The 72,089-nt window shown below is 35.7% G+C and overlaps 2 protein-coding genes and 2 long non-coding RNA genes across 5 annotated transcripts; 2 read left to right on the top strand and 2 right to left on the bottom strand.

Moving 5' to 3' along the window:
- Positions 1-8,359: 8,359 nt before the first annotated feature.
- Positions 8,360-20,230, bottom strand: LOC123539910 (G2/M phase-specific E3 ubiquitin-protein ligase-like). The gene is made up of 7 exons (XM_053516941.1): positions 19,963-20,230; positions 19,585-19,665; positions 16,545-16,753; positions 15,916-16,134; positions 13,979-14,248; positions 10,695-10,933; positions 8,360-8,601 (listed from the first exon to the last, which is right to left on the bottom strand). The coding sequence occupies exons 3-7, from the start codon at positions 16,703-16,705 to the stop codon at positions 8,360-8,362; spliced, it is 1,131 nt and encodes a 376-aa protein (XP_053372916.1). The 5' UTR covers positions 16,706-16,753; positions 19,585-19,665; positions 19,963-20,230.
- A 10,274-nt stretch (positions 20,231-30,504) lies between these two features.
- LOC128559953 (uncharacterized) lies at positions 30,505-42,092 on the bottom strand. Of its 2 annotated transcripts, none has more exons than XR_008372814.1 (3): positions 42,023-42,092; positions 35,891-35,976; positions 30,505-32,038 (listed from the first exon to the last, which is right to left on the bottom strand). It is a non-coding gene; the product is annotated as an uncharacterized LOC128559953 (long non-coding RNA). The 2 variants fall into 2 exon arrangements; XR_008372813.1 differs by having other exon boundaries at positions 41,924-42,057.
- LOC123558838 (uncharacterized) lies at positions 42,081-44,405 on the top strand. The gene is made up of 5 exons (XR_008372815.1): positions 42,081-42,161; positions 43,059-43,163; positions 43,445-43,520; positions 43,893-43,994; positions 44,243-44,405. It is a non-coding gene; the product is annotated as an uncharacterized LOC123558838 (long non-coding RNA).
- Positions 44,406-67,672: 23,267 nt separating this feature from the next.
- LOC128546427 (uncharacterized) lies at positions 67,673-68,779 on the top strand. Its single transcript, XM_053516940.1, has one exon. It carries the CDS (start codon positions 67,673-67,675, stop codon positions 68,777-68,779), a length of 1,107 nt encoding a protein of 368 aa, XP_053372915.1.
- Positions 68,780-72,089: the final 3,310 nt, after the last annotated feature.

Below are 72,089 nucleotides of genomic sequence, written 5' to 3'. Positions count from 1 at the left end.
ATAGATATGTTGCATAAAATATTGTACAAAACCGCTGATGACGTCAGAGGGGTGAATATGATGGCATCCATTTATGTTAAATATTGAAATTAAAAATCATCATAACTTTCTTATTTGATATCCAATTTTCACACTTTTTCCACCTTAATGTATGGTTCAATAAGCCTGTTCTAAAGATGGCACATAGGATTATCAGCAATCCCCTTTAAGTCCAAGGCCCGGGCAATGACTCTGAGCTGCACCAAAAGTCTCATGTACATTTGCACATTGTGTTGATCATGTATAACAAGTTTCAAGTTTGCAACTTGATAAGTCTATTTATGTTAACACTTTTATTTAAAAGTTTTAAAAATGCTTTTATCTAATCCTTTTTTAACCTTCATTTCTTTTCAATGGTAATCAATGATAAACAAAAACGATACTACAAATGATTTTTATTTTGAGATCAATAAATCAATGAATCACAGACTGTAAACATGAAACATATATAACTATACTAAATGCCAATTAAGTCTAAGATAGTGTATCATTTTTGTTCCATACAACACACTATTTCTATTATATGAAAACAAACAGGGACTGGTAAACATATAATCTCATAAAATGTCTCAGTCTAGACAACTGTCAGCTATATGAAAACAATAACTACATAACTGATATTCAAACCACTGGAAGTAATACAGTAAAAATTAAACATGTTTTTTACAACATTCAGTTGCAACTAACAAATAGGGCCACAATGGTCCACGACCGACCACCTGAGAATAATATGGCAACAATTTAAAACTGATCATAATATTTCATGACTAGTAGATTGTTCTATTGTTAGCTCTGGTGCTCTAATGCTGTAACAAATAGAAACGACATACATGCTGCAGCTCTCCCACAGATCACTGTTGTAAACTTTCATGTAGACCAACTCAGTTAACTTAGTAAACGCGTGGACCCACTGACTGACTGATTGGCAAGCAACAGACAGTGTAAAATCAAAATTACAGATATTATAAAACACTCTGTAGACAATCATTTATGAAAAAAGACATTGTTAAAAAATGTAATAACATCAACATACTTTAATCAAGGAACAACATTAACTGAAACTTGACAATCATTTTATCATATGATAAGTACATGTACATTTAAAAACACCCATCTGCATACACGATATGATAAGTACATGTACATTTAAAAACACCCATCTGCATACACGATAATATGTTTCACTCTTAATCATATGAAAGTAGAAGTTGTTGTCACGGAAACGTATGTCTCCTCCATCCCGCACCACCCCTCTAAATTTTTTATGTTTTGAAGAAATACTGCAGAAAATCATTCCAGTAAAACAGCGGGTCCACATGTTGTTGATAAATAGCATGGGCAAGCATTCAATACTCAACTAAATAAAAGGGCATCAACTCCTAAAAAAATAACCCTAGAAGAACATGCCAACAATGTGCACAACTAGGCTTGGTATTAATGACTCCTGGGGACTGACAGATGGAAAAAAAAAACAAATATATCTAAGAAACCAACAATATTTCTCCACCATGAGAGGAAAGACATAATAAAACCTGTGCAAATTCTATTCTCACAACATCCCATAAAGTTACTAGTAGTTCAATTGGTCAAACAGAATTAGAAAATTAACCGAGACTTACCTTCGTAGAGGGGAAGGCGATGGTTGATTATATGACGCAGCTATCGGCAGCCAGGAAATCAGGTTTTTCAGAGCACACTAATTTGGAGAAATCATTTGTTATGACAAAAAAGGGTGGGTTTGGGTGGGCGTGTTGAGCTCTTAAGGAGTTTGCAGTCGATGAAATTATAATCAACCATCGCCTTCCCCTCTACGAAGGTAAGTCTCGGTTAATTTTCTAATTTCATCTCCTGCATAACTCCTTAATGAGCCCCCCACGAGAGTTTAGAGTTTTCTACAAATTTGTGAGTGGAGGAGGTAATTCAGTTACTTTTGTTAATGCAATACAATACCATACAATACAATACGTTTATTTAACGTCAGTTTATGTATGTACAACATAATAACATCTGATATAGACAGTTTTTTATCAGTACACCTATTACAACATTTCATTCTGTTAAAACAGCTGTTTGAAAATTTACAGCATTTGTTATTTCCACATCTCTACAAAAGAACTTGGAGAAAGTGCTAGCATTTGACCAGCCTGCATTGTCCATTATGGATTGTAAGGGAACTCCTCCTTTTTGAGCCTTTGATGTAGAGGCTGCTCTTGTACTATGCATTGTAAATGATACATCAACTCCTGCCTCTCTGAGTACTGTTTTTACCCAGCGACTGATCGTTGCTGCTGTTGCAGCCTTGTGTGGTTTTGTGGTAGATATCAGAAGTTTTGAATCTTGTCTTAAATGTTCTGTTCTGTCTAAATAGTCCAGCAGTGTCCTTACAACACACATATTCCCTTTTCCTGTGTATTTATCTAATTTCATTGGCTTAAGGTGTTTCCCTGGTTTTGTTTGTTTCAGTATTTTACTAGGAATTATGGTGATGGACGTTTTTTCTTTATCTATTATTATATCTTGAATATCTATAGCATGGATTGTCTGTCCTCTTTGTCCTGTTACTAATAATAATAGCATGCATAATTTTTGTGATAATTTTAAAAGAGTTACTGTTTTCAACTTATGAATGTAGTTCAGTACTATGTTCACATCCCATGTAGTGTGGTAACGTGGTAGCGTTGGACGTTTGTTAAAACATCCTTTCATAAATCGACAAATCAATGTATTATCACTTATGTTCATGTTACTGCAAATTTTCACAAATGAGCTTATTGCGCTGCGTGCAGAATTTAATGCACTATATCCTAGACCACTGCTAAAGAGCATACTCAAAAAATCTAAAATGTCTTTTATATTTGGTGAAGAGGGATTTTTCGATTGTCCACAAAAATGAATCCATTTTGTAATATACGTGTTATACTGTTTCTTTGTGGATAGTCTCCATGATTCAATGATGATATCTCTAGCTTGTTGTGATATTCCCTGATTTTTAAGGGATTTCCTGATAATCTGAAAAGCCCTAAATTCATTTTTGAAAGTGGGTGTTTGTTGTTGTTGTGTGGTAGAGATAGAATCATTTGCGGGTCTGGGAGAAGATGGCAAGGTCCGCTGATCAACTGAATGAGGTTTGGCCACCATGGTTGTGTTGGCCAAATCGGGCATACCATTACCGCCTCTGTTCTGTTTTCTTCTACCTTTTGCAATACTTTTTGAATGACACTGAAAGGAGGGAAGATATAATATACATGTGATTTCCACGACATTGTAAATGCATCAATAGCGAAGGCCATATGGTCTGGGAATCTTGCCACATACAATTTTAACTTTTTGTTAATTCGCGAAGCAAATAGGTCTACTGTTAAATCGGGGTGGATTTTGAGAATTTCCTGAAATATTTCGTTTGATAAAGACCATTCTGTGTCATCATTTGTCTTCCTTGAAATATTGTCTGCTTCTTTATTTTCCCGTCCTGGTACATGTGCCACACTTAAATGAATTTGTTTTTTAATGCACCACAACCAGATATTTCTAGCAATGTCGTGTAATACCTCAGTTCGTCCTCCGTAGTTTCTTAAATAGGCTACACTATTTGTGTTGTCCATGAAGACTTTAACATGTCTGTTGTTCATGTTTGCACAAAATGCCATAATTGTTAGTTGACAAGCTTTTAACTCTAAGATGTTTATATGTAATTTTTGTTCTTCTGGTGTCCAATACCCTCCAGTCTTTGTGTCATTGGTAGAATTATATCCTCCCCAACCTTGTAATGAAGAGTCACTATAAAGGATGATGTCTGGTTCATCATGTGAGATCTTTTTCACTGAACATGAAATGTTATGAATCCACCATTCAAGCACTGGCATAACTGAGTGGGGTAAGGACATGAAACTGTTAAAGTTCCCCTTATGTTTAATTAGCTCTTTTTCTTTTATCTTTTCTAATGGTTTAATGTATAGCGGAGCATGTTCTACGCCAGGTATAGCCGCCACCAACTTCCCTATTAGTTTTGCGAAATGTCTGATTGTTATTCTTTTTTCCCGCATTAACGCTTGACAGAGTATTTTAATTTCTTCTTTTCTTTCGACTGTAAGTTTAACTGTCATCGTTCTGGAACACAAAATGAACCCTAGGTGTGTGATTTGTTGACAAGGTTGTAAGACCGATTTTTCAATATTTATTGTAAGTCCTAGCGAATCAAATAATGTAACAGTATCTATAACATTTTTAGCACATTTTCCTTGAGTAGCTCCTTGTAAACAACTATCATCAATGTATGCTGAGCTTACATGTCCTTTAGTTCGTAATGTTGCATAAACTGGCTTCAATATTTTCGTGAAAATTCTCGAACTAGTTGATAAACCCATGACCAGTGCACAAAACTGGTATTTCTGTCCTTTGAACCAAAATCTTAATAGTTTCTTATCCTCTTCCCTAACTGCTACTGAGTAATAAGCATCTGCTAAATCTACTGATGCAAACCAACAATTTTCCCTCATATTTGTTATAGTAGTGTTTAGCGTTTCCATTTTAAAGTGAATGTTATTTGTGTACTTTTGATTGAATGATTTAAGGTTTAAAATAATTCTTATTTTATTATTTGGTTTTGGCCGGTAAAATATGTTCGAAACGTACTCTCCATCTTCCGGAATATTGTTGACCTTTTCAATTATTCCTGTTTTCACAAATTTCTCGATTTCTTCTTGAATCATTATTTCTTCTGATTCAGTAAATTTATATGGTGTGGGTATTGTTTTTTGTATTGTTGGTCTTTCAATTTCGAGTTTGTAGCCCTTAATTGTATTCAAAATCCACCCGTCATTAGTTAGTTTCTTGTGGGGGGCTCATTAAGGAGTTATGCAGGAGATGAAATGAATATCCTCCCTTACGTAAGCCTCAGACATGACCCTATGTATCTGATATTTTGCTTCTGGTGCTATATTGAATGTTTCACAGCCAAACCAAATGTAAAGGGCATTATTGTCTGTGACTGGAACAATAATCCAGAAAAAGAGATTTTATTTAAGACGTTTTGCTCAAATATTCAAATATCAGTGAATGCTATTAATGCCACTGCAACACCACATTATACTAACAAGAGCTGTCGGATGACAGCACGCTCGACTATTCGAAGAATTGATTAAAGAATGGGGTCAAAATATTTCCATAGATTTTCAGACAAAAGAAAAAAATTGATTAAACAAAAAATGTTCCTGTATTTGTGGATTTCGATTAGTCTTGCACTAAGTTGCAATGTGTGACCATGATGGCAAATATGTTATTAAGTTATATGTTAGGCAAAATATTGACTTGTATGAAAAGTTTAACTAATTTCCGAGTCCAAAAAGGGTCATAATTCAGTCAAAATAGTTGACAGAGTTATGTACACTTGCCTACAAATGGAAATCATGTTGATATACTAGTGTTAAAAGTTTCAAAGCCACAGTTCAAATACTTTTGACAAAAATTTCAAAGTCCAAAAAGGGCCATAATTCAGCCAAAATAGTTGTCAGAGTTATGTACTCTTGCCTACAGATGGAAATCATAATGATAAACAAGTGTTTAAAGTTTAAAAGCCATATGTCAAATAGTCTTGACAAAACATGGACATATACGAAAACAGAACCAATTTCCAAGTTCAAAAAGGGCCATAATTCAGCCAAAAAAGATGACAGAGTTATGTACTCTTGCCTATTGATAGAGACTATAATACTGAACAAGATATAAAAGTTTCAAAGCCATATGTCAAACACTTTACACAAAATATAAACTGGTACGAAAACTTAACCAAGATTTCTAAGTCAGAAGGGCCATAATTCAGCCAAAATGCTTGATGGAGTTATGTACTCTTGCCTACAACTGGACATGGTGATGGTAAACAAGTGTTGAAAGTTTCAAAGCTTTATCTCAAAAGACTTTGTCAAAATGTAGACTGGTACGAAAAACTTAACCAAGATTTCTAAGTCAAAAAGGGGCAATAATTCAACCAAAATGCTTGATGGAGTTATGTACTCTTGCCTACAACTGGACATGGTGATGGTAAACAAGCGCTGAAAGTTTCAAAGCTTTATCTCAAAAGACTTTGTTAAAATGTAGACTGGTACGAAAAACTTAACCAAGATTTCTAAGTCAAAAGGGGCAATAATTCAACCAAAATGCTTGATGAGTTATGTACTCTTGCCTACAACTGGACATGGTGATGGTAAACAAGTGTTGAAAGTTTCAAAGCTTTATCTCAAAAGACTTTGCCAAATATGAACTGGTACGAAAAACTTAACCAAGATTTCTAAGTCAAAAGGGGCCATAATTCAGTCAAAATGCTTGACAGAGTTCTGTACTCTTGCCTATAACTGGACATGGTGATGGTAAACAAGTGTTGAAAGTTTCAAAGCTTTGTCTCAAAAGACTTTGTCAAAATGTGGACTGGTACGAAAAACTTAACCAGGGTGTGATGCCGACGCCGTGGTGAGTAGGATAGCTCTACTTATTCTTCGAATAGTCGAGCTAAAAACAAAGCCGCACCAAACATGTGCAGGAACATATACACTTGATGGTGAACAAATATACAGAGTTTAAAGTCAAAATTCTGAAAAAAAGTAAAAGTGGTTTGTCCCACAACATGGCTTATGCTAATATACTGATTTCCGCTAAGTTCACAAGACTAATATAATTGCTCTATAGTTATTTTAATTAAGTTCAAGGGTAACTATACCAGGTACAAGCTGAACCACACCAAATTCTATCATGCACATCTCCACTCAATTATGATCCTGTTTACGAAGTTTTAAGTAAATATCTTAAGAAATGTCCAGTATAGTTCACTCAACATAATTCTTGCTAACTGACCAACAGACTGACTGATCAACAATTGAGGCAACTCCTATATACATGTACCCTATCTCAAACTTTGTTTGTTGGGGTATAATGACATATGCTATCCTGCCTCAAAAGCTTTAACCTTGACTTTGAAAAAGGTTCCCAAGTGTTAGTGATATGTAACAACAAACTCAATTTTCATGCTACACAATAACTAAACTTCCATGAAGTATGCAATTCTACCTACAGTATGGGATAGTGTAAAGTTTTCAACTGCATGCACTGGAGAACATAAAAGGTATTTAATTTAGTGTGTGTGTGAGCCTATCTAAAACAAGCAAATTCGATGAATTGGAATCCCCCGCCGAAAGGGTCAGAGTTGAGGAACGGCAAAAAAATATATCCAGCAAAAAGTTAAGAATGTTACCAAGAAGCAAATAATTTCATTAGTCAAAATCAAATTAAAAGAAAATGAATGGTTTTTTTGGGGTGGGGCGGGGGGGGGGGGTGAGGACACAACAGTTTACATGTTGATTATAAATATTGATAGAAAATGAAAATGAAAAAAAAAAAAAAAAAAAAAAAAAAATGGTGGGGGGGGGACCAAGGTAAGGTGGTGACCAGGTGTAGGTACAAACATCACATGTTTATAATAAATGTTCATGGAAAAGAATGAAAGAAGTTTAATGAAATTCTTCCAATTGGTTGGTTTGTTATGTACAGATCTGTGGATTTTTAACAATTAAAGGGCAATAACTATATGGAAAATTGACCAATCGAAAAAAACCTTGAAGGGCATCGTCGCAGTATCTTGGTTCATGTCTGTTTCAAGTTTGATGAAATTCTACCTGCTAGTTACTGAGAAATGGCTGCAGACGGACATTTTTCATTAAATCAAGGGCAATAACTCTGACGGAAATTGACCTATCAAAAAAAAAATTTGACGGGCATCAGCACAGTATCTTGGTTCATGTCTACTTCAAATTTGATGAAATTCTACCTGTTAGTTACTGAGAAATAGCTGCAGACGGACATTTTTTATTAAATCAAGGGCAATAACTCTGAGGGAAATTGACCAATCAAAAAAAAAACTTGACGGGCATCATCGCAGTATGTTGGTTCATGTTTATTTCAAGTTTCATGAAATTCTACCAAGTAGTTACTGAGAAATGGCTGCGGACGGACGGACAACGCCATTTCAATACCCCCCTCCCGATTTCATCGGCGGGGGATAACAAAAGCAAACAAAATAGTAAGATTTACAGCATACGGCATGAAAAGACAAAAGAATGTTCATTCATAACTATAACAAGAATTATAACATGCTTTATGATGTGCTATGTGCCATTCCTTTACTTAAGTATTGTGGTGATCCAATAACCTAAACCTTTAAATGTTGCATACTGGCCTGAAACAAGAGCAGTTTTTAGAATCTTGAGTTCAAGTATTGCAACCGTTTGATTGTAAACAAATAGATGGCTTCAGAACTGATTGTACACTGATGCATTTAACATAAGTGGAATCCTCCACTCCACTTAATAGCTTTCCCCATATCCTCCTTGAATAAATCAGGATCAGCTAACGCACGCACAAGTTCTAAAACCATGCCACAGGTATGGGCTACAGGCAGTTTTCTATCAGCCGTAACAAAGTCCACTTCAAGTTTTTTGTCAAACCCCATGGGGGGCACAGAACTTGTTCCTGTCCAAAACATCAGTACATCTGCCAAGGCTATGTCATTTTCTTTGCCTAAAAATGAAATATCATAGAGTTTTTGTCAGTGAGAATATACAGCACTTTTAAATCATACCAATGCTACTGATATGCACGGTATCGAAGACCTTCTATCCAAAGAAATTATTCTAGAATTTATTCCACTGTAAAATTACTTTATTTAAAATATCCCCATTTAAAGTGGTATATACTCCAAGCACAAGAATGAACATGAATCTGTTTATGAAAATCTATACTAATACTGACTAGCAATATTGCTCAACCTGAATTTCAACAATACTCAACAATAACTTGTCAGTCTCCATAAAATACTACAGTTATCAAGTTTAGCAAGTATATCAACTATAGCAAGTTGGATGAATTATTTTCAAGGAGATGAAGAAAACAAGGGCTGTCCATAAGACAGGGCATCGAACTTTTTCCAGTGCTTAACTTTGAGTCAGAGATTTGCCAGAAAAAGGCGCTTAACTGTATCAAATAAAGAAACAGAATTATACGGATTGTTTCACCTGATGTTTCACAGTACTGGACCATTCTAAGTGCTTGAGTCTTAAAAAGCTAACTAACAGAAAGTACAGAACTTGTCACCGGTATAGTTTTTTTATTGAATAATTGTGTATGTTAGTAAATTAGTATTTTAAGTTTCAAGTCAATTACTATGAAAGTAACAGAGATTACTGGACTTTATATAAAACAGTAACCTGAACATTCCTAGTAATATAAAGGGGGGCATAAATATGTCAAAGTTGAAACAGAGTAAAAGAATTGTTTCTCCTGGTGTAGACTTTAATAATAAACAATTATTCAAAGTTTCAAGTCAACAGCTTTGAAAGTTACAGAGATATTGCACTTTAACAAAACATTTTCTAAGTTAAAAGGGGCATAACTGTCAAAATTAAAATCAGAGTTATGGGGATTGTTTCTCCTTGTGTAGACTTTGATAGTGAATAACTATTTTAAGTTTCAAGTCAAAAGCTTTGATAGTAGCAGAAATTGGACTTTATCCAAAACAAAAACTTAAAAATTATACGTTAAATAGGGACATAACTCTGACAAAATTTAATCAGAGTTATGGGGATTTTTTTCCCCGCGTGTAGACTTTGATAGTGAATAACTATATTTTAAGTTTGAAGTCAATAGATTGGAAAGTAACAGAGATATTTGACTTTATCAAAACTTTAACCAACGGCAACGGTGACGCTGGGGCGCGTACAATAGCTAGTCTTTTCTTCGAAATATTGAGCTAATAGTGCATTGTTTGTTGCATAACGGCAAAGTGCACAAATTGTGGTGAAAATTCAAAGACTGAGATATAAAGTCAAAATACAACACTCCTATTTAGGGACAGCCCTGAACTATAGGCATAAGTTTACCTACTAGACCAGATAGTTCATGATAATATTCCCAGTACCAAGACAAGTTTCTGTTTCTGTTACAAGTGAAACAAAGTTAAAAAAATAAGTTTGTTCCAGTAGTTTCTTAAATCCGTAGCATAATAATACAGTTAGTGTGAATAAAAAATCAAAACTGATTCCAATATATTACAAGTTCATATGACTATTCAAGTTATTTCAAATTTGCCTTGTTAATTTAAATAGATATGTCTACATACTAGATATATATGAAAACAATAGTTAGCAATGCAAGAATATTGAGGCAATGTAAGATTTAACATGTCTAAAACTAGTAAAGACCAAACAAGACAGTTTATTTTTCCTATCCATTACTTTAATGCAATTATCTAGAAAATATTTGAACATACGAATCTATTGATTTAACTTTCTAAAAAGGACACTATTTAAGTCACACTTTTTAGCACTGTAGATATAGTGGTTTGAAAAATAATCCTGTGTTGAAAACTGGAACAAACTTACTACACACCCTTTAGTCTGGTAATATTACTGTTTGCTACATCAGGACCAGACAATAATACGCATTTCCTCTTCATATAAACAGCCAAGCAAATGATTCAAGAATTGTCCTGTCAATACTCAGACAAACGAACGTGCAGGTTTGGGCAAAACTAAGTTTCAACCGAAGTGTGCCCATAAAATGTTTCACAGCCATCTATAATAGGTAGTATTATATTCATATGCAGTTTATATTACCATCACATTCAATCAAGAATGCCTCCAAGCAGTATACTGTATCCTTCTCCAACCTTCGGTTATTGGAACCCTCTGGACTGAAGTTCACTTCATACAATAATCTGAATGTGTCAAACTTTAGATGAACAGCTTGGTGAACAAACAGACTAGAAAATGCTTCAGGTGCATGGAGGATCTCTTTGTGCAACGAACCCACTTTATCCAGTCCATTAACAAATTGGGTAATTTCAGCATGGAATCTGAAATGTTTGGTCAATCCATGAAAAATTATGTCAAATACAAGGAAACCAGAAATGACATGATAGCAACATCAACAATTAAAACCAAATGGAAAAATACAGTTGACAGTACAAAAGTGATTACAATTCAGGCACTGTCAGTGTTGAACCTTAACACTAGGGGGGTTTAACCAATTTACTGGTGCTAAACCACACTGTTGTCCCAAAATCAATATATGGACTAGGCATTGTAAACAAGGATTGTTTGTAAAACATGTATGCTCCCCCTCCTCTCAAATATGCAACCATGATTTATTGAGGGGCTATTGCCCTTTCAAGCACTTTTCAAGAAATAAGGGGTCATGATCCTGGCGCAGTGTGGCTGGTTATAGAACAGGACTCGTTTATTATGCCTATATATACTACTGTTTGCAGATCAAATTGCCTTTTCAACTTTTTCAAATCGATAGAGTTGCACGTTTACGTCACAAAAACTGTGAAGCTGAAGCTATTTTTGGAGTAACCCTGACAGGTTAACTCCACCTCATCCGCAAGAAATTATTCATTCACCTTGTCGTGAAACCTTTTTCTTTATCTTGACGTCACACAAAGCACGCGCTCTGACTCTATCTTTGAAGTAACACCGTACTTGCATACATTGTAAAGTGCAATAAGGTGATAATGGATATGTTTTAAAATTAGAAGATAGAATATTTCAACTATGTTCAAATGAAAACAGCATTTTTTGTTTGTTATGACCAATATTATCGACGAAATTTCCAACCACGCAAGGTATACAAGGTTTTATAGAAAAAGGTATCATTGAACCTTGAAGCTACGTAACATTTGTAGATATAATTGTCATATTCATAAAAACTGATTTATTTGATATTCAAACTTTTGCAGAGTCTTCCGTAGCTTAACTATCGCGAATCTAACTCCATTATAGATCTAGTTTTTAATTTTTTTTTTGGTGGGGTTTACGTGTATACTATAGGCTTACATGTGAATTTATCTACTAGATCTAGATCTATTTATTTGAAGTCGTTAAAACACTATTTCAGTTATTAAAATACTGGCAGTTGATAAGCCTTGTCTTCATTCATGGAAAGAACCAGTTATAGACTCATATATGAATAAGTCAAAATAATTTGATGTTTAGTTTGTTTTTTATTTGTAACAGCCACTCCAAAAGGACCAAAATAATTGAGGATAAATAACAGCACACCGGCATGTAAAGTTATTGGCTTTATTGCTTGCCCTTTTGTGTAATGTTAATTTATCGCATACTCACAACAAAATCAGCACAAATGTAGCAATGACAATTTCTTTCGAGTGGAGAAAATAACTCGTAACTGTTTCCTAGGATCGCATCAAATTAGTTAGACTAAGACGCGACTTTTTTAAACTAAAGAAGCATGGTCGGTTCCGATATTCGAACTCATGCCCTTCAATCAATGATGAGCGAATCCAACAACTGGAGTCTGGCACGTTTTGTAATTATAGTGAAAACTTCTCACGAGATATATTATTTAAAAGAAAGTCTGCAGCAAAAGGTACTGAAATTTAGGTTGAAAAAGACCTGTAATGTGTAAGAGGAGGGTGTTCTTTTTTCACATTCACGCTACCTAAATGTAGTGTGCATTGTGGCAGGGTTAATTTAAATTCTAAATGATGATTAGATCTGGTGAATTTGTTACAATCCTGTTAAACATCCGTTCCAACAGTATTTATGAGGATTTAAATCACCTATATACCTAATGGTAAACATTTATTTTTGACAGTCTAGGCCCCTAAATAACAAGAGCTGTCCGTAAGACAGCCAAGCTCGACTATTCGAAATTTCCAGAAGCAGGAAAATATTACCCAAAATGTTAAATATATAAAGAGTTTTAAGTTCAAAAGGGGACATAATTTGACCAAATTGCATACCAGAGTTATGGGACTTGATGCTATCAACTAGTTTTATAACCCCGAAGACACATGTAAAGTTTCAATTCAATATCTGCATTAGTTTTGGAGATAGTAACTTGCATGTAAAACTTTAACCAGGATTTTCTAAGTCCAAAAGGGGGCATAATTTGCCAAAAATACATGTCAGAGTTATGGAACTTGACCCAGTGAGGTTGGTTATTTATCTAGAAAAAGAAAAAATAAGTTTCAAGTCTATATGCATTTTAGTAATAGCTGTATGTACTTGCACACAAAATTTTAACCAGAATTTTCTAAGTACAAAAGGGGCATAATTTGGCCAAAATGAAGGTCAGAGTTATGGGACTTGGTGCTATCAACTAGTTTTATAACCCCGAAGATACATGTGAAGTTTCAATTCAATATCTGCATTAGTTTTGGAGATACTAACTTGTATGTAAAACTTTAACCAGAATTTTCTAAGTCCAAAAGGGGAAATAATTTGCTTAAAATACATGTCAGAGTTATGGAACTTGGCCCAGAGAGGTTGGTAATTGACCTAGAAAAAGAAAAAATAAGTTTCAAAGCTATATGCCTTAAAATGATAGCTGTATGTACTTGCATGCAAAAACTTAACCAATGTGTGACGGCGACGGCGACGCCAGTGTGAGTAGAATATCTAGACTATTCTTTGAATAGTCGAGCTAAAAATAGCTAGTTTATATTCCTGTTGTATTGAACAGTCATAATATTATGGTACAGGGTCTGGCCAATCAATGTTGAACATAGATTTTGTCTCAAAAGAATTGACAGTACAGGGTTTCAGCAAGCAATGTTGAACATGTTAGATATGTCTTGAAGAATTGGCCACAAAATGTCATGGTGACGTTGCATTACTCATATAATAAAGGAATACATTTCCTTTTTACATACAATGTCACTTGAAAAGTTAGTTCAGACTTGTACATGTATGTAAGCTCGACTTATCTGTTCCTAGCAGCCAAAATGCCTGTATATGTTAATAACAATTTCAGCCCCTATCATGGGGTTGTCACGCTAAAATCACTGTGATTTTGGGTGAACATAATTGGTCTTCTCACAACTTTTTGACAAATCCTCTGAGCTATACATAGGCACTAAACTTTAAAGTCTGACAAATTACAAACCTCCTTAATGCAAGAAATTTCCTCGGTCTGGGAAGGCATAAGAATGTCTACATGGGGTTTTATGTCCTGGTCAGTCATGAAGGAGTACAGCATGGTGCTGATCATCGGTAGGCCTGGTCCACCATTAAGGACATTGTATGCTGTCAATTTACCATACATTTCAAATGTCATGTGCTCAAGCTTTTCACCATCATGGGCGAAGATCATGTTTCCCTCAGGGCCACACAAGGAAGCCTCAGCAACAGCTTTGCTCAGCAACCTAAAGCAACACAAGTACAAAGAAACTCATTTATCTCACTGTCCTTTGTACAATTATTTCCATGATGACACCATATGGAAATGCATGAAGCACTTTGCACATGACAAAATATTCTAATCTATAAGGAAGTTAGAGTCCGGACAAAGTCCATTGTACCAATCTCAGACCTTAAATCTCTAAGCGTGACCTTGACATTTTAGCTATTGATCTGTGTCTTGAGTGCAACATGTTTCATCCTGGTGAACAATTGTGTTAGGTTATTTTGAAATCTTTCTATGCACAAAGGAGTTACAGTCTGGACCACATTGGACGTACACACGGACAATCTTATTAACTGGTACTAATGTGGCTACTCTTTTGTTCTCCCTATTCTTCGTTTTAGCCACCTAAATCCAAAAAGCCACATAAACCCAAAACTTGTTGAATGACATCAATGATAATTTACTGTTACTTATTGTTCTCAAAGCCACCTAAGTACATATTTTTTCGGGGCAGACAGACAGACAGGAGCACATACATGTACAAGGAACTGCTGTTGTGACAACTATTTAGAGCTCATCACAAGCGGGTTCATCAACAAGCAAAGGTGCTTAGGCAGAAATGAGCGAAACAGAATTCTAAGACTTCTATGTACTGTCATTTCTTTTTTCAAAAGAGAGCAAAAAAAAAAATTAATGCATGTGAGAAATGGGCATTCAATCAATACTGGAAGTTACAAGTTTTGACATTGATTAAATGCAAAGGACCTAAGGATCTTGCATGAGGTCAAAGTCAAGGCCACAAACCAAATCATTGTAAAGGACAGCCTACACTGAGTGTATGTCTGAAGTTTCAAGATATTCTGTCAATGTTTTAAAGTGTTAGTACTGTAATATGAAAATAATAAACAAGTGCAAAGGGAGATAATTTGCTAAAAAAAGCCAGGAAAAGTTATGGTTACCTCATTTCCAAACATTTTTGATGAAACTGATGAAGTTTGAAGGAGCAGAAGGTGCAGCAACATGCAATAAAGTGTTGCACCTGTATTATGTAACACAATGTTTTTTACCATGTCAATACTTGTTCTTCTATGAAAATTCATGTCTTCACTACAGGTTTATTGAATTTTTGTATTATACGAGGCTATAAATGTATTATGACATTTAATGCTAACAAAATTATGTAATGTTATGTTATCTATTACGTAACATAACTGCTGTACAAAATGCTGAATCTATATTCCAATCCCAGGTGCACAGGTTCAGACCTTGTTTAGTGTGCACACAATGTTAGAAAGGAATCCTTTGAAAACTGTAAGTGGAGTTGCGGCAACACAAAGTAAGATATACATAGTTAATGGACAGATAACACATGAACAATATACGTCTATCAACGGCCGTATAAAAGCCATGAAAAGAATTACATTGAAAGAGTTCAATTTTAAAATAATATCAAGCATACTTTTTTAAGTACATTGTAAAACTGCACTGAGAGTTACCTGAGCTATGTCTGACATTCAAATACGGTAAATATGAATGTTTCAAAGGAATATACTGAGTAAAACGAATAAACTCAAAAAAGTTTCTGTTATCAATTTGTTATTATTTGAAGTAAGAAAGCTCTGAAGGGTTATGAAGCAGCTGTGCAGTCACCAAATAAGCAATTTGAAAAAATAAATTGAAATGTACCAGAGATATTCTCTCTTTGGACCTCCTTGGTCATCTCCATCTTCACCAGAGAATACTATTCGCAGCGGCTGTGACCAGTTGAAAGTAGATTTACCAACAACTCTTAACGTCGTTTGTAACAGCCTCTCCCGTTGAACAACTATTATTTGTGGCTCTGAGGGCTGTAGTGCTTTGTCAACCCATTTCTTCAACAGTAAGCTGTCTTTCTCTTCCTTATTGCTGTAAATGAATGACATCATTCAGAAAATAATGTCACAACTGATTTCAAATAACAAGAGATCTAACAGGCAGAGCGCAACACTAGTTCCCATGACCTAAATATGAATGTACCAGAGCAATTGGTACAATCTTTGGAGGTGACCACCAAAGGATCAGACTGATATGGTTTGAAGAAATTGTTCATGCGTTGACAGGCACACAACAGACACATGGCAATCAACATATTGCTCATCTTTAGCACAATGTGATCAGATGAGCTAAGAATATGGCAACCTAAGGATAAGACAGTCATGCTTTCTGACCTGAGCAGAGTAGTTATTCCCTTATCAGCTGGTAAAAAGTTAGGTATTACAATAAAATGTGACTAATTACTTCTAACTTCATTTAGTTTGCATCAAATTGTTTCTTACCTATTACAAATACTTAAAAAACTTTCTTCAATGGCCAACTGGATGTCATCTTGTTCAAAATACTCTTCCGCTGACATAACATCATTTGTCTGGTTGGAAGACTGATCTTCTACTGTGTCGGCATCAGGTTCTATAGAGTGGTTGTTGATACTACCTGACATATCAGCTGTTTCACTGTATATTACTGTGGCTGAAGGAGACACTCTACGCTGGAAGGTAAATATATTTCATTTTAACTGTACTCAAGTGAGATGTCAATTAAAATAAATCATGACTATTGGCAAGCCGCATCAGACCCCCAATATCAGAACCAAGCGGTTTGACTTCTACTGAATTATTTGTCAAGGTAGACCCAGGTTTAAAGATGTAAGATGCAGCTGTGTATTCAGGTGATAGTTCAAACAACAATTAGAAATTTAAAATTTATTTACTGATTTGATTCTTACTTTAGTGCTGTATTAAGAGTAACATCCCCTGATACCCAACAAGACTAGACAAAACGACACTGACACCCTTATACCTCAATAATAAGCTAATGTAAACAGTACATGGTATACAGTTTCAGTGTTTTGCTGGTATAAAAATAATTGCAGTATTTGATACTTGAAATCCGTGGAAATTAAGTATGCAAAATTATACAAGAGCTGTCTGATGACAGCGCGCTCGACTATTCGAAGAATTGATTGAAGAATGGGGTCAAAATATTTCCACGGAAATTCAGACAAAAGAAATAAATAGATTAGACAAATAATGTTCCTGTATTACTTTGATTTCGATAAGTCTTGCACTAAATGGCAATATATGAGCCAATTTCAAAGTCCAAAAAGGGCCATAATTCAGTCAAAATAGTTATGTACTCTTGCCTACAGATGGAAATCATAATGATAAACAAGTGTTCAAAGTTTAAAAGCCATATGTCAAATAATTTTGACAAAACATGGATTTGTATGAAAACAGAACCATTTCAAAGTCCAAAAAGGGCCATAATTCAGCCAAAATAGATGACAGAGTTGTGTTCTCTTTCCTACAGATAGAGACTATTATCCTAAACATGTGATAAAAGTTTCAAAGCCATATGTCAAACACTTTACAAAAAATATGAACTGGTACGAAAAACTTAACCAAGATTTCTAAGTCAAAAGGGGTCATAATTCAGCCAAAATCCTTGATGGAGTTATGTACTCTTGCCTATAACTGGACATGGTGATGGTAAACAGGTGCTGAAAGTTTCAAAGCTTTATCTCAAAAGACTTTGTCAAAATATGAACTGGTACGAAATATTAACCATGATTTCTAAGTCAAAAAAGGCCATAATTCAGCCAAAATCCTTGATGGAGTTATGTGCTCTTGCCTATAACTGGAAATGGTGATGGTTAACAAGTGCTGAAAGTTTCAAAGCTTTATCTCAAAAGACTTTGTCAAAATATGAACTGGTACGAAATATTAACCATGATTTCTAAGTCAAAAAGGGCCATAATTCAGCCAAAATCCTTGATGGAGTTATGTACTCTTGCCTATAACTGGCCATGGTGATGGTAAACCAGTGTTGAAAGTTTCAAAGCTTTATCTTAAAAGACTTTGTCAAAATATGAACTGGTACGAAAAACTTAACCATGATTTCTAAGTCAAAAGGGGCCATAATTCAGCCAAAATCCTTGATGGAGTTATGTGCTCTTGCCTATAACTGGCCATGATAATGGTTAACAAGTGTTGAAAGTTTCAAAGCTTTATCTCAAAAGACTTTGTCAAAATGTGGACTGGTATGAAAAACTTAACCAAGGTGTGACGCCGACGCCGACGCCGACACCGACGCCGTGGTGAGTAGGATAGCTCTACTTATTCTTCGAATAGTCGAGCTAAAAATTTAGACAAATCTATGAAACTTACACCACATTATACGGTAGTCAAGCTAAGGAAGATTGAAACCAAAGTCAATAGAATGGCACCCTTCAATGATTGTTTGTTTTAAAGTTTCATGAAGTTCTGCCCATCTACTTAAGAGATATTAACTTGTAGATTACTAAAAAACAAAAAAAAACGGAGATAATTTTGTAAAAACTACAAAACATGGGATCTTTACATATTTAATGTCTTTTCAAAAGTGAACAAAATTTTGCTGCACATGTGAAATGGGCCTTCAATTATTTTTGAAATTTGATTAAATGCAAATGACCTTGAATGTTGTCAAGGTCCATGACAATGGAAAGGTCATCCTACAGTGGTCATAACTCTGGGGTGACTTGCATGATCATATTCAAACTTGCTGGCCCTCTTCACACCATGATGATATATTTGTAGCAAGAATAATTGAAACCATTTGACAGTTACTTAGATATGGCACCTGACAAACGGAAAGATGGACCACCAGATGGACATTCTTAGGAAAGGATACTTATGTGGACACTTTCTTGTTCTCACGTTTGTTCTGTAAACCACGTGAGAGAAACGGAATGAATTGCATCTATTGTTCTTCTAGCCATATGTATTCCTAACTGTTAGCTTGGACAGACGGGGGAAGAACGGATAACAGAATACTATATCCTTTCCCCTTCTAGCAGGGGAAATAAGCCCTGCCCACTATAGCTATGCATATGAACAAATATAGAGGCATTCAGCTATTGATTCACGACAAGAACAGATCTGTCTATTTTTAGCTACTGAGACAATTTGCGGCAGATCTGAATGATCATTGCTGTAAATTTTCAAAAAAATTGGCCTTGCTGTTTGAGTGGAATATTTTGACATTTTGTTGAAGAAGAAGTTGATAGACACACATGTGACAGACGACAGATGAAATGCGATCACAATAGCTCACAATGATCTTGTTTTGCTCCGGTGAGCCACCATATGAATAGCCAAAATAAAAATTATATTATAGCGATAAGCAGACAAGCAAACATTGTCATATATTTTGCAAACCATTGAACCATATTTTTCTTAAATATGGACATTGCCAACTGCTCCAAACTTCTTCAAATGAATTATAGGGTCACAGTGGGCTTGATTCTTAGTTGTATGATTATATCTGTTTATAGCTTACCAAACTAAACTGTCTTCTCTGATGAGGAGCTGGTATGTCTATAAACTCTATGTCTGCCGTATCAGCTGCGCCACAAGCCTACTAATAAAAATAAATAAACACTGGTTGAAATTTTAAAATAAAATCTATTTCCATATATTAATCTTTGTCCTACTTCCACTGGCGTGCTTGCAGAAAGCTTTGATAATGATTTCGGTGAAACTTCAAAATATAGGTCCTAATGCCATATTTTTGTATGGAATACACCTTATTCTTCAGTTGCTATGCTCGAGCACTCAGCATCTACCAGTATCTTTCGAATTCTTAGCAGGATCTAAAAGTCCCCTTAAGCATCCGTTATGGTTATAGAAAATGTTACTACTGGAAACAAACTCTTACCATGTACGTCTGCCTATTTGTCACCACAGTAGGTGTTCCTAATTCAATGTCATCTGAGCAGTTCTCCTGAAAGACATTTAAATACTGAAATGACTTTTTTTATTTTAAGTGACTATTCTCATACGAATTGTTTGTAAATACAACATGTCGACTAGTTGAATGCTTATCAAAGTATTAAGTATACTGCTTATGTATATATGCCAAGTGATCAAGATTATCTCATCATAAAATATACATGACTGAGTTAATTTTCTTTTATTATATACCTATATAAATTCTGTAAAAAAATCGGCTAGTATTTCACAATTAAATATGAACAGACACACAGAAATTCCGTATTGTACCTTCCATATTGTATGCTGCCGGACTATTTTCATAAATATGCATGACCCGACACATTTCTATAAATAGTGCACATAAAAACTTCACTAAGTTCCATTTAATATCGATAAACATTGAAGATTTCATTAAAGAACAAAACAAGAATCAAAATGGTAAAGGTATATAATAAAAGGGTCATTATAACAGTAGCTACATCTGGGACTTTGTATTCGGCTCTCGTGGATTTTGCAAGGTCGGATCACACTCGGCACGCCTCGTGAGATCCGATATGGCAAAATCCACTCGAGCCAAATACTGCATCCCAGATCGATGTACTGTTATAATAACCCTATTATACGTAGAAATTCCCCTCTAAAATTACTCTTGTCCTCATGGATAATCCATCAACGTCTCAATTACACAGCATTGTTAATGGGTGAACATATTGTGCTAATCCAGGAAGAGTTATCAAACATTGCATTGGTGGTGGCCTAGAAGGCCAAGATGACACAGAAAGTTATTGTTTAGTTTTAATGCTACACAAGCATAGAAAAGGAAGATAAACATCAACCCAGAGCAAGAATTTGCAGAAAAGATAAGCGCCTTAATGTTAATATTCCACCTGAAGTTACCAAACAAAGTTCTATGACCCTAAAAACAGACATTACTTGAAGCATGATTTTGTAAATGCAACTGTACAAAATCTACAACTGGACCATTTCTAAACCGAATTTTGGGACAAATGTGATACAATTAAACAAAAGTTAACACTATTACCTGTCAAAACGCTTGGAGTGTCTCTGATCTGTGCGACTCGCACTGTAAACCAGACGAGGGAGGTGTCTGGCAATGACACTACAGTGTGCTGGTCAAGCTCATCTGACGAAGACTGAAATTAGAATGATCACTGAAGTATATTCATATGCCATAATGATGCTTTATCAGTAACTGTATGGTCAAAGTCCAAGAGTAGGTAAATCTGCAATCAAAAATGAGATATATATCACAAACATCTACAATTCAGCTACACTTCAGGATGATCATGTGTACAAAGGAACCAGTGCTGCATGCAAATCAACAGACCAAGAAGCAAACTGACAAATGGACGAACCATTGAACACAGAAGAATATTTTGTAAACATTCTGAGGATAAAAGTATGTATGTTTGGCGAGAAATGGTGTGGTGTCTTTTTGTTAGCATGTGTGCATGGGATGCGACTTGATATATGTCATGACTCAGTACAGTTGCCACATCACATTGTAATGTGTGGGTATAACAAGTGGATACAAGTGCCTTCTTTACACCTCTGGAACTTAAAAGAGAATACCACATCAGTATGACATCAACTATGGTAACTGCACCATTCAGTTGGAAAGCTTTAAAGGTTTATGACTCTTTGGTTTCATCCAGCTAAACTTTAAGCAAGGGTAAGGTTGAAATGTTGAATGTTAAAACTATTCTATCAATATAATGTTTCATGGCATCACAGTGTAACAGCCCAGTTTTCCCTCCATTAAGTTTTTTACCCCAGGGAAAACCTAGACTGGCTCAGCTTTTCCTAACATAGTCAACTTCTTTCCTTAGGAAAAACCTAGCCTGCCCAGTCCTGTAAAAGCAGAAATTTTCGCGAGGGTTAAATTTCGCTATATTCGCGAAGCCCAACATACTAGTATTGCTAAAATAGTTCCTCGTGTTAATATTCACCATAAATATAATTCAAATTAAAGAATGATACCATTTTCACAATTTCGCGAATATTAAACCTCGCAAACATACTCAAAATGTCAAATTCTCGAAATTTTGACCAAGCGAAAATATGTGCTTTTACAGTAAATCATTAGTAACTCATCGCACACATTATTTCACTATACCTTTTCAGTCTTCTTTTTGGTATATAAGTATACCCGAAGTATCTTTAATTTTGACTCAATATAGAGTTCGTTGATTGTCTTTTCCATATTGACACACATGCCTTGGAAGTCTTTCAGTTCTGTTTCAAACTCCTGTAGAATACCTCGTTGGGAAACGCCGGATGGAAAGAATGCATCTAAAGCATGGTGAAGGACTGCCTTTAAAGAAAGTGTTTTCTCAACCGTGAGATGGAGGACACCACCTCCTCATCGTTGCCTCATTTGCTTATAACACATGGATTGGTTGCTTTAATCCATCCATCCTAGCTCCAATCTTGTTATGGTCCTTTCCGCATAAGCATTTCGAGCCTTGAAATTACAGCTGCGGAGAGTAGATCGCTTTTTTTTCCATTTCCCACATAATTCATTCAATGCATTTGAGCACTGATTACTTTCAGTGCTTGACTGATCACCTTCAGTTTGAGACCTGCAGAAAGCAATTGCCGGCACTATATCACCATACGCAGGTATGATTTCAACGTATTATCATCCATAATAACAGCATGACACTGCAGTCAATCTACAAAAGCATAATGAACAATTAGAAATTTAGAACTATTATGTGCTATCTATAAATATATGTAATATGTATATCACATGTACATTGAACAATTGAACAATGGAACAAATACTTACTGAAATGTAAATTTACTTTCTTTACTGCATCAAATAAGAGATATCACAGATGGTGATCGAGGAATACCCTTGCTAAAGCTTTGACACAACACAAAGTGCTTGTTTTGAATACAATACAGAAGTAAATGAGAGCTGTAACTATTGAAAACTGGTCCTGTCCAAATCATATAATTATGTACTTGTTTTGAAAACACTGTGCTACATCTGGTCATAGTTTATATGTTTTCAAACATAAAATGTGCAATTGAATTCCTTATAAACTGTAGAAGAAGCTGAGCTGACAAACTTGCACACAGTAATCATGTGGTTATTTTCAATAAACCAAGTGTTATAATTCCTGTTGAAATCACTCTAAAAGGCCACTTTAAAAGTATCTGATACATCACCTTATAGTTATCATTTTCAAAAATTATCATCCAATTTATTTGTAAACTGTAGGAGTTGTACTAAAAACATGCATGCAAGTGTTCTTAATGAACAAAGGGCTATAAATCTTTCTATAACATTCTGACCAAACAAAACAACAACAAACACTTCATGATAAACATGACCTGAAAGTTTCATCAAAATCCCTTGCAAACTGTAGGAGGAATTGCATTTAATGTGATATGGGACGGATGGGACATTACACGATGTTATGTGACGTGACAAACAACTTCATTCCGGTATAGCCCCCCCTTCACTTTGTGATGCAGGGTATAATTACACCACGAGCCGTCTGTAAAGACAGACTGCTCCACTATCTGAATGCGTGCCAGTGTAATCAACCCTGAACATGGCAAAACATTTTTATAATGCTTAAAGTTTTCCAATGGCTGCAGTTTTTGTAACACATGTATTCCACATTTGTTGAATAACTTGTGTGTAGTTTTAATGAAATACATACATTATTAAGCAAGATGTTCACTGATACAAATGCACACAAACCTAACCTGCCACAATTTTTTCACTGAAAACTTTCATTGGATTGCCATTCTTGTAACCCATCTAAATTTACCAAACATGACTTGGATTGTAGTCAAGATGGTTAGAAACACTCATGTGTAGTGTGAATATGTATGCAATGGTAGCAGAAATATGCACTTAATGCCGTTGCACATACACATACACTTTAGAGTGAGGTGTGATGGGACGCTAAATGGTGATACAGGGATGAGTTGAAAAAATTATGCTCAAAAATTAATATAACTGTAATGTAACTGTGCAGCTAGTTTAGAAGAAATCATGTTTGCAGAATGATAACATCTGGTACTATTTCTGACACCAGTTGATAACTTCTGTGATAAGCTATAAAGTTTGAGATATTCTGGCAGCCATGCATTTTGGACTTTGGCGACCATATAAAATTTTTACAATGTGTGTCAGGCCTATGTGAAGTGAAATATACCATACATAAATATCACGCTTGCAGATCTAAATTTAATGCAGATGTGCAAATTATCTCTACAAAGTAATCACTGTAAATGCAGTGCAGATTAAGTGAAATGCTCATTAGCATTGTCATTTCGACGCCGCCTCCTATGGGATACACTTTTATTTTGGACCCTGTAAAGATGGTAATGAATAGTTTTGGAATGATAAACTGAATACAGTGAATAGTTTGTAAAAGTACCAATGATATTGCACAATAGATTTTAGTGAATAAACAAAAAACATAAAAATGTATGTAATGCAATTTATTATGTGATATAAAACAATGTTACCTGTCTTTCCTCTCCTTATTTGTAGAGCAGAAAATATTTTTTTTTCTTTACAATTTCGTCAAAATGTTGATCCGATTTATTGATAAGGGAGGTTACTCTGTATGTCAAGATTTCTATTTCTGACCTTAGCATGACCTACTTGCCTATCTCATTTTCTATAAATAGAACACACCGCAGATATGCCATACTGCAACGCGTGAATTGTGGACAAGGGAGCGTTCATGTATTTTACAATAACATTTCAGTAAACTTCGAAGAGACGACATGTATTAAGAAACAAGAGGGCCATGATGGCCCTATATCGCTGACCTGTTATCATTGCACTTGAGGAGATGAAGGTCCTCAGAAAAAATATCTAAGTCCAAAGGACAGGAACAACAAAGGGAAGAAATTTAACCAAAAAGAAAAATAAAGTCTTACAAGGTATAGATATGTCAAAATACACCTAAAAATTGGAGGTACCATCCATGTTGTACCACACAAAAGTGGTCTCGGTTTTTCCCTACGGCCAATAATAAAAAAAGTTACTAAAAATAAGCTATTTAAAAGCTATGTAAACGGGAAGTTATTAAAAAAAAAAATATTGTAAGTGAACAAAAGAAGGATCTGCCAAATAAATCTGATGGCATAAATGAAATTTCAGATCAGTATCTTCATTAGTTATGGAGATATAGCAATTTTAAATTGAAATAAAGGGAGATAATTTGACATAAAATCAGTCCATAGTTATCTACCATGATTGTCTCAGTCCAACTAATAACAATAATGAAATTTCAAATAAGTCCTATAATAGGACTTACTGTTATAAATCCATTTTGATTACAATCAGGGGAGGTAATCTGATATAAAATAACTATGGAACCTACAATTGGATCTGATTTGTCATGGAATCCAAGATTTATTGTTGTTGAAGATATTTTGGAAGTTTGTATAAAAAAAATCTATAAATGAAGTCTCTATATGGCTGCAAAAGCCAAAATAGCAAATTTTGGACATTTAAGGGGCCATAACTCTGGAACCCAAGACGGAATCTGGCCAGTTGAAGAAAGGAACCAAGACCTTGTGGTGATACAAGTTGTGTGCAAGTTTAGTTAAAATCAAATCATAAATGAAGCTGCTATTGTGCAGACAAGGTCAAAATAGCTAATTTTGGCCCTTTCAGGGGCCATAACTCTGGAACCCATTATGGTCTCTAGCCGGTTCAAGAAAAGAACTGAGATCTTATAGTGACACAAGTTTTGTGCAAGTTTTATTAAATTCAAATCATAAATGAAGCTGCCAATTTGCAGACAAGGTCAAAATAGCTAATTTTGGCCCTTTCAGGGTCCATAACTCTAGAACCCATAAAGGAATCTCACAAGTTCAAGAAAGGAACCAAGATCTTATGGTGATACAAGTTGTGTGCAAGTTTAGTTAAAATAAAATCATAAATGAAGCTGCTATTGTGCAGACAAGGTCAAAATATCTAATTCTGGCCCTTTCAGGGGCCATAACTCTAGAACCCATAATGGAATCTGGCCAGTTCAAGAAAGGAACCAAGATCTTATGGTGATACAAGTTGTGTGCCAGTTTGGTAAAAATCAAATCATAAATAAAGCTGCTATTGTGCAGACAAGGTCAAAATAGCTAATTTTGGCCCTTTCAGGGGCCATAACTCTGAAACCCATATTGGGATTTGGCCAGTTCAAGAAAGGAACCGAGATCTTATGGTGATACAAGTTGTGTGCAAGTTTGGTTAAAATAAAATCATAAATGAAACCACTATTGTGCAGACAAGAAATTATTGACGCACGCACGGACGCACAGACGATGGACGAAGGGTGATCACAAAAGCTCACCTTGTCATTATGTGACAGGTGAGCTAAAAAAAACCTGTCTACTAGGGTGTTAACAGGCAAATTGTTGAGAAGCACAATGACAGACTTAGGATGATCACATCAGCTCACATTGTGCTCAGGTGAGCTAAAAATCATACAAACTGAAAAGTTACTAGATTGCAACTCAGTGTTAACAAGACTGTAACAGGCAGACACTCATGTAACAATCTATTTGCACCACGGCAGGTTAAGAGCTCAGACTAGGGAGACATATTAGCCTTCTTGTGCAGGCTTGATTTTTTTTTCTATTTGTGTTAATTGTAATTCTGAAATTACTTGCTCTTAGTACCATGCTTGGTAAAACAAATCTCAATTTCGCTTTTATATACAAATTACAAAGACTTGCATCACACTTTATTTATTGAATAAACTGTCCACATGTTTAAGCTTTATCTATTACATACACATTTATAATCATCACAGATCACATAATTTGTTTTATCCATACATGAAATAAAGCTGAACTGTGAATAACAACTTTTAATAACAGTACTGGATGCTTTTCTCAGGCTTTGAAATAAGTATTGTCAAAATAAAGAAAATGTGACTTGCTGTAATCTGTATACTACAATGTACTATTTCTCTTACAACAAGAACAAATAAACAAGAGGGCCATGAAGGCCCTATATCGCTCACCTGACCTATTGACCTAAAGATCATCAACATCAACATTCTGACCAAGTTTCATTAAGATATGATCATAAATGTAGCCTCTATAGTGTTAACTAGCTTTTCCTTTGATTTGACCCGGTGACCTAGTTTTTGACTATACATGACCCAGATTCAAACTTGACTTAAAGATCATCAAGATTACCATTCTGATTAAGTTTCATGAAGATACAGTCACAAATGTGGCCTCTAGAGTGTTAACAAGCTTTTCCTTTGATTCGACCTAGTGACCTAGTTTTTGACCCCACCTGACCCAGATTTAAACCTGACCTATAGATCATCAAGATTAACATTCTGACCAAGTTTCATTAAGATATGGTCATAAATGTGGCCACTACAGTGTTAACAAGCTTTTCCTTTGATTTGACCTGGTGACCTAGTTTTTAATCCTAGATGACCCCAATATCAAATTCGTCTAAGATTTTATTGAGGGAAACATTCTGACCAAGTTTCATTAAAATTGGGCCAAAATTGTGACCTTTTGAGTGTTAACAAGCTTTTCCTTTGATTTAACCTGGTGACCTAGTTTTTGACCCCACCTGACCCAGATTTGAACCTGACCTATGGATCATCAAAATTAACATTTTGACCAAGTTTCATTAAGATATGGTCATAAATGTTGCCTCTAGAGTGTTAATTAGCTTTTCCTTTGATTTAACATAGTAACCTGGTTTTTAACCCTACATGACCCAGATTCAAACTGAACATCATTAAGATATGGTCATAAATGTGGCCACTACAGTGTTAACAAGCTTTTCCTTTGATTTGACCTGGTGACCTAGTTTTTAATCCTAGATGACCCCAATATCAAATTCGTCTAAGATTTTATTGAGGGTAACATTCTGACCAAGTTTCATTAAGATTGGGCCAAAATTGTGACCTCCAGAGTGTTAACAAGCTTTTACTTTGTCCTGAACTGGTGACCTAGTTTTTAATCCCAGATGACCCAATATCGAACTCGTCCAAGATTTTATTGAGGGTAACATTCTGACCAAGTTTCATTAAGATTGGGCCAAAATTGTGATGTCTAGAATGTTAACAAGCTTTTCCTTTGGTTTGACCTGGTGACCTAGTTTTTGACCCCAGATGACCCAATATTAAACTCGTCCAAGATTTTATCAAGGGTAACATTCTGACCAAGTTTCATTAAGATTGGGCCAAAATTGTGATGTCTAGAGTGTTAACAAGATTTTCCTTTGATTTGACCTGGTGACCTACTTTTTGACCCCAGATGACCCAATATCGAACTCGTCCAAGATTTTATTGAGGGTAACATTCTGACCAAGTTTCATTAAGATTGGGCCAAAATTGTGACGTCTAGAGTGTTAACAAGCTTTTCCTTTGATTTGACCTGGTAACCTAGTTTTTGACCCCAGATGACTCAATATCTGACTGTCCAAGATTTTATTGAGGGTAACATTCTGACCAAGTTTCATTAAGATTAGGTCAAAATTGTCACTCTAGAGTGTTAACAGTCAATTTGTTGACAACGGACGGATGAACGGACGATGACGGATACAGGGTGATCACAAAAGCTCACCTTGAGCACTTTGTGCTCAGGTGAGCTAAACACTAGAGTTGTCACAGAAGTGAAGAATTATACCCCCACGATATGGCCTTATCACAGAACTAAGCCAATGCCAAAGCAGCACTTTCTTGAGCTTTGACCGAATGACCTCAAATTCAATACAGATCATCTGCTGGTCCAGATCAACCTCCATATGAAGTTTCAAGCTGTTGTATGGAAAAGGTTTAAATGTTCGGGGTCATCCTGACCTTTGGAACTCAAAATCAATACGGGTCATCTGCTGGCCAAGACCTTGTACTATATTTTGTGATCCTCATCCCAAGCATTATGAAGCTATTGTCCAAAAACTGTTTCAAAGAACCGTTATTTATTTTGTTGGATTTAACATGACACCGACACATTATAGGTCATATGGCGACTTTCCAGCTTTGATGGTGGAGAAAGACCCCAGGTGCCCCTCCGAGCATTATTTTAAAGAACCGGGTCAGTGTGACCTTGATCTGTGACCTACTGACCTCAACATCATTAGGGGTCACCTGCTGGTCATAATCAACCTCCCTAACAATTTTCATGATCCTAGGCTCAAGCATTCTCAAGTTATAATCTGAAAAACATTTCACTGTTTTGCCTTATTGTGACCTTGACCTACTGACCTCAAAGTAAAACTTGACCTGCATTTCATGATGTGACACCTGTGTGCCAAACTTTATCATCCTAGGCTCAAGGTCGCAAGTAATCATTTGGAAATGGTTCAACTGTTCAGGGTCACTGTGACCTTGACCTTTGATCTACTGACCTCAAATTCAAACAACCTGTATTTTATCATGTTACACCTGTGTTACAAAAGCTATGATCCTAGGCCAAAGCGTTCGCAAGTTATCATCCATAAACCATTTACCTGTTCAGGGTCACTGTGACCTTGACCTTTGACCTACTGACCCCAAAGTCGAACTTGGCCTGTATTTTCTGATGTTACACCTGTGTACCAAAAAATATTTAAATCAGTCAAACTTTTCATGAGTTATCATCCGGAAACCATGAAAACCAACTGACTGAAAGACAGACAAGCTTACTACACTGGGGTATAACAAAACATTCTCTTTAAAATTTCACTGGAAATATTACTTAACAGGGGTGGCTCTGGGTATTTTTTAGCTGTCGCCAACACTTTCGCCATTTGGCAAAAGTTGGAACCAAAGAGGAGCCACTGGAGCCAACACTGGTGCCGGTGCCAAAAGAAGATTAGAAACTTTGAAAGATAATTTTACCTGCATTATAAACTACAAGAACAAAAACAATTAAATACTAAAATTCAACTTCATTTATTTTAGTTTGATTTTCAAAACTACAAAAGTAACAAAACAAATAGAATAAAAGCACAGTTTAAAAAAATTTTTTTTGTAAAACGAGTGTTTACAAGTTATTTTTAATCATTCTAAGTAAAGTAAAAACCGCGCTTTGGAAAAAAGCCCCTTTAAATTTTCATCCGAAATTTCCGCGTCCGAAACTCGTAAATTTATCAAGTGCACGATCGGACGCAGTGGAAGTTTTCGTGCATGTTTGGATTCTTTTGCTTTTAAAATGCCCGATTCTTGCATCAACTTGTTCAGATTTATAAATTTATTCGATTTATTTATTAATGTTTTCAAAAACAATACCAAACTTCTCGATATTTCTACAAATATTTTACAGCAGTTCAGACGTACGCGGAATCGGTTCCCGGGTAATTCATTTATAGAAATTGGCCGTGTTTGAAATAAATTTGGATGCAATTTATAATAAATCAATAGATAACATAAGACTGATACATTAAGATCATGCAGAAGAAGTTCAAGTCTGCACTCGATAAAATTATCGGCTTTTTCACGCAATTGAAAATTTTCAAAATGGCGCGGCTTACGATATTTATAAACGACGCTACGATTGGTTTAAGTTTGACAGGCGAGTAGGCGGAGTTAACCAAGGATATATCGATAACTGACATCTGTTTTACAACTTTAATTGATTAAACAAACAGATTACATCTCGGCGATTCGGATTAAGCCCGCAGGCGATAATTGACTACACAGTGACTATGTAGGATGATCCTTGGTGTCAGTAAAAAAAAAATTGTCTCGGCCCGATCTTTGCTTTGTTGTCGCCAGAAACTTTCGCCAACTGATCTAAACTAGCGCCAGAATTTGTAAATCGGCGCATTTGGCGCCATTGGCGACCGACAGCGCGACCCCTGCTTAAATACCGTATAAGTACTTTTTTCAACGGGAACTTTATTTCTGCGTTTTCTGCCGAAGACAACAAGACCGCAGATTTAAAATCCGCAGAAAGTTTTGTCCTGACATGCCGTGATAAGATGATACAAGCCGCCATTATAATCGGTTAAGTATAAGACAATGTCCGTTAGCGTTATTGGCTTTTGTCCCACATGTAGCGGAAGGCCGACGAAGCAAGTTTAAAAAATTTAGTAGCAACGGTAATATAATAGAACTGTTTTGCTATTGTTTTGCTGTTGAATAAACATAATAAAAACATCAAATTTGTTGTGATTTTCATTTACTATTGAGCAGTCAGCTGCCAGTTTCAATTTTCTTAAATTATGTGACAAACACAATCCGTTGTATCCTTTGTGTTTATTGTAAAACAATCCGTATTTGTAAAGGACTTGAAAAAGGCGTGATTAACAAAAAATATCATACCGGCCGTTACAATGCACGGATGAGAATGTTTGCAAGTTTGCAAAATATAGATTCAAGCATTTTTCTTGTCTGTTTGGCATGACTGTATTTATAATGACTGTTTTTCTTTCGTTTTTTTTAAACACTTAACATTATGTGATGGTGACGATGTCACATTAGTATTCGTCAACTTTTATTTTCAATCCCGAAGCCAGCATAACTGTCAAAATAACAACAAAATACGTACCTGTCCATTTGAAATTAATGCTACAACCGGTGAATACAGAACCGCAGAAATAAATCCAGTCAACGTGAGAAGGAAGACACCGCAGAAATAAAGTACGCAGAAATTTAATACCACCTCATTTTTGAAAAAATCGCAGAATATTAAGCCCGCAGAAATAAGTACTTATACGGTATAACTATGTTAATCAGTAGACAACCTTTACAAAATAAACCAGAAAACAATTATCTAAAATAAGATTAATGAAACTTTAGTATGTTTTATGAGCATAACAAAACCAATGTGATAATAGTTCTTTATCTCTTAAAGTAACAGACCTTAGTCAATCACTGCTGTTCTCAAAATAAATTTAGTTTCCAAGTAAATCCTGAATTCCTATCTTTAAAAGTTTTTTTTTATTCAAGTTCCCTTGTTCTTCTGTCTTTTCATATTTTCTGGTGTTTCCTTCTTGCTTTTCAAGTATACTGGTTTTGTTGACCTTCCATTTTATAGCTGCCTGCTCTCAAGAAGTAAACCTGTAAAACACAAATCAAACATTGTAAATTGATAAAAAGAGACCCCAACAAAAAAGACATGTTTTCATACTCGAAGCTTTCAGAAAGCAGGCAAACTAAAACAAATAAATATAAAATTTCTATTACAATTTGGACATTATTCTGAACAATTTGAAATATTTTCAGCTGTTTCAATACAGAGTTGGCCAAAGTCTTTCCTAAACAAGTCTATGTAAACCATATGACCAAATGGCAGGGCCATATTTGACCCAAGGGTGATAATCTGAACTAACTTGGTAGAGAAACTTGCTTTTAACTGAAACAGAATGGCTAAGGCAATTTTGGTAGAGGGTCACCTAGAGATCATTTCCATAAAATATTTTTGAAATCCAGCCAGGGCTTTTCACCAGCAAACTGGATAGAGACCCAGGCCTTTAAAATTTGGAAATTTATGTGCGATAACTGTCCAGTTTGGGAAGAAATGCTATTCATGGAAAGATGGTGTTAGTGTATAAATTTGGACAGAAATAAATATTTTCAACTCAAATTTAATTTTTACTGTAATAGACTAGACTACAGCATTTTTCAGACTTCAAGTTTTACAAATCTAATCACAGGCTGTTTCTTCATTGGTATTACCCGTACCCTCAAAGTTACGCCCTTTTACCCCACAGTCGAAAGATTACCTCCAATTTCTTTTGATACTGCCACGTGTTTAAAAGATTTGCAGTAATATTTCCCGTTATATGACATTTTGTCAGGAAAATAATCAACCGGAAGTAAACACCGAAAGACAAATTAAATTTATCTCCCCTGAAGCACGGACTAAAATATAAATTCCGGGACATGGAACATAACGGATTAGACTGGTATTTAAATGCATAACATGCAGTATTGTGCGCTACAGTAAGACAAACAAAAGGACCATGATGGTCCTGAATCGCTCACCTCTTCCCACATGACCCAGTTTTGAGTATGACATCGTTTTTTCTATTATTTGACATAGTGACCTAGTTTTTGAGCTCATTTGAACATGTTTTGAACTTGACCTAGATATTATCAAGATAAAAATTCTGACCAATTTTCATGAAAATCCATTGAAAAATATGGTCTCTAGAGAGATCACAAGGTTTTTCTATTATTTGACCTATTGACCTAGTTTTCGAAGGTACGTGACCCTGTTTTGAATTTTACCTAGATATCATCAAGATAAACATTCTCACTAATTTTCATGAAGATCTCATGAAAAATATGGCCTCTAGAGAGGTCACAAGGTTTTTCTATTTTTAGACCTACTGGCCTAGTTTTTGACCGCACGTGACCCAGTTTCAAAACTGACCTAGATATCATCAAGGTGAACATTCAGATCAATTTTATGAAGATCCATTGAAAAATATGGCCTCTAGAGAGGTCGAAAGATTTTAATAATTTTAGACCTACTGACCTAGTTTTTGGCCGCAGTTGACCCAGTTTCAAACTTGAACTAGATATCATCAAGATGAACATTCAGACCAACTTTCATACAGATCCCATGAAAAATATGGCCTTTAGAGAGGTCCCAAGGTTTTTCTATTATTTGACCTACTGACATAGTTTCTGAAGGCACATGACCCACTTTCAAACTTGATCTAGATATGATCAAGGTGAACATTCTGACCACTTTTATGGAGATCCATTCACAAGTATGGCCTCTAGAGAGGTCGCAAGGTTTTTCTATTTTTAGACCTACTGACCTAGTTTTTGATCGCACATGACCCTGTTTCGAACTTGAACTAGATATCATCAAGATGAACATTCAGACCAACTTTCATACAGATCCCATGAAAAATATGGCCTTTAGAGAGGTCCCAAGGTTTTTCTATTATTTGACCTACTGACATAGTTTCTGAAGGCACATGACCCACTTTCGAAACTGACCTAAATATCATCAAGATGAACATTCAGACCAACTTTCATACAGATCTTATGAAAAATATGGCCTCTAGAGAGGTCACAAGGTTTTTCTATTATTTGACCTACTGACCTAGTTTTTGAAGGCACGTGACCCACTTTCGAACTTGATCTAGATATCATCAAGATGAACATTCTGACCAATTTTCATGAAGATCTCATGAAATATATGGCCTCTAGAGAGGTCGCAAGGTTTTTCTATTTTTAGACCTACTGACCTAGTTTTGAACCGCACGTGACCCAGTTTTGAACTTGACCTAGATATCATCAAGATGAACATTCAGACCAACTTTCATACAGATCCCATGAAAAATGTGGCCTTTAAAGAGGTCACAAGGTTTTTCTATTATTTGACCTACTGACTTAGTTTTTGAAGGCACGTGACCCACTTTCGAACTTGACTTAGATATCATCAAGATGAACGTTCTGACCAATTTTCATGAAGATCTTGTGAAATATATAGCCTCTAGAGAGGTCACAAGGTTTTTCTGTTTTTAGACTTACTGACCTAGTTTTTGATGGCAAGTGACCCAGTTTCGAACTTGACCTAGATATCATCAAGGTGAACATTCTGACCAATTTTCATGAAGATCTTGTGAAATATATGGCCTCTAGAGAGGTCACAAGGTTTTTCTATTTTTAGACCTACTGACCTAGTTTTTGAAGGCACGTGACCCAGTTTCGAACTTGATCTAGATATCATCAAGATGAACATTCTGACCAATTTTCATAAAGATCTCATGAAAAATGTGACCTCTAGAGTGGTCACAAGCAAAAGTTCACGGACGCACGCACGCACGGACGACGGACACCGCGCAATCACAAAAGCTCACCTTGTCACTTTGTGACAGGTGAGCTAAAAATCGATACCCGAGAACCGCTTCCTCCGGTAATGCTAAAATGTAAACAAAATTAAACCATTTGTTGATGTGATTTTTGGGAAATGTTACCTTGTATTTTGGGATGTTTCTCTGCCAAAGCTGGGAAAAAACGCAATATTTTTGGATTGGGAAGTGGCCGAATATAGGCCTCTGTCATGTAAGGATGAAAAGCCCTGCCGGCTAACAATTTCCTTCAAGAAATCATTTTCAAAGTTTTTCTTTTCGGTTGCCATGGCAACCAGAGTTCTATATGGAATTAAATTTTTTGGGCAATTTTGAAAGAGGACCACCCAATGATCATTCCTGTGAAGTTTGGTGTAAATCTGCCCAGTGGTTCTGAAGAAGAAGATTTTTTTACAAATTGCTGACACATGACAGACATCAACTCACCTCATCACCCTGTGACAGGTGAGCTAATAATTGTTTAAATTTGCATACATGTATAAAATTTTATGGTTTTGTCCAGAAATGCTTTTTCATTCAGATACCATATCATGGATTTTAACATCAAGAAAATGAAATGGAGTCTTTACTAAGGCCTAAAAAAAAATCTTTGTTTCCGGTAACATGCTAAAATAAATTAGGGTAGGTAGGTCAGAAAAACTGTTTTTTTGGATTTTTTTTTTATTAAGGGAGACTTTCCGGAAATTATTTTTGTGTCAAAAAATGAATACAAATAGGGGGGTTATGCCTCTAGAGCATCAGTATGTTGATTTATAACATTTATAACATCACTGACCATGTTTAAAGCATAAAAAGTGCAGTTTTGCAACTTTTTGTCAAAAAGTTGAAAAAAAATGTTCTCCAAGGCCATAAAAACATTTAGGGTCGGGCCAAAAATTTAGGGTAGGTCAGGATACCGGAAATAAACTTTTTTTTTTACGCCTAATGTTCTTTGATATTTGATTCTGTGCACTGACTCAACCACAAAAATCTATCCACACAAATACTAATGATTTTACAGTATACCATGCTTTTTGAATGATTGAAACTGCTTCCCACAGCTGCAACTATAAAGAAATAGAAAGATAGAAACAAATACCTTATGAGCTGCAAGCAAGTGGTTTCAGTCTGTCAACAAGCACATTGGAGCAGTACAACAATACTCTGTATAATAGACCAAGGTGCCTGAAAATAGTGAAAAGTGAGCAAATTAAGAAAACATGGACAAGCAGCTGTTTGAAAATTCTAAGGTCTAAGGGCTAAAATCTTTTTCGCAAAAGCTGGGTTTTTTTCAATTTTCATGCCAACAAGATGACCCCAATTGTATCATTGGCATGGCGGGAGAAATTCGTTAAATAAAACTTTTTTCAATGAAAATAAAACAGACAAATTTGGTCAAAATGTATAATGAAACAATGTAAATGCGGTTAAAAATTTCAGTTTTGAAAAAAAAAAATCACTGTATGAGAGGGTTTGTTTACATGACTGACCAGCCAGGACGGCCAAACATTACTTTAACCCAGTGAATTCCATGTACCTTTTTGACTTGGTGGTCCATGACCTTCACTTTGCTCGATATCATTAAAGGCAAAAACAGACTGGTAAAGCAGCTAGAAGAATTTGTTCTGCCTTCCTCAGTTAAGTATGAACATAGGAGCCGACAAAATGCTACAATTGTTTATTGGTATTTGACGGCCATGATTCATAAACATATCACTTTAAACGTATTTGAGTATGCGTGCAGTGTACAAAACTCAGATTTCAACTAACCCATTCTGGCAACCAGATAGGAAATTTTCCAAGCCTGACACCAATTTCACATGCCTAAACTTAAAGCACCATAAAATATCTTAATTTTGCACCATAAAACAACTGGTCTCATACCCTCAAAATACTTCATCATATTGTTTAGGACATGCTCGATTGGGGATTCCTAGGAGAACAGGAATTGAATTCATCGGAACAGTCTTCCAACAAGTAATGTGAGCGGCTTCGGTTTGCATTTGCAGAGCTCAAATTTAACTTTTTTGACCAATTGCAAATTTTAGCAAGTAGCTTTTTTTTCTTGTTGCTAAATCTGAAAATCTATAGCTACTTGCAAATTTAGACTTTCAATTAAAAATGTTAGAATACCCTAATAAATCATGACAGAACATCAATATTGTTTACACGGTTTTCCTTGACGTACAATTTTGTGCATTATAGCTCAAAATGACCCTCAAAGTAATTTGAAACGCATCATTGATGGCGTAACTTAACTACTGGCTGAAACTACGGCAAGGCAAATTTTCGTACCTAATATCATAAGTACCGATTGAACCGTATGTACAAATTAAGTAGTAAGGTAGCATGCGTTCTAGATTTAATTATCAGATAGACCTCTACATCTCTTTATAATCAGTAATTCATTCAACAAACAAGAGGACCATGATGGTCCTGAATCGCTCACCTCTTCCCATATGACCCAGTTTTGAGTATGACGTCATTTTTTCTATTATCTGACATAGTGACCTAGTTTTTGAGCTCATGTGACCCAGTTTTGAACTTGACCTAGATATTATCAAGATAAAAATTCTGACCAATTTTCATGAAGATCCATTGAAAAATATGGTCTCTAGAGAGGTCAAAAGATTTTAATAATTTTAGACCTACTGACCTAGTTTTTGACCGCAGTTGACCCAGTTTCAAATTTGACTTAGATATCATCAAGATGAACATTCAGACCAACTTTCATACAGATCCCATGAAAAGTATGGCCTCTTGAGAGGTCACAAGGTTTTTTTATTATTTGACCTACTGACCTAGTTTTTTATGGCATGTGACCCAGTTTCAAACTTGACCTAGATATCATCAAGATGAACATTCTGACCAATTTTTATGGAGATCCATTCACAAGTATGGTCTCTAGAGAGGTCACAAGTTTTTCTATTTTAGACCTAATGACCTAGTTTTTGACCGCACATGACCCTGTTTCGAACTGGACCTAGATATCATCAGATGAACATTCAGACCAATTTTCATACAGATCCCATGAAAAATATGGCCTTTAGAGAGGTCCACAAGGTTTTTCTATTATTTGACCTACTGACCTAGTTTTTGATGGCACATGACCCACTTTCAAACTTGACCTAGATATCATCAAGATGAACATTCAGACCAATTTTCATACAGATCCCATGAAAAATATGGCCTCTAGAGAGGTCACAAGGTTTTTCTATTATTTGACCTACTGACCTAGTTTTTGACCGCACATGACCCACTTTCGAACTTGGCCTAGATATCATCAAGGTGAACATTCTGAACAATTTTCATGAAGATCTTATGAAATATATGGCCTCTAGAGAGGTCACAAGGTTTTTCTATTTTTAGACCTACTGACCTAGTTTTTGTCCGCACATGACCCAGTTTCGAACTTGACCTAGATATCATCAAGATGAACATTCAGACCAACTTTCATACATATCCCATGAAAAATATGGCCTCTAGAGAGGTCACAAGGTTTTTCTATTATTTGGCCTACTGACCTAGTTTTTGATGGCACGTGACCCAGTTTCGAACTTGACCTAGATATTATCAAGGTGAACGTTCTCACTAATTTTCATGAAGATCTTGTGAAATATATGGCCTCTAGAGAGGTCACAAGGTTTTTCTATTTTTAGACCTACTGACCTAGTTTTTGATGGCACGTGACCCAGTTTCGAACTTGACCTAGATATCATCAAGGTGAACATTCTGACCATGTTTCATGAAGATCTTGTGAAATATATGGCCTCTAGAGAGGTCACAAGGTTTTTCTATTTTTAGACCTACTGACCTAGTTTTTGAAGGCACGTGACCCAGTTTCGAACTTGACCTAGATATCATCAAGATGAACATTCTGACCAACTTTCATAAAGATCCCATGAAAAATGTTACCTCTAGAGTGGTCACAAGCAAAAGTTTACGGACGGACGCACGCACGCACGGACGCACGCACGGACGGACGACGGACGACGGACACCGCGCGATCACAAAAGCTCACCTTGTCACTTTGTGACAGGTGAGCTAAAAATGGCTAACCAACAAACGATGTTGTGTTTTCTGTTATCTGCACGTGGGGAAAACACTGTCACTGCCGTGTCCTCAAATGAAAGCGAATCTACAAACGTTAACAAAAACCGCAAACATTTTGACTATCATTTGTATTTGCAAAATAAATTGTGTGAAATTTTTATCTTAACTCGCATTCCATGAAACCGACTTGCATTTAGCGAGTGCAAAATTTGAGCCCTGTGATTTGTGAAAGTAATTACATCTTCTGCATGATTGTGGTTCTAACTCTTAAACTCTTGCATTTATGGAACAGTTTGTCAATGAATTCAATTCCTTTATAATTCTGACCAACTCATCGAGCATGCTTGTACAGTTTCAGTAAATCAATAAGTGTTCCTCAACCTGTACATTGTGCGATGCATTCTTGAAAAAAAAAAAAAAGAAAAGTTTTATAAATGGAAACCATATTAAATCACCATGATTTATGCATTTAACTAGCATGCTTTTTCAATCACATCAGGAAATAAATGGTAGCCTGGTCGAGGTTGTATCTGCGGCAAATCAGTAGCATGAGCTGAAATTCTGTAGTCATTCTGGGACTCGCTGACCTATTTTTAATCAGATGTGCGAAATTACTGGTTTAAATGATTTCTTATAGAAAAGCTGATTAACGAGGTCAAATTTGTGTCCAGTCATGAAAAATAATGCAGTATATGCAAAATTCTGAGAACATGAAAAACACCTTTTAAAATCTATATTTTTTTCTATAAGCCAAAGAAGTAAAAAATACACAGAATGGCAACTGGCTGTAATTTCGCGTGATCGCGTGTCAGAGCGTGAATCGGCGTTATTTTAGTAAAAACAAACATCGGCGAGCATGGAGTTACAATTTGTACCTTTAAAACTACATTTAAGATAGATGTTAGCTTCTAAAAAAAACATTAGTTTAATGTGAAATAGTCTTAAGACACAGAGTATACGTTTCTTACCATCAAAAGAAGCGTGGTCATACGATGATAATTAATTTACCGATGAATAATTGCTTTTGCATAAAAAATGGTGCGTGGAGAATGCGTCACTTCCGTTAAACGAGATCTCATTCAGTTGTCACGATTGTTTGGCGAGATTTGCTCTATATGCCTTTCAAGTTGCCGATCTATTTATTTTTATAGCTCTTTGTATAAGACGATCCGATTCCCTTTATTTAGGCTGAGCACAGCTTATGGGCAGAATCATTAGCTCAACTTAATTACTGTGTATGCAGTGAGCCTTAAGAAATAGTAAAGGCCCATTTCAAATTTATGAATACATAAAAATGTAAAAAATAAGGAATTTCTATGCTTTTTATGGGTGGGGTATTTGTTTATCCTAGAGTCATTAGTTTTGACGCCTTTAAGCAGTCTAACATATATTTCATTAGAAATATAGATAAATTAAACAAATAAATAGTGTTGTTATAAACTATGGCATGTCTCCCTTTATTTTATTCTTGTTTTGTGAATTCTGTGGGCAAAAAGGTGTCAATATTTGTATTATTGCTGACTGGCCATCGAGGCATCCATATTTTTAAGGCTCATGAGAAATGACGCCTTTTGATTGGCTGGCTCTCTTAACCAAAACTTCACTTTACTGGAGCCTATATGGCCAAAATCATATTTGGCTGGTATATTTCTATGTGAATGCAGTCGAGACCTGAAACTTAAAAGGACAATAAACAAATTAATATTAATCTTTTTAAGTGACCTTTTTACTATTTCTTTGTAAAATGTGATCTTTTTTATTCACTTTACATATTGTTAATAGCAGTCATTCATTATCAAAACAGTGAGGACACAAAAATATATAACCCTTTCTAACAGCTCTAACTTTGGTACTTTCAGTGAAAACTTATTAGAAACATGACCTTCTTTATTTACAACAAGATTTGCCAAAGAGCAGCAAAACCATATTCAATTAAATTAATTTAATGTTTTCAAATGATACAAGGTGTATAGGGTACAGGAGAGTGAAAAATCTAAAATTTATTCAAAATTTCAGTCAAAGAACTGTCTTGTGACTATGAAAAATAGCTGGGTGAAAGAGAAAACCAAGATCTGAATTCCTGACCAGTTGCTTCTGTAAGAATTAGGTTTTTAAAGGATTGGAGATTTTTGCATTATTAAAAGGAAGTGGCTATTCCTACAGTCCCGTAAGAATAGCCTCACAGGCTATTCCTACGGCTCTCCCGTAAGAATAGTGAAATAGCCCGCAGGTGGCTATTCCTACGGCACTAAAGAGAGTTTTGTATGTCCATCTTTGTATTGGTATCCCGACTTACCCTAATTTTTTGGCCCGACCCTAAATGTTTTTATGGCATTGGAGAATATTTTTTCCTACATTTTAACAAAAAGTTGCAAAACTGCACTTTTTATGCTTTAAACATGATCAGTGATGTTAGAAATCAACTTAATGATGCTCTAAAGGCATAAACCCCTTATCTATATTCATTTTTTGACACAATTTTTTCTCTCGAAAAGTCTCCCTTTTTGAGCAAGTTACCGGAAACAACTTTTTTTAGGTAGGCCTTATCGTTACATTCATTTAATTGATTGATTTGTTGCATATATCTATATATATATATATATATCATTCGATAACAACAATATTACACATAGACTTAAATTAGCCTTTTAAACAATTTGTTCGAAAATATACCAGTTGAATTAATTCAGTACAATGCAATTCAAGATGGACATACAAAACTGTCTTTAGAGCCGTAGGAATAGCCACCTGCGGGCTATTTCACTATTCTTACGGGAGAGCCGTAGGAATAGCCTGTGAGGCTATTCTTACGGGACCGTAGGAATAGCCACTTCCTTATTAAAAAGACATAAAAATACACCAAAGTACGAAAAAAATAATATAATCTTACTGTAAATCTGTTGAATGCATTAATGTTTTATTTGAGCAAGGTAAAATATTGCCTGCTTTGCAAACGTGTGTAATTTGGCATCATAAAGGGTCACTTATACCTATTTGACCGCAAAATAAATAAGGGCGTCAAAACTCATGAGCGTCAAAACAGATGATCGAAGGATACATTGGAAAGTTAGTTACTCACGTTTCTAAAAATGTCAACAGGTCCAACCATGCACATGCTGTACTGGAGTGCCATCCATATTCTATATAAAAGTAAAATAGTTCCATTAATCAGTCATACCTGCAAGTAAAATCACGGATTTCTTTAGACCTTTTCACGGTAAACGCCGCCATATTGGATAGGGGGCAACAATCGAGAGCGCCGAATATGCGTCACCTGACACGAGTAAAAAATGGCGGAAAGTTTAAAATCGATAACGGTCTGTATTTCAACGACAAATCAGAGGATAATATAGCGCCTAGTCATTTACCCATAACTAAAATATTGTTTTTGTACACCATGCTCTATAAAAGTCCACAAACATTATGCGATAAAATACGTTAAGCGTCCATATCAGGCATAAAAAGAAACATATAGTATAATCGTAGCACCAACCCGGAAGTGACATTGACTTTTGCATTTTCTTATTTCTATATTACGAATGGGAAGTTGTTTAGCACAAAGATATATATAAAATGTGAATATTTGGCTATGACACATCAGATCACAACAGAACAGTTGTTGCAATAAAAATCTAGCATGATGTCTTCCCCCAACCCCTTTGCCAAAATGAAAATCCTTTCTTGAAAATGTGACTTAAAAAGTAATCACAGATGCTAAGATGATAGCAAGTTTATTTACTTTCCCATCACATATGATCAGTATTTGCTATTCACTAGCATGTAATGACCTGTATCTTATATCTGGTTTATATTATAAATTTTCTTTGGACAAAAATAATAAAAAGGTATGTTTCAGTCAGATTGTGAGAAAAATGTGCAGCTTGACTGGGACTCAGAAATGGAGTCTTTCGCTTACAGGGGCTGAGGACAAATGCACTACCGACAGGTAGCTGTGCAACTTCCGTATGTTTTACCCAAAATGAATGTATTCTAAGTTTCGAACCATGACGTAACTTGCTTAATGTCTCAGTTTGAGAAAAATTTGAAACCTGACTGGGGTTTGAACACGGGATCTTTAACTTACAGGGCAAATACTCTACCAACTGAGTTAGCTGTGCCACTATTAAACCTGCTCCCAAATATAATGTTTGAATTGTTTAATCTATGTGTAAGAAAATTGATGCATGTATTGATAAAGCTATTAACATTTACAGATTAGACTGGCCATGTAGATCTCCAACATTTTAACATTTACACGACAAGTCAACACCAGTAGAAGGTGTACTACAGTTGTCAAGAAAGTCTAGCATCAAGATCAGGTTATGCCAAAGACAGTACAATGAATATTGTATTATATATTATACATCTATTTTTCTTTAATGCAAAATAAGTCCAACAGGTGACCAGTGATATCTAAATGTGACTGGCCTATAAATATCAACTTATGTTCAAATATTATGATTTCAAAGTTTACCAAACTTATGACAGAGAAAAGTGCTCAACAATTTCAACAATTAGATATTCCTAGAAATTAATCAGACTCAATGCTTTATTTATTCCATATTCTTAATTAAATGAAAGCTATATTTTCATGTTTCAGATCCATCTTACTGTGGCAGTCAATGTGATCATGTGGTAGTTTTGTGGGATGGTAATTAAGAAGTAAGCATATTGAAGTAAGTATGTATGTGACTTATCCATTATCTTGTGCATTTACAACTAGCTAAAAGTTCAGGCATGCCTCTATGCAAAAATTTTATCTCTTCTTATAACAGACTGTTCTAGTTAAGTGATTCATTTTGGTCCATAAAATATATATAACTAATGTTACTTGTACTGTATTAATGATGTATAGACAATTCCTGTCATACTAGCATAGTTATTATTCATATTTCTCAACCTGTATGACTTAAAATGAATTAATTACCACTTTATGTCACATGTAGATTTATTATTATTTTATTAATGTATATAAACTCAAATGTATCTCGATGCATGTAACAGGTTATCAATATTTTTCAGTTGAAGTTAATCTTTTTCCTTTTAAGTACTGTGACACTGAAGGTTGGTTACCAGTGTAGTTCAAGCAGAGAACACAGTTACAGTTCCAGTTCATCCACAGAACTTTACATCTACAGCTATACAATGAAGTAAGTCCTATAACATTTATATAACATTTTATCATCAAAATATATTTATTCAGAATAAACAAAATACTTATCAAATAGACAAATACCTTGAAATCAGTATAAATGATGTGTGATAGTCAGTAGATGTTGGTACATAAGTTCCAACAGAAACTAATACTTACTTTAAGTTTGATGGACTCTTGCATTAAACACAGGCTCAATTATTTTGTCTGTGTTTAATTATTGTTTATAATCTCAATATTTTTCAGCTGAAGTTGATCTTTTTTTCACACTGAAGGTTACCAGTATAGTTCAAGCAGTGAACACAGTTACATTACATCTACAGCTGTACGGGCAGTGAACACAGTTACATTACATCTACAGCTGTACGGGGAGTGAACACAGTTACATTACATCTACAGCTGTACAACAAAGTAAGTACTATTAAATTTATATTATACAATTATTGCCTTTTAGTGAGGTCAACATGTGGATTTATCAATCTAATAGAAGTAATATTGACTGAGGGTGCAGCCTGAGTCTGATATCGCTTTTATCAGGTTGATAAATCCACATATCGACCGAACCTAAAATGCAACAATTGTTTTATTAAATCCAGCCTACTTATAAGTATAAAAATTAAATACAAATATATGCAACCTTTGGTAATTTTTCATAGTAAAAAGTGTACAACATTGCATTGTGTTGACATCAAACTGTTGTTGTTTACGTATGACGTCACATTCTTTTTTCCTAAGTAATTTTGAACATGACGGTTTTTGGTGGATTCAATGTGTACTTAGGCCCAGCCTACCAGTCAATATGATAATTTATCACAGATCATGTGACCGTGTTTAAAACAATCACAATCAATAAAATAATCAGTTTGATAATAAAAAATTGTATCATCATAGTACATTTATTTAGAATAAAAAAAAACTAATCAAAAAGCCAAAATGCCTTGAAATTAGTATAAATGATGTGTGGTAGTCAGTATTTGCTGGTACGTACATAAGATCCAACAAAAATTAATACTTATTTAAAGTTGGATGGACTCTTGCATTTAAACACAGACTCAGTTATTTTGTCTGTGTTTAATTATTGTTTATGATGCCTTGCCAAAGGACAAAAATCTTGTTGCCGGACATAGGGTCGAACCAGGATTATCTTGGTGTTGAGATGAAGGCCCAAACCACTAGCCTAATGAAACAAATTACATGAAAAGAAACTTTTAATATATTTTAAACAACAGTAATTATGTTTATTTATGGAAATTGCTTGTGCTGTTTTATGAGTGCAGTAATGGTTTCAGACAAAATGGGAGGTGGTGATAGATGCACTGTAGGAGGCTGTAACAATGACCGGAGGAAAAAAGATTATCTTCTTGTCCGTTCTCATGTGACAGAACTTAAGTTTCACAAAATGCCTCGCAATGAAAAGAATAGAGAGAAATGGACAAAAAGTATCTCTAAAGGCAGATCTAACTTTGTCCCATCTGACAATATTGTTGTTTGTTCTAACCATTTTGTGGATGGTTGTCCCACATATAACAACCCTGTTCCTACGTTGTATATGACTGACAGTGACTCAGTCCGTCCATCCCCCAAAAAAAGAAGAATCATATCTAAACAAGAACCAGCTCCACTGCCAGTAAAGAGGAAATTGATCGATGATTCCTCTGATAATATGAGTGTATTTTCAGAATTTAAGTTGAATTTATCTTTTAAATTCACGCAGATCACACGAGATTGTGATGTTCACTTTTATACTGGGTTGCAAAATGCAGAATTGTTTAGTGTTATTTTTGAAAATCTGAAGTCCAAGGCAGCCAATATGCAATACTGGAAAGGTGACAAGCAGACAGTTGCTGAAACACCAACAAGATATGGTGATCAGCCACTTGGGCACTGCAAGCCTGGTCCTGATAGGAAACTCTCTCTTGAGGAAGAGTTTTTCCTTGTCATGATCAGGCTAAGGTTAGGTCTACTTACGCATGACCTTGCCATGCGGTTTGGTATCAGTGATGGCAGTGTCAGTTCCATATTCTTCACCTGGGTGAGGTTAATGCGGCTGGAATTGTCATCACTGATAATTTGGCCTAAGCGAGAAATTGTGAGGGAGTACCTTCCTGTTTGCTTCCAAACATTTTATCCAAAAGTAAGATGCATTATTGACTGCACAGAGGTCTTTGTGGAGAAGCCATCAAGCCTTGATATTCAGGCTCAGTGTTATTCAGAATATAAACACCACACAACAGTGAAATTTCTTGTGGCCATAACTCCAAATGGATTGATATCTTTTGTGTCCAAGTGTTATGGTGGTAGAGCATCTGACAAATATATTGTAAGGGACTCTGGCCTTTATGATTTGATAGAGCCTTATGACCAGGTAATGGCAGACCGTGGCTTTAAGATTAGGGAAGATCTACTCATGCATCAAGCTAAATTAGCTATTCCTCCAAGCACTGTCAGTTCCTTACCAATGTTGGCTGGTGATGTCAAGCAGACAAGCAGAATTGCCAATGTGCGCATCTATGTTGAGCAGGCAATTGGTCGAGTCAAAACATTTAGATTATTAAAAAATGAATTGCAGATCAACTGCTTACCAATCATAGATGATGTTGTGGTAGTCTGCTGTGCATTGTGCAATCTGCTTGATCCTCTCTGTATATAACTTCAGTGCAATCATTCTGAGGCCTCTTAATGTCAATGGGACATTCTTTCTGTCTGATGTATAACTCTGTCATGCAAATTGAGACCAGTTTTCTGTGGTACAACATGCATGCATGTTACATCCAATTTTTAGGTGTATTTTGGCCTACCTCTAGCTGGTAAAGAGATTTATATAGATCTTTTTTTTTAAATATAAATAACTTATATGATACCTTTTGATAATGGGCCAAAAAAATGCTATATGAAAACAACAATAGGGTTACATATATATATATATACACAAGTGTTATGTTTATTACATATTGTATACATAGTACAATATTGTTTATACTATTATTTCAGTAATACATAAAATATTTATACATTATTGACAGACATCAGTTCATTATGTTATACTGCAGTAGAAAAAAATAAGGTGCCTTCCAGTAGGAGACTTTGTATTGCATGGCAATACTTCATTCACTTGTTAACTATTACCCCAACTTTACCAAATAGACTACTCCATCATTCCCACATATAGTTCAGTGGATATTTACTGACAGAATAGCAGCAGTGAGGATCAAGTTAAGAATGCACATATGTGCAGGCTGATCTTGATCTGCACTGGCTGCAAAGGCAGTTAAAATTCCAGGTAGCATGCAGACAGTTTGGATTCTTGTTACATTAAAGGAAGACATTTTTACATAGTATCATAATATCTACGTGTGCTTTTACATTAGATCTACATTGACAACAAAAGATAATAGGTAAGGGTATATTTCTTGGCCTCAGAGCCATGCATTTGTAAAATAGGCCCACAACAAAAAAGAAGCTGTAATGGAAAAATACTACAGAGATGGGTTTCTTCAGTACGCTAAATATAGATAAAGGGTGGGGGAGTGGTAAGGGGTAAAAAGGGAGTGGGGGTGGGGGGAGGGAATTTGAAGGGGAAAGTAGAAGAAGGATGAATATACAAAGAGAATGCTATGTTCCTTAATCACAGCTACACAATAATAAGTTCACTGTCACTTTGGAGAAAATGCTTGGAAGCAGAACAGGGTAAGAGAGGTAACTCTTTGAAAACCATGTTTATATATTTATGTATTTACCTCTCCTTTATTAATGTTTCAGTGGATTATACAGAATTATCCAGCTGGTCAACAGGCCAAATAAAAGATTTTTTAAGACTAAGAGGTCTGAGTGTAACTGGGCCCAGGCAGGAACTTATCCACAGAGCTTATACATCATATGAACAGAAAATCAAAATTAAATTAAGTGAAAAGGAACAGGTCATTAAACTTCGTGAGGAATATGAAAATAGATTGAAAACTCATAATATTTCAGATCCACTGTTAATACCTAATGATCAATTAGTAGATGATTGTTCTCTTTGGCCAGTTATGGATGTTGGGAAAATTTTTCAATTTTTATTTAAAAATAATGACCAAGATCTTGAATTTGTTGGTAAATATAAGACACATAAAGCTTATTCATACTGGATGTCTGGATTTGTTGACACCGTTTTATGTAAAAAAGAACACGACTTTTGTTATTTTGTATCTAAAGTTCGTCCATCTATGTCTGTCCGCAGTGGTGACCACCAATGTTGGTTAGTAATAAAACACGATGCCACAATTGTAACTTGCTGGTGCACTTGTATCGCCGGCATGGCTCAAACTTGTAACCACATTATGGCAGTGCTATACAAAATGGAGCATGCAGCCACTCATGGTTTCACTGACCCTTCTTGTACAAGTAGGCCATGTGGGTGGAACAGGGGCACCAAGCAAGAGATATTGCCTGCACAGGTTTCAGACTTAAATGTGCGCAAGGATAATTTTAAACCTAATGGAGATTCTGCATCTAGTTCATTCCTTTTAAACAGCAACATTAAAAAGCAATTTGACCCAAGAAGAAAAGACCAAAGGGCAATAACTTCAGAAAATGTTAGTTCTCTTTTTTCAAACATTAACAAGATAAAGCCCAGTGCTGCTTTGTTCTCGGCTTTGCCAAGAAAAGGCAGTGATGTGATCACTCTTTCTCTGTCTGAAATGGCCAATAATCACATCAGTACCGGTGGTGATTCCTCCACATTTCTAGAAAGTGTTACCTTCACAGACAAAAATGTTGCTGACATTGAACTTTGCACCAGGCAGCAACGAGATAGTGACATGTGGATGGAACAAAGAAAAGGCCGACTGACAGCCTCAAAACACCATGCTGTTAAGTCAAAGATGAATATTATTGGGAAGTCTGCTGGTGCACACCCTGTCAAGGTTACACCCCTTGTTGCAGAGATTTTTGGGCATGGCAGGGATATTTCTTTTGTGCCATCAGTTAGGCATGGTCAAAACTCTGAAAGTAAGGCCATGGAAGAGTTAGTAACTCTTTTGTTACCTGCCCATTCCAACTTGACTTTTAGGAAAAGTGGTCTGTATGTTAAAAAGGATCTGCCATATATTGCAGCCAGTCCAGATGGCATTCTTACATGTAACTGTTGTGGACAGACAGTAATTGAAATAAAGTGTCCATATAAAATTTTTGGCAAGGTTTCCGTTAAAGATGGTTATCCATTTAGATTATCTGCGAGGATGGGACTTCAATCCCCTTTTAAAGGAGTCTCATCCAACATTTTCAAGTCCAGTCACGAGGTGTGACAGGAATAATGGTAAAAGTTGTTGTCGGTCAGGGTTGGCTGCCCCTATTGGCCAAATAAAGTTTTGTAGATTTAGGGCTTTCTTCTTCCAAGTCTGGCAAACTTCTTCAAGGCATAAATACTCCATTTTTTGGGAAAAGATTACTTTTCTGCCCTTTTTGCTCAAAAAATTTTCCCTTTTGGTGAAAACAATTTCTTCTGACAACTACTTTTTGTAATACTTGTCAGTTTTGGGTTTCCTGGAAATTGAAATTTAAACCCACGTCGGGTTTCCTGAGGAGGGTTTTTTGATTCTGTTCGGGGGAACAACTAAAAATTAGAGTTATGGTACCGAAGCCCTTGGTGTGTACTTTTGACTACCTTACTAAATTTTCTCATTCTTTGTGTAATACCTGGTATAAAACCCTTAAAAGTACTTTTTTTTAGTACAACAAACAGAATACTAGACTTAATTAAATATTTCAACAAATATAATTTTGCAGGTAACCATGTTTTTTAAAAGGGTAAGAAAAATGTCGTCCATAGAGCGTTACTGCTTTGAAGTATTTATTTTTGAAAAATGCTTTTTGGCATATTGCTGTTTTGTTTTAGTTAACTTTGTGCAGTGTTTATCATCTTTACTAGTTGTTTTTTGTAACTTTTGCCAGTTTAAGTTTTAATTTTTTTTACTAACTTTTTTTTAAACCTAACTTTTTTTTGTCACCTTCCTTTTTCTCCCCTTGGTTTTAAAAAGTATTGATGCTTTACGACAGGTAGTTTCATGGCTTTATTTGATGCTTTGCTTGTAATATTTTTTGTCATTAAAAAAACTTGTTGCTTTGCCGTATCATGTTTGTCACTTTAGCTATATTTTGCTTTGCTTTTACATGTTGTCACTTAAATAAGGGGCTTTTTTGATCATGTTTTGTTTCCCCTTTAAACTAAGTTATTGCTTTGCTTGTAACATGTTTGTCAGCTTAAAAATTTAACTTGTTTCTTTTCTCGAACATGTTTGTCACTTTAAGCTATAGTTATTGCTTTTTCTTGAACTTTGTCCTTTTAAATTTAAATCGTTGCTTTGCTTGTATCATGTTTGTCACTTTTAAACATAGTTTTTGCTTTGCTTGTAACAGTTTGCACTTTTAAATTAAATTTTTTTGCTTGTAAATGTTTGTCAGCTTTTTAACACAGTTATTGCTTTACTTGTAACATGTTGTCAGCTTAAGGCTTTATTGTTGCTTTTTCTTGAACATGTTTGTCAGCTTTAAAGGGTTTTTCTTGTTGCTTACTTTTTTCTGTTTGCAACTAAGATTTACTTTTTGCTTTTCTTGTAAATAATTGTCGCTAATTTTTACTTTTTTACAACGCAATCACGAAAAATCATTATTTTGATTCTAACACATTACCAAGGATTTTTTAAATACATCCTTTAAAAAAATTTATTAAAATTTGTCCCCCCTTTTCAAACAAAATTTTTTTCCAGCCGCCGCATGTCGTTTTGACGCCATGACGTAAAAAATTTTGACGCGAACATGATTTGAAAAATAATCACTTTTCTGCCTTCTTAAAGTTTTTAAGAAAGTGGATGGTGTTTAGAATGCATGTATGTACTAATTTTTTTTTTAATACGTAATATTGTTACTTTTTTTGTTTTACAACTTTACTATTAAATACAAAAACCAGTGAAAAAGGAATTTCGGATTTTTCTTTATGTGTTTTAAAAGGGAAAATACGCAATTTTTTTTTAATAATCATTAGATTTAAAAATTTGGGGCACCTCACTTTACCGGATGCACATAAAAAAAAACCCCCCGTTCATTCTTTGGGGGGACACCCCCCCACCCCCATTTTTCTTTTTTCATTAAAAATACATAGAGGATATTACATGAGTGTCTTTTCATATTGAATTTATTAAACTCGTTGAATAAAATTGATAAAATGCGAGGCTCTGCCGAGCATTTTATCTATTTTATATGGAAAGTCACAAATGTAATATTCTTTTTATAACATGTTAAGCTTTCTTGTCGAAACATCAAAAAATCGACTTTCTTTTAATATATAAACAAGACAATTTGACCGACGTCGCCTTTACTATAAATGACGTTGACGTCAAAGCTTTATTACACTAGTGTATTATCATCTTTATTTAATGGCTTTATTACAGTCCCGTGGCGTTAAACATGTGATAAATTATTGTTACAATTTATTTAAATGTAAATGTAACGAGCACATCCTACCCTTTACAATCTTAGCAAGAATAGCATACCAGTAAAGTGCATTCTATTATCCAAATATTTTAAATTTTTCTCTACTGAATCGATGCACCAGTGGGTAGAAAATAATAAGCTTTAACCCATAGTATTCTAAATTTCTGAAATGGACTTGTCCATCTTTACTTTGTACAGCATCACTTACAGTTTACAGGTTGCTGTAATTGATAATTTCAGATGCCCATGATTCTTACACATCTTAACCCTTATCATGCTAGACACAATTGGTTCTGCCTTTGCGTGCAGTCTGATCATGACCTGCAATGTTCGATATTTAGTCAGTACCTTTTTGGAATGAACCCCTTTAGATAGTTATAATGGTACTGTCCATATATAATGATAGACAAGTGCATTACAAAAATTTAGCAGGGTAAGAGTTAAAAGTTGCATTTTTTGTACATATCTTAAGAAATCATGCGGGACCACCAGACAATCTGTCCTCTTTGCACCAGCTTTTTCTCTTTATTAGTCTGGGGAGGGAATTGAACCCTCTTACATGTTTTCAATCAGAAATGCTCAAACATGCAACTTAATTTGTACTAATGATTATCTTTACATTTTGACAGATTGATATACAATAATATTAAAACTTTTAATGGCTATATATGACCAAATTTATGCAAAGTCTAACATTCTCGTGTTTCGACAGCAAAAAAATATGGATTGCAATCAGTCTGTGGAGACAAAAAAATCATAATGTTGATTTTCTCATCACAGCCAACTACTTATATAAAGTATGAATATAAGCTAAACAATCAAAATTACAATCCGGTCATATTAAGTCCTGTTTGATTTCGCATGACATGTCTCATAATATGCATTATGCAATATATATGAATATATAATTATGTTGTGTATGTGCAACAAATAAATTTTGAAATCCTGATGATTCTGTCTTTCAGTGTTTAGTGTCACTCTCACTTTCAAATAAAGAATGCCCACATGATCAAAACTGTGCACCAGAAAATTAAAGTATTTTGGAGTCGAAACTACAAAATTGTGACTTTCAGTCTGAATATAGTCTTGGTATAAAGACACATTTTTCTATGAAACTGGTACCAGAACTGTACATGGCATAACATATGTTTTTGTCTTAACAATGACCACAAAATGGAATGGGTATTTGAGGTAAAATAATGGATTCCGGCGAAATTACGAAAACATGCATTATGTTTTCAAGGACACGCAAAGTACTGTTAGCCGGTAAATACCCATGTTTATGAAATGATATTTCAAGTAAAACCAAGTGTCATCAATATTTAAACAAATAAATCAAAACAATACATATCTATGCTTTACACTGCCAAGTGGTATCTCTCATCTATTCTTTATGTACATATAACCAGAGAATAAATATCTTATTGTTGTGCGTATTTGACAGCGTCCGCCATTTTGTTTACGTCGGTTGTTGCCCCCTATCCAAGATGGCGGCGATAACCGTGAAGTCGACTAATTAAAAAGTCAATAGTACTGTATTAGGCTTTGTGAGTAACAGAGAAGTTCCAAGAAATTAAAGTACCAAAAAGGAATTAAAATACGAATTGAAAAGCGACACCAAGGTTAATCTATTCTCTCATTTCCCGAGCTGAAGAACTCGTTGGAGAAAGTTTTTGTTTTCTCAAATTTTCAAAATGTCGGCGCCATTGTAACTCACTGTATCTACTCTCACTGTAAATCAATGTAAAGCTAACAAGAGCTGTCTGATGACAGCGCGCTCGACTATTCGAAGAATTGATTGAAGAATGGGGTCAAAATATTTCCATGCATATTCAGACAAAAGAAATAAATAGATTAGACAAACAATGTTCCTGTATTACTTTGATTTCGATAAGTCTTGCACTAAATGGCAATATATGAGCCAATTTCAAAGTCCAAAAAGGGCCATAATTCAGTCAAAATAGTTATGTACTCTTGCCTACAGATGGAAATCATAATGATAAACAAGTGTTCAAAATTTAAAAGCCATATATCAAATAGTTTTGACAAAACATGGACTTATATGAAAACAGAACAATTTCAAAGTCCAAAAAGGGCCATAATTCAGCCAAAATAGATGACAGAGTTATGTTCTCTTTCCTACAGATAGAGACTATTATACTAAACAAGTGATAAAAGTCTAAAAGCCATATGTCAAACACTTTACAAAAAATATGAACTGGTACGAAAAACTTAACCAAGATTTCTAAGTCGAAAGGGGCCATAATTCAGCCAAAATCCCTGAAGGAGTTACATACTCTTGCCTATAACTGGCCATGGTGATGGTAAACAAGTGGTGAAAGTTTCAAAGCTTTATCTTAAAAGACTTTGTCAAAATATGAACTGGTACGAAAAACTTAACCATGATTTCTAAGTCAAAAGGGGCCATAATTCAGCCAAAATCCTTGATGGAGTTATGTGCTCTTGCCTATAACTGGCCATGGTGATGGTAAACAAGTGGTGAAAGTTTCAAAGCTTTATCTTAAAAGACTTTGTCAAAATATGAACTGGTACGAAAAACTTAACCATGATTTCTAAGTCAAAAGGGGCCATAATTCAGCCAAAATCCTTGATGGAGTTATGTGCTCTTGCCTATAACTGGCCATGATGATGGTAAACAAGTGTTGAAAGTTTCAAAGCTTTATCTCAAAAGACATTGTCAAAATGTGGACTGGTATGAAAAACTTAACCAAGGTGTGACGCCGATGCCGACACCGACGCCGTGGTGAGTAGGATAGCTCTACTTATTCTTCGAATAGTCGAGCTAAAAATGTTCAAAATGTCGCCGTTTAAAAGCGCTACTCAGTAATGAATAAAACATGTTTGTATCACAAATTCTATCAGTGTAGTCATGTTACCGGCTGATTAGCTTGTGACGCAACAAAATTAACAGCGAATATTCTTTCGTGTCGCAGACATCTTATTGTGCAGATATTGAGTTTGGCCTAATGATCTGACGGACGCTTATTAACATTAACGAAGACCGTGATATCCCCAATTTCACTGGGGTCGTCGCATGCCCATGGTCTAAACCGGAACTCCATATTTTTTTATTTGGATAGTATGTGTTGTTTGGATTACCTCGTATATTACCGTAGTGGGATTCGATCCAGATTTTCGCGACAAAAATCGATAGGATCAATTCCCTACTATGAGCATCAGAATGTACACAATTGTATGTCTGTATCTGATGTAACAAACATATCGTATCTCTCCAAACAACAGCTTGAGGAAAAGAATCACATATATCTACACAAGATCCTTTCATTTGTCTTATACTATTACCCCAAATAGTATAAAATTCAATGTGCTTGTATTGTCTGTTGTACAGTTAACTGCTAAACACTGATAACAATAACTGCTCAAGGGCCATGATAAAAAAAACAAAATACAGCAAACCTTGCTTATAAGGAACAGCTTGGGACCTCTAAAAATTGTTCCTTATAACCGAGGTTCCTTATATCCGTATAGCGAACTAGTTCCTTGTAACCGAGGTTTGTATAACGTACACAGTTTGTATAGCGAACACTGTTTGACTGACGTTTGATAAGGGCTAAGTGTTCACACATCGGGTCGACCTTGAATCTTTACGTGAGGAAGTTGCTTTTCTAGTACTGGTCCTTTTCTCGAGAGATAGTAAGGTAAACTGCCTGCATGTATATGACTGAAATAGTGTTGAAATGCGGCGTTAAACCTAAACCAAGCCAAAATGTTCGTCTGGTAGAATGACTGTAATTTGTTTGTTTTTTTGTCGGTTATTTCTATCTTCTTTTTAGAGAGCGCTACATGATGATTATAAGATACAATGTATGTTGCATTTACTCCCCTTACCTTGCTTGACTGCATGTTATGTGAACAGACATCAAAACTAATATAAAACAAATGTTATTTTTTTATTACAAAAATGTTAAATTAGACTACCCATTAAAATTTAGGGTGTTTATGACATACAGTATATTACGACTAGACAACGGCTCCATACATACGGATTAAAGTGTAAGTTATACCTATACATTTGCTATTGTCCATTTTAGCACCTGCTGTAATTTTTACAGTTGGAAATTTGGTAAACTGGACTGTTTGCCATTGTTAATCACGTGTAATTAGCACATTTATTTTGGATAGTATGACCGTGACCGTCACTATTGTTAACATGAAATACCCAAAACATGTAGCTGTCGAACATAATCTTGAGTAAATATAAGTCTACTATCGTCTAGTATTTGGTAATTTGATGATATTATATATTTTCTTTTTATCGTATTCGTGAATTAACAAACTAAAGATCAAAGAAATGAAATAATTTGTGTTTATTCATGTACATGAAAGCGATTTTCATGTGCATGAAACACGTGATAGTGCCGACGTTACCCTGACGTCATCAGCGATTCTCATGTTTATTTCAGGTTTTCAATAATTTTTATTCTTTATGTCTGTTCGCTATAACCGAGGGATTTTCCATTGAATTTCCTACTTTGGGACTGGAAAAAGTGTTCCTTATAACCGAGTGTTCCTTATAACCGAGTTCCCTATAACAGAGGAGTTCTACATTGAATAAAGAAGGAATAAGATCGGGGAATTGAAAACTGTTCCTTATAACCGAGTGTTCCTTATAAGTGAGGATTACTGTATAGTTTCTTATGTGGAGAGATAAATATAGATCTACCATTACTGAAAATTATGAAGATACAGTCACATAATTTGTGTTCCTGATAATCCAGATTTTCTTATGCAGTATGCAGTAGAAGTTTGTATACCAGTGTTATAAGTTATATACCTTATCAGCGACAAGTCTTTGTAGTACAGCCGGCCCAATTCCTTTCTTCAAAAGAAATTCTTTAAGTTTGTCAGACATACTGCTGCAAATATAAAAAATATTTACATTTCATTTACATTATCCTTCCAGAGCTGAAGATGGTAGCTGCATCTGAAAGCCACAGCATATTTTCACACACACATATCCTTTCCGGAAGTACTGTGAATACTTTATCGCCATATACTTGTCTACCCTGATCTTGAAATTATCCTATGTCAGTGCTGTGACAATCTCAGAGAGAGATAGTAACCCATGTGATAAACATCTGTGAGAAAAAGTACTTTCTGACATTTTTTTAGAACAATTATTTCTCTAATTCATGGGATATCCATAGAAACACAACATTACACTACCATACAGTACATTTTCCATTCACCAGGTCATGATCAGTTAACTTAAGAATTTCACACTGGCCATAGCTTATCAGATCAAGTGGTTCCAACGTTGTTTGAGCGGTGAATTTTACGCCGATCAGATGGAGAAATATGGCCGATACTACAAATTTCCGGAATTGTAAGTATGATTTAAAGGAATTTCTACCCGTTAAATAACGAATCAAATGAAAACGATGGGTGCACCTGGAGTGCAAATGTGTCTATATTTTAGCACATGTGTCTATTTAGCTGAGATTTGTGCCGTTTATTTAAACACTTCTGTACAGTCCAACGGGGGAAGGAGATTTTTGACAGTTTTTGACAATATCGCCTCAAATTTAGTGTTTATCGGGAGCAATTAACTGTTAAAACACTTTTTATATAAAGGGCTATCTCTTAAAACAAAGCGTGTGTATTTTCATAGAATTTTTCAGTGTTGTTTCTGAACAATTGGCCGAAAACCTAATGAACGCTGTTTCGAGTGGGTCGCTATGCAACGCAATCAAATGGATACCGTTCTGTGTCTTACTTGCGAAGTCTTATCCGTCTTAAAAACAGTCATTAAAGCCTAACAATGAATAAATTTAGTGAGTTTTATATCATTATAATGATCCCGCCATTTCTAATATCTTGTACTAAATATATATAATACATTTTTATGCTCGCTTAACATTTAACATATTTTTTGCGGACATTGTCAAAAACATCAACACAAAAACATAGAGCAAGGGTGAACATCGAATAATATCATTAAGTAAATGATAGTAATAGTTTGTAAAAACAAGAACAAGTTCAAGGACATTTATCTCCTCCACGAATGGTATACTGAACAGCATGCCAAAAGCAGGTTGACTCTTTATGAGGATTGTTCAAATATGAATGCATCTGAGCACATAAACATATATCCTTGATAGATTTCAATGAAAATTTTATTTGGTCCCCTCGAAGTATTCACCTCCAACAGATTTGCAAAATTTCAGTCTTCTAATCCAATCCTTGAACCCTTCTTGTAGTATTTTCTAGGTATACTATGAAGACACTGGAATATTGCAGAACCGAGGTGTTTGCGCTGCACAAAGTTTCGACCAGAAAGGTATTCTTGAGCCTTAGGAACAAAAACAAAAACCCACACGGGGCAAGGTCAGGCGAATAAGGAGAGTGATGAACGGAGCACAACAACCTTTTCCTGCTTCAGAAAGTCTTGTACAATAGACGCCTTGTGCGATGACGCATTTTCATGTAGCAATCTGACATTGGCCAAACCAGTTGCGGGTCTTCGAGTTTTGAAATATTTCTTCAGTTTTCGAAAAACTTTAGTCTTGTTAAACTTCGAATTTACGGATTTGCCTTTAGGAACAGCAACCTGAATGGCAGGACCCAGAGTTGTGAAGAATATGGCATACATTACATTCTTGACACTCATGGTCCGCTTTGCAATGCATGGTCTTTTGCCAGACTTTGTTGAGCATATTTTTTGTTCTGAATCTTTCGTTTGGGCTCGAAAAAGTGAACTCATGTCTCGTCACCAGTGACGACATTTGCGAAAGATCTTGCATTGTAATTTGGAAACTATTTAAGCAACAAGTTTGCGCATTGCACGCCTGCCTTTTTCTGCTCATCTGTCAACAGATGGGGAATCTGTCAACAGATGGGGGTCTTCTTCAAATTACATTTCTGAATTGTATGAGCTGCTCTTATGAGATGCCAATCATACTAGCTATTTGCCTAGCGGAGTATCTTGCATCAGTAGCAATTATTTCTTTCACTCTAGCAACCATCTTGGCAAACGTTGCTGTTTACGGCTGACGGCCATGTGGTTCATCTTCTGTTGAAACTAACCCACATTTGAATTTCTTAAACCAATGGATAACTGTCGAAAAAGATATTTCATTATGCCCATAAACAGAACATATATCATCAAAAATGTCTTTACATCCTATGCCAAGAGTACAACGATTCTTAATATAGGACCGTATTTCGACGGCGTACGCTGACCTTCTTCCAACCATTTTTGTATTAGTATACTCGAGTAGACAATGTTAGCGAGGGATAGACACAGCTAAAGTGAACGGATTTTAATGGGTGTGGTATCAATGTATAAATGTACAAATGAAATACAGACAGCAATGAAAGAAAATAAACGGACTAGCAAAACTAAGAGAGACGTGTTACAGTTGTACTATTTAACTGCCTCCAACAAAACTTTTTTTTTCATTGGTGTCTGTATTTCATTTGTATTTTCATTTTTAAACGGCGGCCATAGAGTTTTATTACATCGTTTCTGTTTTATGGAGGACAAATAAAACCTTGCCTTTTCCCTGGCCAATTTTAACGGTCTCTGTGATTTATCTCTCTGAAAATAAATGAACGTTTCACCAGGAATATGAATGAAAATATATACAAACAACTGATCAATACTTTTATCATGGACCAAACTTTATTTATTTTGTATGAACAGCTTAAATGCACAACAAATCAGTAATGAAATCACAATGTATTGGTTTTACGGGATTAAAAGTGACCAAGTGTAACTATACAGATTTAAAGAGTCAACCCGATTTCAGCATGCTGTTCAGTGCCATTCGTGGAGGAGAAAAATATCTGTGAACTGGTTCTTGTTTTAACGAACTAATACTATTATTTACTTAATGATATTGTTCGATGTTCATCCTTGCTTTATGTTTATAAATGTGTTGATGTTTTTTGACAATGTCCGCAAAAATATGTGAAATGTTAGGTGAGCATAAAAATGTAAAAGTACAATATATTACAAATGGCGGGATCATTATGATGATATAAAACTCTCCAAATTAATTTATTCATTGTTAGGCTTTGAAAATAATGACTGTTTTTAAGACGAATAAGACTTCGCAAGTAAGACACAGAACGGTATCCACTTGATTGCGTTGCATAGCGACCCACTCGAAACGGCGTTGTATTAGGTTTTCGGCGGATTGTTCAGAAACAACCCTGAATAATTCTACGAAAATACACAAGCTTTGTTTTAAGAGGTAGCCCTTTAAATAAAAAGTGTTTTAACAGTTACTTGCTCCCGAAAAACACTAAATTTGAGGCGATATTGTCAAAAACTGTCAAAAATCTCCTTCCCCCGCCGGACTGTACAGAAGTGTTTAAATAAACGGCACAAATCTCAGCTAAATAGACACATGTGCTAAAATATAGACACATTTGCGCTCCAGGTGCACCCATCGTTTTCATTTGATTCGTTATCTAACGGGTAGAAATTCCTTTAACTCATACTTACAATTCCGGAAATTTGTAGTATCGGTCATATTTCTCCATCTGATCGGCGTAAAATTCACCGCTCAAACAACGTTGGAACCACTTGATCTGATAAAGCTATGGCCAGTGTGGCATTTGGCCCTATAGATTATCATATGAATGATTTTCAGCTGAAAATGGTTGAAATAATGATTTGCAAGGAATATGCAGACTTCCATTCTTCACTGTTGACTTAACAATAGGAATATGTCAGGGGTTTAGGATATGGTCTGTCACCCTAAAGCTCCGAGTTCGATCCCGGCTTGGCCTTTCATTTCTTCATGCTTTTCTCTCTCTGAATTACATTGCGTGCTATATGTATGAAATGACTTTTTTGCCTATAGTTATTGGATATATATGTTGCAAGTTCATTCTCTATATTTTAGTACATTTATGATTTGATAAAATTTGTCATATAATCTCATCTGAACTATATAGAGAAAAGATACTTAGCACAATCAGATACATAGGTTACATGTTCCTGGCATATTAACACCCTGCAACAGAACTGTCGATAAGGCTAATTTTACATAGACAAGCAAAGCAACAATGGGGGGCCAGGCTGTGTGGTCTGGTCGTTGTGCACCTAGCTTACAATAAGGGGGTCACTAGTTCAATCCACAACCCAGCCACAACAATCTGTGACATATCATTCCGAAAGTTTTTTTCCACGGTAATTTGTCTGCCACCGTTGATTAAAGAAGCTGGTTAGCCTTCAGTTTGTTCGACCAAATGTGGGCACTGGTTTATCCAGGAAAGACTGACAGCCGCCTTTATTTTAATTGTCATTATCGTGCTGAATGCAGGGCTTTTCATCCTTATATAACAGAGGCCTATAAATGGCCTCTTTCCAATCCAAAAATATACTATTTTTTCCCAACTGTGGCAGAGGTATTTCCCAGAATGCAATGTAAGATTTCCCCAAATCATGCAACAGATGGTTAAGATTTTGTTTACATTTAAGTATTTCCAGAGGAAGTGTTTGACGCACAATAGCCTAACAGCCCACAGAACCAGATGTGACACATTGCCAGACTAATATGTTATGTTTCATGGCCTGGATTTTAGTCCATCTTTCAGGGTAGATAAATTTGCTTCGTCTTTCGATGTTTACTTCCGGTTGATAATTTTTTCCAAAACAGACAACTATCGCGCATAAATTCCCAATTTGAAAGGCCAATGCCTCTTCCGAATTTCCTGATGAAAAGCCCTGGAATGGGCACGAACACACAGACAGACAGACAAACAAACAACAGATGTGTAACAATGAGAAGGGTTGCAACAAAATACATTTAAACTGACTTAAGTAAAGGAAAATCAAAGACAATCAGAATTCAGTAACTCCTGAGCTTGCATAATGATTTTTAAGTCTAATAAAGTGAAACAAATAATAACTAGAGATGCTTTTGAGAAAAGCGCATGTCTCCCACAACTGCCCCTATCAACAAGAGCTGTCGGATGACAGCGCGCTCGACTGTTCGAAGATTTGATTGAAGAATGGGGTCAAAATATTTCCATAGATTTTCAGACAAAAGAAAACAAGAGGACCATGATGGTCCTGAATCGCTCACCTGTTCCCACATGACCCAGTTTTGAGTATGAAGTCGTTTTTTCTATTATTTGACATAGTGACCTAGTTTTTGAGCTCATGTGACCCAGTTTTGAACTTGACCTAGATATCATCAAGATAAAAATTCTGACCAATTTTCATGAAGATCCATTGAAAAATATGGCCTCTAGAGAGGTCACAAGGCTTTTCTATTATTTGACCTATTGACCTAGTTTTCGAAGGTACGTGACCCTGTTTTGAATTTTACCTAGATATCATCAAGATAAAAATTCTCACCAATTTTCATGAAGATCCATTGAAAAATATGGCCTCTAGAGAGATCACAAGGTTTTTCTATTATTTGACCTATTGACCTAGTTTTCGAAGGTATGTGACCCTGTTTTGAATTTTACCTAGATATCATCAAGGTGAACATGCTCACTAATTTTCATGAAGATCTCATGAAAAATATGGCCTCTAGAGAGGTCACAATGGTTTTCTATTTTTATACCTACTGGCCTAGTTTTTGACCGGATGTGACCCAGTTTAGAAAATGACCTAGATATCATCAAGTTGAACATTCAGACCAATTTTCATGAAGATCCATTGAAAAATATGACCTCTAGAGAGGTCAAAAGATTTTTCTAATTTTAGACCTACTGACCTAGTTTTTGACCGCAGTTGACCCAGTTTCAAACTTGATCTAGATATCATCAAGATGAACATTCAGACTAACTTTCATACAGATCCCATGAAAAATATGGCCTTTAGAGAGGTCACAAGGTTTTTCTATTATTTGACCTACTGACCTAGTTTTTGATGGCACGTGACCCACTTGCAAACTTGACCTAGATATGATCAAGATGAACATTCTGACTAATTTTTATGGAGATCCATTCACAAGTATGGCCTCTAGAGAGGTCACAAGGTTTTTCTATTTTTAGACCTACTGACCTAGTTTTTGACTGCACATGACCCAGTTTCGAACCTGACCTAGATATCATCAAGATGAACATTCAGACCAACTTTCATACAGATCCCATGAAAAATATGGCCTTTAGAGAGGTCACAAGGTTTTTCTATTATTTGACCTACTGACCTAGTTTTTGAAGGCACGTGACCCACTTTCTAACATGACCTGGATATCATCAAGATGAACATTCAGACCAACTTTCATACAGATCCCATGAAAAATATGGCCTTTAGAGAGGTCACAAGGTTTTTCTATTATTTGACCTACTGACCTAGTTTTTGATGGCACGTGACCCACTTTCGAATTTGACCTAGATATCATCAACGTGAACATTCTGACTAATTTTCATGAAGATCTTGTGAAATATATGGCCTCTAGAGAGGTCACAAGGTTTTTCTATTTTTAGACCTACTGACCTAGTTTTTGACCGCACGTGACCCAGTTTCGAACTTGATCTAGATATCATCAAGGTGAACATTCTGACCAATTTTCATAAAGACCCCATGAAAAATGTGACCTGTAGAGTGGTCACAAGCAAAAGTTTACGCACGCACGGACGGACGGACGACGGACGCTGCGCGATCACAAAAGCTCACCTTGTCACTTTGTGACAGGTGAGCTAAAAATGGATTAATCAAAAAATGTTCCTGTATTTGTGGATTTCGATTAGTCTTGCACTAAATGACAACGTGTGACCATGATGGCAAATATGTTAAGTTATATGTTAGGCAAAATATGGACTTGCACGAAAAATTTAACTAATTTCCAAGTCCAAAAAGGGTCATAATTCAGTCAAAATAGTTGACAGAGTTATGTACACTTGCCTACAGATAGAAATCATGTTGATATACTAGTGTTAAAAATTTCAAAGCCACAGTTCAAATAGTTTTGACAAAAATTTCAAAGTCCAAAACGGGCCATAATTCAGCCAAAATAGTTGTCAGAGTTATGTACTCTTGCCTACAGATGGAAATCATAATGATAAACAAGTGTTTAAAAGTGTACAAAAAGCTTAACCAAGATTTCTAAGTCAAAAAGGGGCAATAATTCAACCAAAATACTTGATGGAGTTATGTACTCTTGCCTACAACTGGACATGGTGATGGTAAACAAGTGTTGAAAGTTTCAAAGCTTTATCTCAAAAGACTTTGTCAAAATATGAACTGGTACGAAAAACTTAACCAAGATTTCTAAGTCAAAAGGGGCCATAATTCAGTCAAAATGCTTGACAGAGTTATGTACTCTTGCCTATAACTGGACATGGTGATGGTAAACAAGTGTTGAAAGTTTCAAAGCTTTATCTCAAAAGTCTTTGTCAAAATGCGGACTGGTACGAAAAACTTAACCAGGGTGTGACGCCGACGCCGACGCCGTGGTGAGTAGGATAGCTCTACTTATTCTTCGAATAGTCGAGCTAAAAATGTCTAGTTTCTCTTGATGGTTTAGACAAGTAGATCCAATTAGATGGTCTGGACGAGTGGATCCAATCAGTAATTCAAGGGCCATAAATCAAAAGTGCCTGGGCAGATTTGGCTTGTTATCGAACTTGGCTAAGGTCTTAAGGCCAAATACATTTTGTTCAAGTTTGGTGAAGATTGCATGAGAAATGTTCGACTGAGAGAGCAGAAAAGGCCAATTTTTTGATAATTCAAGGGCTGTAACTCCAAAATGCCTAGACCGATTTAGCTAGTTATCGAACTTGGCCGAGGTCTCATGGTCAAACACATTTTGTTCAAGTTTGGTGAAGATCGGATGACAAATGTTCGACATAAGAGTGCGGACAAGAGTATAAAGGCCGATTTTTTGGACATTCAAGGGCCATAACTCCAAAATGCCTAGACTGATTTGGCTAGTTATCGAACTTGGCTGAGGTCTTATGGTCAAACACATTTTGTTTAAGTTTGGTGAAGATCTGATGAGAAATATTCGACTTAGAGTGCGGACAAGAGTAAAAAGGCCAATTTTTTGGTAATTCAAGGGCCATAACTCCAAAATGCCTGGACTGATTTGGCTAGTTATCAAACCTGGCTAAGGTCTCATGGTCAAACACATTTTGTTCAAGTTTGGTGAAGATCGGATGAGAAATGTTCGGCTTAGAGTGCGGACAAGATTAAAAAGGCTGATTTTTGGTAATTCAAGGACCAAAACTCATATACGCCTGGACCGATTTGGCTAGTTATCGAACTTGGCTGAGGTCTTATGGTCAAACACATTTTGTTTAAGTTTGGTGAAAATCAGATGAGAAATGTTCAACTAAGAGTGCGGACAAGCCTTGTGACAGACACACACACAGACAGACAGACACACACATACACACACACACACAGACTGGAGTAAATCAATATGTCTCCCACACCACTATGTGGTGGGAGACATAATAAAAATATATCAGACAACTCATGTTGCGATACGAAGTCATCCATAATGTCTTAACTATTGCACCATAGAGCCTTTTGGCGTTCAATGGAAACAAAGTTGATATCGCCTATAACTTGTGAAACACGAATTTCGTGATAACCACAACAAGACTTTGCCCGTTTACCCTACTGAAATGGACTGCGCTCAAGGTCCAGGTTCAGAGGTCATGTACAAACTAAACTGAGCCATGATGGACACCACAGGTTCATGTGTCTACACAAAGAATTATAAAATACATTTTTATTTTTATAGCTCTTTGGTCTACAAGTCCACAGAAAGGTCTTTTATATCACAGGTGGCACTAACGTACCTAGGATGCAGTAAATTTACTACAATTATAATGTTTTCTTAGGAAAAAAAAGGACAAAAAGCCGTTTTGAAAAAAAAATTGCACCTGTGACAATGAGCCATGAGAAAGGTAGGTAAGAACAGTTTGACATGTGCATTGCTTCCAGGTCCGTATATTTTTTTCAAAACAATATTTTCTTATCAATGATCGGCCGTCTTTTGGGCAAAAGAATAATCTTTCAGATAAACCTTACTTCAAAGCCCAGTTCCAACCTGTTTACGCATCACGAGCGAGCAACGGCATACGAAACGGTAGTGTTTTCTCTATCCGAATAAATCCCACACATTTTTCGCACCGAAGTCTCCCCCCTAAAACAAATCAAGTACACCATGCCAGTTAAAAATAGCGCTACAAGCAATCAGAATATGCTAAATGTAAACTAACAAGACTAAAAATAAGGTTCAATTCTACTTAGTTACTTACCAGTTGCCATTTAATTTGAATTTGGTAAATAATCTTTGTGAGCTATCGCTGCTTGTTTATATTCGGGAACTTCGGATTTTATCGCTACGTTTGAAATACGTAAACTGTCCCCGCCAATGAAAACGTAAAAAAAACGTTCTTTACAACCACCGTTTTGTCATTGTTAATCATGGCAGGCGAAGGTGATTTGCGAAAGTGAAAAAGTTAAATAGTGAATTTGTAAGTAACAAAGTAGGATTGAACCTTATTAGATTGCGTTTAGCCTGTTCTGAACGGTAATAACATTATTTTAAACTGGCACGGTGTGCTTAATGTGTTTTAGGGTTCGGGACAAAAGATGTGTGGGATTCGGACAGAGAAAACAGTACAGTTTCGTACGCCGTTGCTCGCTCGTGATGTGTAAACAGTTTGGAACTGGGCTTTGAAGTAAGGTTTTTCTGAAAGATTATTCTTTTGCCCAAAAGACGGTCAATCATTGATAAGGCCAAAAAAAATTATATGTATGTTATCTGTGACATGCCAGAAAAAAATAGGGTAGGTAGGTCGACTTTTTCTTTTTTTTTCTTTTTCTTTTTTTTTTAGGATAGAGCAGAATACGCATCTTCACAGTAGTAGAATTCCCTTGTCTTTGCTTTTGCCTATTGTCTTATCAATACATATATGTCTGTACTAGATGGTAGATGCTATACTCTTTAAATACACAGCTTTTTATATACCCTTTGGCTTTTAGTCAAATTATTAAATACATGCCCTCAGAATATTTTGACAGATGCACCTTTGGTTTTCCCTTGGTTCAAGCCTAGCTTAAAATCATGATTTTTTTATGTCAAGTTTAAGGCTGGGGTGTAAATCTTTTTTCACAACACTCGCCCTGCAGGACTAGTAACCACTAAAATCTAATCGCCCTTAGTGAACAGTCACTTGCCCTTGTAATTGACATGTTTAATATTGTCACTTTTATGAAAGGAGTATTATACATGTACAACAAATAAATTTTAAATGTAACACACAGTAGACAAATACTGTTCTCTTGTACACTACATTTCCTTTTTAAGGTGGCATGTTTGTTCTTCTTAAATTTCCTTTTTACAACAGACATTTTTATTCTTCTTTCCTTTCCCTCTATTTTTGTCAGCAGCACCAGCCAGTTGCTCTCCAAAACAACTGCAGCGATGTTAATAATAATTAAAGTCTATCCCGTATTTTCCTAAAGTGTTAGGACAGCATAAAATATTTAGTCATTTTCGTTTTCTCAAGACTTATTTCCAGAAAATAATTATTTTGAAAAGTGTCCCCAAAATATGGACATAATTATCATCATCCACACACCCATTGGGAAAGCGGGAAAAAAAATTACAGTATCGGAAATTATTCTGTTTATAAGCTAAGTAATTGGCCTTGTTTTCATCATTAATTAACACCCTCCAAAGAGCTAAAAGAAGTGTGTCGGTATCATGGCATCTGATCAAAGCATGGTATAGTTGCCCGAGATTGTCATGGTGGAGATGGAGTGTGGAGTCCTTGAAATTCTCACCCAAAACCGTGAAGTTGATCCAGTGACACTTAAAGAACTGAACTGTGCAATTAAAAGTCTTAATACTGGCGAAGCCCCAGACATTTATAACTTATCAGTGGAACACTTACTTAATTGTGGACAAGCTGCAAGAGATTACCTTCTTTCCGTTGTCAACCATGTTTTTATAAGTGGACAGTTCCCTGCAACTCCGAAGAAAGGTCTTGTTACTCCTATTTTTAAAAATTAAAAACAAAGGTGAACCCAACGAGTCGTCCAACTATCGCAGGATAACAGTGTTGCCAGTAATTGGCAAGGTAATAGAGGCGCTGCTTCGAAAAAGAATAGCTGAATGTATACAACTCAATCAAAATAAATTCCAACGGGGATTTACAAAAAACTCATCACCATTGAATGCTGCTTTTATTATTGAGGAACTTTATAGAGAAAGTAAAGACAACAAGGCAGATATGCACCTTATCCTATTGGATGCCAAATCAGCATTTGACATGGTGGATCATAAACATTTACTAAGCAGATTATTTCATATTGGGGTTACTGATAAACATTGGTCTATTATTGAAAGTTTTCATAGAAATTGCATCAGCTCAGTGAAATGGATGAGTCAAGTGTCTTCGGAATTCCGGGTGCATCAAGGCGTGAAGCAAGGAGGCGTGCTCAGCACTGATCTCTACAAGATCTACGTTAACCCCCTTCTAGATAGGCTGGTCGACGCAAATATTGGATCCTCGATAGGCAGTGTCAGATGTTCTACTAGCGCTTGTGCCGACGACATATGCCTGTGTGCAGATTCTTTGATCGAGGTGCAGGGGCTGCTAAACATCTCAGCTGAGTTTGCAAACATGGAACGGTATCTGCTTCAACCTAAGAAGAGTGTACATATACATGTTAATCCTCGGCGTAAAAACAATACACACCTCCCTTTGATATTAAATGGATCAGAGCTTCCTACAGTGAAGAGAGCACTGCATTTGGGAATTATCCGTACAGAGTCTCTACTGAACAATCAAAAAGAAAATGTTGACGAAAATCTTAAAAAGGCAAGAAGAAAAGCATACAGCCTATTTGGAAGTGGTTATCAAGGGCACGAGGGACTCAACATATCCTCTGTGATCCTTCTATACAAGACATACGTGGTACCGGTATTGTTGTATGGATTGGAGCTTTTACTTCCACCAGAAAGCATGATCAATAAGCTTGAACTGTTTCAAAGAAAATTCGTTAAAGAAATCCTTCGGTTACCGGACAACACAGCAAACCCTTCCATTAATCTCATAACTGGAATTTTACCGATTGAAGCGCAAATCCATATTCGTGCACTAACTTTTCTCCATACGTTATTAATGCAAGATGACAATAGTGCTGAAAAAGAAATCCTAAAGAGGCAGATCCAAATAAAGTCAGTTAACAGTGCATCTTGGTTTGTAGAAGTGCAAAAGTTCATGTGGTTATATGATCTTGGTTTGATTGAGGATATTCTCCATGATACACCCACTAAAGGCCGTTGGAAAACTATTATACACGGTGCTGTCAACCGATACTGGTTAAGCGCATAGACAGTCTTATACCCCTGTACTCTACGCTACAATTCCTAGTATATGATACATTTACACCGGGCAAAGTAATTCCTCTTCTGGCACCAGAGTTTTCGGCAAGAGAATCATGCCGGTTGAAGGTTAAGTTGCGGTTGTTAACCGGAACATATTATCTTCAGTCAACCAGAGTGAATTTCAATCAATACGACATTGTTCCTACTTGCCAAGTGTGCGGGGAGGCTGTAGAAACTGTTGAGCATTTTGTTTTGAAATGTATCGCATTGGACGGTATTAGGGGTACTATTCTGGGCGACATTGAACATCAATGGAGAGAGATTACAGGAACCGACTTTACAGGGCTGGACGACAATACTAAGCTAGCCATTATAGTCAAAAGTTGGCCTATTGTTAGGAGATATCTCAAGTCCCCTAGTTGTGCGGAGTATCATGACCCTGAGAAGCATTGCGGGCGATTACTATTTGGTTTGGACAGAGCACGGCTATTCCTTCTGTCTGCTGGCGCTAGGCGGGGGCCACAACGTACCAAACACTCTTTCATGCAAAAAGGTTTCATTTAAGTAAATAGCGCTTCTTCCATAAACTGAGCTGTATAAAGTGTGTATCGCGATACGTGTACTGTGGTGATTCGGGTGGTGGACTTAATATTCGTGTTAACTGTGATTCTGGTGGTGGAATTTAACGCAATCATCTACGAACGCTGTTCGGTTCCCCTATGTAGGGGGGAGAAGATAAACAAGAAACAAGAAACATGGCATTACGTCATGTTTTCGCGCCATGTGAAACATCACTGTTTGATCGTACCGCCTCGCTTCTTTAAATTGTTGAGAAGAAATCAATGAAAAAAGTTTCTTCTTTAATTTCTTAAAAGCGAATGTACAAAATCAGGAATGAACTGACAGGTAAATGTGCCAAACGATTATACTGGATATCCTACCTCTGTGACCTGTTTGCCCTCAAAGAATTTACATAATTGTTACATTATTGTTAGAGAAGAATATGTTACAAAGTGCTGTGTCAAAAATATATACTTGTACGAAGATTCATTTAAAACTTAATTGCTTTATTCTAAAGCCACATTTCTATTTACATTCACGAGATCACGTAACCTATTCTGCCGCGCTAAAAGAAATCCGTTTAAAAAATAAATGCACTACACGCGTTTTTTGTGTACGCGTCGATAAACAAAAATAACGGCGATGTAAATTAGATATTACGATAGGTCGCACGTGCTCGTGGAATGAAAAATTACCGGCATGACGTTTTGATATCTTTACGATTCGCGGGTTAATTCCAGTCAGTCCAGGTATTTTTTTGTGATATAATTTCTGAATTTGGTAAAGTTACAACGTTAAAACCACTCGCCCGATCGGTCGAGTATACAGCGAAGTCCACTCGTCCTATCCAGAATTTAACTCGTCAGTGTACGATGAATGTGAATATAGAACTGGAAGATCCTTCACAAGAAACTGCTTGTCGGCGGGTGGACTTGTTCAAACAGCTCGGTGAATGTACACCGATCCGATGTTCCTAAATGAGAGCATATGATTTTTTTCGTTCCCGCAAATTTTTGTCCGAAAAAAAGTTTAGGGTCAGGGGCTAAAATTAGGGTCGGTCGGGTCACTGGAAACATACATATTTTTTGTTTAGCCTTAAAGGAAATATTGTTCTGAAAAAAATATATGGACCTGGAAGCAATGCACATGTCAAACTGTTCTTACCTACCTTTCTCATGGCTCATTGTCACAGTGCAAATTTTTTTTCAAAATGGCTTTTTGTCATTTTTTTTCTAAGAAAACATTATAATTGCAATAAATTTAAGTGCATATGGCTCATGGACCCATACTGTATCCGAGGTACGTTACTGCCACCTTTGTTCTATATATTACCATTATCTGGCACCACAGGCACTCAGTTGCACTGATAGTATTTTTCCTATATTGGCCTGTACCTACTGTTTGTTGGTTTTAATAAGTGCACCAGTACTCCCTGTATTCAAAAAGTTGATTTACTGTAAGCAAATCCTTTTTATAAATAAAGTTAAAATTTTTAAGTTTCTTTAAAAAGCGAATTTGACTGATTGAATTAATACTGACATAAGACCTGTTAAAGTATGCAGAAAAATGATCGAAAATACTGCAATGTCATAAATACTTGTGGGGGAGTAATTTTCATGGATTTCATAGTTGTGTAAGTAATTTCTAACAAGCCGATAAAAATACCAACGTTTTTATCTTCAAAAGTGGAATTCCATAAATTTATGTCCCCATGAAATAGCCATTTCAATATAAATAAAGCAGTCATCAATAACAAAAATAAAATGACTATAAATTCTGTAACAGGAGCTGATCTATTACAATGCTAATTTCGAAAACAAGTTTGCACAAGTTTGTTTCAACTGATAATGCATTGTACTCCTGTTCCATACAAGATTCTTTTGTCTCATTTTTAAAGTAAACAAGAGTGCCAGAATGTCACAATATACACCCGTCACAGCAAATTTCTTTACTCTAGCACCTGTATTTGCAAATGGAATTTTAATTTTGTGCTTGTTTATTAATCATTGTAAGTCATTTGTTTTTCCAAGTCCACAAAAAAACTCCTTACCAGGTAGAGATACATTAAAATACACCTAAAATTTGAAAGTAACATCTATGTTGTACCACAGAAAAGTGGTCTTGTTTTTTCCCTACGGTCAATTATAAAAAAGTTACAATATAAGTTATTTATAGTAACAACTAAGAGAAGATATTCTTAAAAAAAAAAAAAAATCCAAAAAAAAATTGTAAGTCCAAAATCTTTACCAGGTAGAGATTGGTCAAAATACACCTCATAATTGGATGTAGCATGCATGTTGTACTACAGAAAAGTGGTCTCGATTTTTCCCTACGACTAGTAATGAAAAAGTTACAATATAAGCTATTTATAGTAACAACAAAGGGAAGTAATTCTAAAGAAAGGAACTGCGCATGACACTTCATCTCATGATGGTGTATAATTGTGCCAAGTTACATCAAAATCCCTCCATGCATGAAGAAGAAATGCTTCGGACAAAGTCATTCTTGTATCTGACCTTTGGCCTCTAAATGTGACCTTGACCTTTGACCTAGGGACCTGGTTCTTGTGCATGACACTCCGCCTCGTGGTGGTGAACATTTGTGCAAAGTTATATCAAAATCCCTCTATGCATGAAGAAGAAATGCTCCAGACAAGGTTTTCATTCTTGTATCTGTTGATCTCTAAGTGTGACCTTGACCTTAGACCTAGGGACCTGGTTTTTGCGCATGACACTCCGCCTCGTGGTGGTGAACAT

This window comes from Mercenaria mercenaria, chromosome 10 (assembly GCF_021730395.1).
Source record: "Mercenaria mercenaria strain notata chromosome 10, MADL_Memer_1, whole genome shotgun sequence".
In the NCBI taxonomy this organism is placed as follows: Eukaryota; Metazoa; Mollusca; class Bivalvia; order Venerida; family Veneridae; genus Mercenaria; species Mercenaria mercenaria.
The sequence above is the reverse complement of the archived record's forward strand: the minus strand, read 5'-3'. Positions and strand labels throughout refer to the sequence as shown.

Coding starts and splice junctions, on each gene's coding strand:
- LOC123539910 (XM_053516941.1), bottom strand. CDS start 16,705: ATGTCAGGTAGTATCAACAACCACTCTATAGAACCTGATGCCGACACA. Junction 16,135..16,544: donor TTTTTAAGTATTTGTAATAG/GTAAGAAACAAT, acceptor ATTCATTTACAG/CAATAAGGAAGAGAAAGACA. Junction 8,602..10,694: donor ATTCTTGATTGAATGTGATG/GTAATATAAACT, acceptor TTTCATTTTTAG/GCAAAGAAAATGACATAGCC.
- LOC128546427 (XM_053516940.1), top strand. CDS start 67,673: ATGCACCTTATCCTATTGGATGCCAAATCAGCATTTGACATGGTGGAT.